The sequence below is a fragment of the Neovison vison genome, chromosome 5, assembly GCF_020171115.1.
Source record: "Neovison vison isolate M4711 chromosome 5, ASM_NN_V1, whole genome shotgun sequence".
NCBI lineage: Eukaryota > Metazoa > Chordata > Mammalia > Carnivora > Mustelidae > Neogale > Neogale vison.
This window is the reverse complement of record NC_058095.1, coordinates 65,533,932-65,606,020: the sequence shown is the minus strand read 5'-3', so window position 1 is coordinate 65,606,020 and position 72,089 is coordinate 65,533,932. Positions and strand designations below refer to the sequence as shown.

At 44.5% G+C, this 72,089-nt stretch overlaps 1 protein-coding gene across 1 annotated transcript; it reads right to left on the bottom strand.

Moving 5' to 3' along the window:
• Positions 1–15,483: 15,483 nt before the first annotated feature.
• LOC122907373 (cilia- and flagella-associated protein 251-like) lies at positions 15,484–59,954 on the bottom strand. Its single transcript, XM_044250263.1, is given in 13 exon segments — positions 15,484–15,511; positions 35,844–35,893; positions 37,989–38,005; positions 38,008–38,065; positions 43,983–44,062; positions 44,319–44,411; positions 47,785–47,804; positions 50,197–50,306; positions 51,723–51,863; positions 53,571–53,578; positions 56,532–56,615; positions 59,377–59,496; positions 59,747–59,954. Coding segments are annotated over 12 exon segments (981 nt in total). The 3' UTR covers positions 15,484–15,511; positions 35,844–35,851.
• Positions 59,955–72,089: the final 12,135 nt, after the last annotated feature.

The following is a 72,089-nucleotide window of genomic DNA, read 5'->3' as shown; positions in this document are numbered from 1 at the left end:
TTTTCATCACACAATTTTTCAAGTTGAGATCAAATTCTCAGGGCCTTCACTGAAGACCTTTGACAACAGAGGGGTCTTGCCAGAGTTCATGGGGCCCACACAAAGCAGATCATACTCTGGTCATGCAGGTGGTCCCTTGCACAAAGTGCTCTAAAACACTGATAATCCATGTACAGAAACACTCACTTATCTGGAGATCAGACACCTGGCAGCCTAAAGCATTGTGGCCAGCTCACAATAAGGAAAAAGAGTATCTCTGGCTCCCAATGAGCCAATCATTTTTATCATAAAATTTTTATTATTTAATACTTTGTTAATGTATTTCTTTATTATGTTTTATTTATGTTTTAATTTAGTTTATCACATATTATCATAATTATTATAAATGTGTATAATTACATACATGCTATAAACATATATAGATTATATAATTTCATACATATTAATATTTATACATTGAATGATATGTAGATGATTATAATTATTATTGATCATTATTGTAATTATTATGTACAGTACTGATCATAGTTGTTATGAAATACAGTTTCTCTATCCATAGAAGGTGTTCAGTTGTCTGAACACAGCTTTGGAGAGGGATTCCAGCCTACAGAACTTTCTAAATCTTCCAAGAAACTAGGCAGGACTGGACCCAGAAGCTCTGCAGAGGCCCTCCTGGAAAGCCAAGCCACATCTCTGCAGCGACCGGCCCCAGATAGCTTTTCATGTTCTTGCTCCCAACTTAGCACACCCCCGAACTTGAGACCAAGAGGGAAACAGATATGCTCCTCAAATATGGTCTATGACATAGAACAGCCTTCTTCTGTCAGCTCCTGTCCTGCTCCCCCACCCCAACAATCTGTCATTGGACCTTTCCCTTTCACCACCCAAAGGCTTCCCCACTCCTCCACCTGCCTTTAACTTGATTCTCTGCCAAATGCAGGGGGGTGGAGGTGCCCCCCTGACTCACTCTCCTGCTGTCACTAAGTAGTTCCCATTCTGTCATGGGTAATCTTTCTTTATCTCGAGATTCTCTCACCATATCCTTCTCCCTCCCCCTCTTCACCTTCTTCTGTTCACACAAGAGCTCACACATGCAGTTTCTCTCAAATAAATAAAGCCAGGACCCTTAGGTGGCTCAGTTGGTTAAGCATGTGCCTTCACCTCAGGTCACGATCCTGGTGTCCCAGGATCAGATAGAGTCCCACATTGGGTTCCCTGCTCAGCAGAAGAGTCCGCTTCTTCCTCTCCCTCTGCCTGCTGCTCCCACTGCATACTCTCTCTCTCTCTTAAATAAATACAGAAATAAAATCTTTAAGAAAAATAAAAATTCAAATGAAAATTCCAAATTGTATTGTGGTTCTAAGTCAGGACCCTAGGTCAGAAAGTAGCCAACTGAAAATAGTTATTGGCACTTAGGAAACTAAGTGACTTACAAGAGAACAGTTCTCCCTATGGAGGCCAACCCAGAGCCATGCATGCCTCCTGGAGTCCCTGCTTCAAACAGTCATGAAAACAGAATATTGGGCCCTGCAAGCAGCCTGTCAGAGAATTAACCGAGTGCCCTGGGGAAGACGCAGCACAGGTATAGACATGACACAACAGGTGGACAACTATTTGCAAAACAGCAATATGTCAAAGCTGCATTAGAATTGTATTATCTCAAAGTACTGTCTAGAAACCAATGTTATCCAATAATACAGCCTGTAAGTGTGCAAATACGGAGACCGTGAATGTGGCTAAGAATCCAGAGTCTGTTGGTGGTTCCGAATAAAGAAAGACTTGTGGATCCAGAAACCTCTGCCCTCCAGCAAAAACAAGGGGAAAGATTGATTTGTCATGGCATTATGAGGAGGCTGTTTCTGAAAGATCACAACAACAACAAAAAGTGCTGCCCCCTTCTGCAAGGGTTTGGTAAATGTGGGATGGAGCACTGTCTTTCCATGAAGGAGAGAGGAAGCAAGGGTGAGAAAAGGTACATGGGTCTCGTCCAGGCATCGTGGCAAAGCTATTTCTTGAGATGCCATCCACTTCAGTGCTGGGAATCTGTACTTTTAGGTCACCTCATGGTGTGCAGGTCCCACAGAATCTGGAGATTTCCTCCAATGTGCCACGTGAATCCAAGAGCCTATTCCCTGGAGTTTGGCAGCACAGGGTTGCTTAGCAAGACCTGATAGAGGCCTTTCCAAAGGGCTTGAAGAGTTTTTTTTTTTTTTTTCTGGAGTTCTTTTCCAGTAGGCAAGATCTCCAGGTTGCAAGATGGGATGCTTAAGGTCATCCCTTAAAATGCACTGGGAAACCATGTTATTTTTAACATGAACAATTAAGCCCTTACATATTAATTTCCATTCATTTTAGTTAGAAATTCCCTTTATTAATCTTCATAGCCTGAAAATTACACATTGCCTGTGTGGACTGAGAAATCTAACCCAAAATGTGAGCTTACTACATCTACTCACATTGGAGGTACCTAGAGGAATATGTATAAAATTTACAGGAGTGTGCTTTAAAGCCAGGCATTAATATATTCCTATTGAAAAACTTTTGAGGAAATAAACAGAACCCACACAACAGTAAAGAATGTCAACCAAAGAGCCTCCTAGATGGGAATCTCTCTGTTCTTCCTCTGTGACTTCATTTGGTATCGTTTCCCCATGACCCAGAAGCTTCATTCACTCTTGTGGAATATGCTGCAATGGTTCATTTTTTGTGTTGGCTTCACTGAACCACAAGGTGACCAATTGGGTGAAACTTTGCTCTGGGCCTATGAGAGTGTTTCTGGATGAGACTAACATTGGAATCAGTTACTCAGTAAAACAGATTGCCACCCAATGCTCCTGGGCTTCATCCAACTGATTGAGCCAGAACAAAAAGACTGAGTGAGGGAGACACCCCTCCTTCTAACCCTCTGTCTTTGAGCTGGGACATTGGTCTTCTCCTGCCTGGGTCATAACCATGTGAGCCAGTTTCTAATAAATCCCTCTCTAGAGAGAGATGACATGGAGATGTAGGTATAAACAGTCAGTTGTTTCTCTGAAGAATGACGACTAATACACATTCAATTCCTCCTCCTGACTTAGTTCCATTGATTTAACTCCTTCCTTTCTTTGGGAAATGAGGATCCCGGTTAGATGCCCTTTCTGACCTAAACAGCTTTAGACCACACAGATCCGCAGTTCCCACCCCAGTGAAAGGAAACAGCACTCTGTGGTCCAGATCGTGGATCTGCATTGTCACAGCTCTGTCCTAGGGGGGCTTCGGGTAGTTTGCCTTGTTCCCCCAGGGCCATGAGAAGCCCTTATTATTTGCCAAGTGGACTGATAAGACGCCACATCCTATGTCAGCTACAGGAGAAATAGAGCAGAACAACAAGTGGATAAACCCAAAGAGCAGAGCGCTTGCAAATGAAAAATGAAATGAAATGAAAATTGAATGGAAAATTAAATGAAAAAATGCTTGTTCAACCATTTCTCATTTAAATTAGGAAATCTGGGTTCAATTCAGATTAAATCAGCAATTTAATAGGACAGATGGGTATTTTAAAATTTTTCTTACAAAGACAGGAAACCTGCACCGGGGAAAGTTAAAATCCATTTAACTGATGATTAAACAAAAAATTCAAATGACTTATTTGACCAAGAAACAGGGGATCTCAATGTAAAGTAATATCAAGGGGAAAAACAAAAGGACTGTTAGAATGAGAGTGCAGATTTAGACATTAACTAAAATCGAGTAGAGAATATATGAAAATGATGGATATAGAAAGATCATTGAAAGCCAGAGATTTGCCACATTCCTCATATATAAATGTCACAGTCAAGTACTTCTACTTATGCTCAAGTCCCAGGCCATGCTGTGCTATGTGATACATCCCAGACCCAGAGGAGGAAGGAAACCTCCCAGTTTCTTTGAATGAAGCCCTGTAGCTTGGAACACGAAGGCTGCGTGACACAACCAAGTAGAGAAAGCCTCCCTCCCTCAGCCTCACTCATAAATGCAGACTCCAATGTCCTCACTACAATAATAGCAGCTATCCTCTCTCAGTAAATCAAAATCCTAAAAGAGATTATGAAAAAGCCTCAGAAGAGGAATGCAGAGATATTCAAGAACATATCAAATGGTATAGAATAGATTAATAGTTGCACAGGCAGAAATAAAAGGACAATAAAGGGTAAAAATATATTAGATGTAATATGTGCCTCCTCCCACCTTGCTGTCCCAGAGACCTGGAGGCCTCTGAGAATGATGCGTGACCCAGGCCAACTGTTCCCCCGAGTGGGGCCATTTGCATAGTGAATAGGAGAATGGACTGTGGATCCAGGCCACCAGGATTCCAATCTTGGCCACATCATTTCCTTTGTGACCTTAGTGAGCTACCCAATTTAAGTGCCCCAGTTTCTATAACTGAAAAATGCTGATAATAATAGTACCTGCCTCCTGGGGTAGACATAAGAGAGGGGTGAATGAATATACATGAAGTGCTTAAAATGGCAAGATGACAGTTCAGTGTCCTCTTGTTGGTATTTACATTATTATTGTCACTGTTGGTATCTTACTGAAGCCAGCTCTCTGAGATTTTCTCTCACTCCCTCCTCCAAAAGAGTGACTTAGATGGGCACCTGGGTGGCTCAGTTGGTTAAGGGTTCTACTCTTGATTTGGGCTCAGGTCGTGATCTCAGGGTCCTGGGATGGAGCCCCAAGTTGGGCTCCACTCAGCAGGTGGTCAGCTTGAGACTCTCTCTCCCTCTGGCCCTCCCCACCCTCTCTAAAATAAATAAATAAATAAACAATCAAATAGGTAAATAAATCTGAAGGAGAAAAAGAATAAGAAGAGGAAGAGGGAAAGGAGGAGGAGAAGAGAGACCTAGATGGGGAGGAGGGAGGATGGGGAAACTTTCTGTCGTGCTCAGAAGGCAGCCTCCAGAGACTAACATCTATTTTGTTCAAACAGTGGGATTTTGTGTTTATTTACTGTCACAGATTAAGGTAACAACGATGAGGCTTAGTTATTTGTCTAAAAAATTGTACAAGTCACTGTGGCTGTTTCAAGTTTGGTTTTCAATTCTTGATTTTCAAAGGCCTTTTATCTGTAAAAAGAAACAATCTGTCCTGGAGAAAATTTATTATTGTATACTGTTTACTACATGCTTTGAGAATGCACAATTAAAGTTTTTGTTTAAAAAAAAATAGCAGGCCCAAAATGGAGTCATTTGTACTAGACCCACCAAGACTTAATATCTTAAGCTAATTCCTATTTCAACCTCCCTCAGAAATATAGTCTTAACTGGTCAGTGTGGAATTTTCTGGTCAGCACCAATGATGTAATCTGCCACATGGCTCCTTTCCCTCCTCCAAAAGAAAATGAAGTAATCCCCCTAATATACCCTTTTATCCTCAAAAGGAAGATGACTTCACCCAGAGAAATTATTTAAAAAAAAATTATGACTTAGTTGACTTGTCTTATGGACATTGGGAGGGTATGTGCTTTGTGAGTGCTGTGAAGTGTGTAAACCTTGTGATTCACAGATCTATACCCCTGGGGATAAAAATATATGTTTATAAAAAATAAAAAAATTAAGGGCACCTGGGTGGCTCAGTAGGTTAAGCCGCTGCCTTCGGCTCAGGTCATCATCTCAGGGTCCTGGGATCGAGTCCCGTATCGGGCTCTCTGTTCAGCGGGGAGCCTGCTTCCTCCTCTCTCGCTCTCTGCCTGCCTCTCTGCCTACTTGTGATCTCTCTCTGTCAAATAAATAAATAAAATCTTTAAAATAAAATAAAATAAAATAAAAATTAAAAAAAAAACTTTCCCTATCTGTAGACTTTGCAATGCCTTTCTAGTGTTAGGATGTTGGCTGATTCATGAATCATTTGATAAAACCAATTAGATCTCTAGAACTGACTCATTTCAATATTTGTTGCTTAGCAGTCTTAACATTTCTGGTTAATTCTGAATATTTGAAGAAAATTCTGCCATCTTCTGTGTTTTCCCATTTGAGATGGACTCAGTCTATTTATATTTTTATTAAGAGCATAAGAAGATTCAAGGATGGTTTTCAGAAATATAAGGCTCTTGCTTTCTTCTCTCATTTGGTCCCAGGAATTTGAAATCTAAACATCTTTGAATAGGAGATCTCAAATAATTATTTTCTGGAGTATCTGTCATTTTAAAAGTACATGTGAAAAAACTCTCCCTGTAACTTTTAATTAATTTTTCATGAAAAGAAGCTACAAATAAAAGTTTCAAAGATATCTTTTAAATTTTTTTAGTATTTTATTTATTTGACAGAGATCACAAGTAGGCAGAGAGGCAGGCTGAGAGAGAGGAGGAAGCAGGCTCCCTGCTGAGCAGAGAGCCCAATGCCGGACTGGACCCAGGACTCTGGGATCATGACCCAAGCTGAAGGCAGAGGCTTATAACCCATTGAGCCACCCAGGCGCACTTTAAAATTTTTTTTTAATCTTCTAAATTTTTAAGAATTTTCAAGTTGGTAATTTCTATGAGATAAGATTTTGGTATATAATACTATACAACTTTTCTGGTCTTTTTTTCCAACAAAATATTCACTTTGTTGTAAAAACTCATAGTTTTTTTCTTAGTTCAGTTGTTAAATTTTCAAAACATATATAATTAAAAATGGATGTTCTTGGACTAAAGTATCTGGAGAGTTAAGACAGTATTTAAACTAATATTGCCTGCATATCCCTGTGTTTTAAATATCACTGATAACCAAATGAGATTATATTTACGTTTACAATATGTTATAAGCATGTTACAAAAAGAAAGTTATTGAAAACTTAGAAAAATTCATCAAGTTTATTCACTGATCCAGTTTTTTTTTAATTCTTTAGGTTATTCTTTTGCTTTCTATCTCTCTGAAATAGAAATATAACAGGACTATTTGTTCTGTGTCTCCATTTCAGGCACAAAACCTCTGTAATTTCCAATGAGGATAGCAATAAAGGTTTCTTTTGTTATGTTAATGAGGTGGCTTTTGGCTCTCATCTAGGAACTGGGGCTGGTTGGCAGTGGGGTCAACTTGTGATTAGAGGCATGGACCCTTGAGCCCACCAGCCAGACCTCTGGGGAGAGAAGACAACTGGACATGAAGATCAATGGCCAATAGTCAATAATGTAATCAATCATACCTGTGAAATGAAACCTTCATAAAACAACATTTCTCATAACATCATGTATTTGTAAACCAGGATTTGATTTTAGACTTTCTGTTTTAGCCAAACTAGCAAAAAGGGTGAGGTTTTTGTTTTGTTTTTGGACATTCTCATATTTGGAATCATAAGGGTTCTGTGCCCAACTCCACCACGGGTGTGGGAAGGGGTGTTCCACTCACCAACAATTCTCTGACACCAGCTAAGTGTGCATGTAACTCCAATCTGACACTATCTGTGTGGACGTAGATACCTGGAGAGAGCAGGGGCTCAGTCCCACAAAACTGTCCCCCTACCACACACATAATACACACTTCAGATAAGAGTCACAAATCCGGGTTGTCATCTGTGCCTCCAACCAAACTATTCTAGGAATTACAGCCATTACTGTTACGGCTACCACTGTGGGATTGGCCTTGCATCAGACCGTAAAAACCACACAATTTGTGCAAAAATGACACGAGAATGCTAGCAAGGCTTGGAATCAACAAACAGTCCTAGATCAAAGATTTCATGAAAGAGTCTCTGATTTAGAAGAAGCCATAATATGTATAGGAGAGAAGATCTTCCAAATATAAGGCTCCACCTTCTGTGTGATTAGAATGTTTCTTCCTTCTGTGTTACTCCTACACCTATAATGAATAAGAAATATTGTGGAACAAGATTTCACCATATTACTAGTCATTATGGCGGTAATTTAACTGTGGATATTAAAGAGCTTCGAGATTCTATTCAGGGCATTCCTTGCTATCCTTACAATCAGTTCAAGAGTGAGTTTCTCACAAATAATGTGCGAAATGATATTCTGTCTGATGTAAACACCTTTGCTTGGATCAAAACACTGGTCTTGGCATTATAGGTGGAATGAAGACACTTTTTATTGCTATAATCATTTTACGCTTAGTCCTCAGATGCTCACGGAAATGTTTCTGATGACTAATGGTTCAAGAACTTGAAAAACGGATTTTGCTGCTTCTACATTAACAAAAAGGGGGAAATGGAACCATCCCTCAGAATGATAGGCTGCTTAAAATATCACTAATGAGAAATTGTACTGGTCACGCAAGCATGCTTGAGGATGACCTTGAGAAAACCTGTACTAGCAGCAGGCCTCCAGTGGAGAGGAGGATACAAGTCCTTGAAGCCCAGCCGCTCAGGGTGGAACATCACCTGTTTCCCTTTTCCATTGTCTCCCCTGCCTCATTAAATCCTGCTATTAGAATAATCCCTTTATGTGCCCTTGCTCAACCAAAAATTCCATGCTGCTGGGCCAGGCCAACCTACTCTGTTCACCTACAAGACTATGGTCAACGTAGGCCTCCCATTCCTTCTGGTTGACCTACAAGACCCATGACTAATGTATAACCTCCTCCTTTGTTGGTTGTGATCTTGTATCTAATAAATACGGGACCGAGGAGTTTTTTGGGGCGACAGTCCTTTCAGCTGTCGTCCCTGCTCCCTCCCTCTCCCAGGTGACTTGTTTGTTCCTCATTCTTCTCCTGAGTGCCATCAGTAAGGGGCCCCCAAATGCCTGGCAGAGGGAAGAGATGCACGGAGGGAGGCCTGGTGCTTGTGTGAAGTGGGATGTCACTCAGCGCTCAAGGAGCTGTCATACCCTCAAGGCAAAGCTGTCCTCCTGTGCCCTGAGCCACAACCTTTGATGCCAGACCCATACTGTAGGCCAGGAGTGTCTTTACATTGTTCTAGGGCTGTGAAGCAAGAAGATTCCATGGGGTGCCCAGTGGGAGAGGAGCAGCGCTTCCAATAGGCAAGGCTGAGTCTCCCCACTTTGCCCTCCCCAGGCCAGTGTTCTCCCAGGCCCATCCCCGAAACGGAAAACCTACACTTCAAGGGTCCGTCCTTCTTGCCCTACCCGCTCTGCTGGGCCACGGGAACCTGGAAACAATGGCGTCGGGCTTCCCATGCCAGCACCCATTCTGCTCCCAACTTTTGCCCACTTGACCCACAGAAGAGACTCAGGAGAGCTATGCAGAGAAACTAGAACAGGCTTTAATTAATGACATGAACACTAAAGGTTCTGCGAAGAACATGGGGAGAGGGGAGGGGAAACCTGTGGGAGCGGCAGAAGTCCCAGGAGCTGTGGGACTGGAGGCCAAAGGGACACGGATCTCCGTGTACTATCCCAAGGCCCATGGCCCCTGGGATCACAGACGAGGCGTCAGGCCCCCACATTCCCTCTAAATGGTGGGTCAGGGATTGGGAAGTTTTCCCCATGTTGGCTGGCAGGATGGAAGCCCGGTTTTGCTCCGGTACCAGGCTTGATTTGTGTCTTCCGTTCCACACTAGTCTTGCACCGGTGTCACCTGGAAGGAAGTGCAACACCGGCTACTTCTCCAGGAAGCTATAGGCTCAGCCGAGCCTCTGCCTCTTGGGCCCCAAGAAAGTGGGCTGTGCTGTGGAGGGAGATGGCTTATTGCTCGGTGCAGCTCTTTTGCGTCCTCTCCGGCAGGCAGGGGATGATGGGGTCTTGGTGGCAAGGTTGGTGTGGGCCATGCTGACCAGGGAGGCGGTGCCGGTAGGAGGAGAGGCCACGACGCCCCCGTCCCTGCAGGCAGCCTTGCTGGAAGTGCTGCAGCCATCTGATGTGGACCTCTGCTTGGTCAGGTGCCTGGGGATGTGACTGAAGGGAGGGGCACTCGGGGCTCCCGACACAGGTTGGTTCGTCGTGCTGGCTCCAGTGGTCTCCGACAGGGGGCTCTGGCGTGGGCGGCCCCTTGTGTTCGGGCCCAGGCTTGCCCTGGAGCCCTGCGGGCCACTTGGGGCCCTGCTCGTTGCTGCTGCGATGCAGAGAGCCCCAAACCTGGAGCACAGATCTGTGACATCATCTCCTCTCCCCAAACCTGGGGGTGCTGCTGAAAGCCCCATGCTGCTGGGGGCCGGCATTGTGCTTCCAGCTGGAGGGCCGGGGTGCTGGCTGTTGGGCCCCGTGTGGGACACAGCGCCAGGGAGCTGGGGGGCCGCTTTCAAGCCAGGGGCAGCAGCAGTGGGCTGTAATGTGGAGGAAGATGGCTTGTTGCACGGTGCAGCCCTTTGGCACTTAATCAATCTCTGGGCAGGGGATGAGGGGGGTCCTGGTGGCAAGGCTGGTGTGGGCCATGCTGACCAGGGAGGCGGTGCCGGTAGGAGGAGAGGCCACGACGCCCCCGTCCCTGCAGGCAGCCTTGCTGGAAGTGCTGCAGCCATCTGATGTGGACCTCTGCTTGGTCAGGTGCCTGGGGATGTGACTGAAGGGAGGGGCACTCGGGGCTCCCGACACAGGTTGGTTCGTCGTGCTGGCTCCAGTGGTCTCCGACAGGGGGCTCTGGCGTGGGCGGCCCCCTGTGTTCGGGCCCAGGCTTGCCCTGGAGCCCTGCGGGCCACTTGGGGCCCTGCTCGTTGCTGCTGCGATGCAGAGAGCCCCAAACCTGGAGCACAGATCTGCGACATCATCTCCTCTCCCCAAACCTGGGGGTGCTGCCGAAAGCCCCATGCTGCTGGGGGCCGGCATTGTGCTTCCAGCTGGAGGGCCGGGGTGCTGGCTGTTGGGCCCAGCATGGAACACGGTGCCAGGCAGCTGGGGGGCCGCTTTCAAGCCAGGGGCAGCAGCAGTGGGCTGCAATGTGGAGGAAGATGGCTTGTTGCACGGTGCAGCCCTTTTGCACTTAATCAATAGCTGGGCAGGGGATGATGGGGTCTTGGTGGCAAGGTTGGTGTGGGCCGTGCTGACCAGGGAGGCGGGTACCGGTAGGAGGAGAGGCCACGACGCCCCCGTCCCCGCAGGCAGCCTTGCTGGAAGTGCTGCAGCCATCTGATGTGGACCTCTGCTTGGTCAGGTGCCTGGGGATGTGACTGAAGGGAGGGGCACTCGGGGCTCCCGACACAGGTTGGTTCGTCGTGCTGGCTCCAGTGGTCTCCGACAGGGGGCTCTGGCGTGGGCGGCCCCCTGTGTTCGGACCCAGGCTTGCCCTGGAGCCCTGCGGGCCACTTGGGGCCCTGCTCGTTGCTGCTGCGATGCAGAGAGCCCCAAACCTGGAGCACAGATCTGTGACATCATCTCCTCTCCCCAAACCTGGGGGTGCTGCTGAAAGCCCCATGCTGATGGGGGCCGGCATTGTGCTTCCAGCTGGAGGGCCGGGGTGCTGGCTGTTGGGCCCCGTGTGGGACACGGCGCCAGGGAGCTGGGGGGCCGCTTTCAAGCCAGGGGCAGCAGCAGTGGGCTGTAATGTGGAGGAAGATGGCTTGTTGCACGGTGCAGCCCTTTTGCACTTAATCAATCGCTGGGCAGGGGATGAGGGGGTCTTGGTGGCAAGGCTGGTGTGGGCCGTGCTGACCAGGGAGGCGGTGCCGGTAGGAGGAGAGGCCACGACGCCCCCGTCCCAGCAGGCAGCCTTGCTGGAAGTGCTGCAGCCATCTGATGTGGACCTCTGCTTGGTCAGGTGCCTGGGGATGTGACTGAAGGGAGGGGCACTCGGGGCTCCTGACACAGGCTGGATCGTCGTGCTGGCTCCAGTGGTCCCTGACAGGGTGCTCTGGTGTGGGCGGCCCCCTGTGTTCGGGCCCAGGCTTGCCCTGGAGCCCTGTGGGCCACTTGGGGCCCTGCTCGTTGCTGCTGCGATGCAGAGAGCCCCAAACCTGGAGCACAGATCTGCGACATCATCTCCTCTCCCCAAACCTGGGGGTGCTGCTGAAAGCCCCATGCTGCTGGGGGCCGGCATTGTGCTTCCAGCTGGAGGGCCAGGGTGCTGGCTGTTGGGCCCCGTGTGGGACACAGCGCCAGGGAGCTGGGGGGCCGCTTTCAAGCCAGGGGCAGCAGCAGTGAGCTGTAATGTGGAGGAAGATGGCTTGTTGCACGGTGCTGCCCTTTTGCACTTAATCAATAGCTGGGCAGGGGATGAGGGGGTCTTGGTGGCAAGGCTGGTGTGGGCCGTGCTGACCAGGGAGGCGGTGCCGGTAGGAGGAGAGGCCACGACGCCCCCGTCCCTGCAGGCAGCCTTGCTGGAAGTGCTGCAGCCATCTGATGTGGTCCTCCGCTTGGTCAGGTGCCTGGGGATGTGACTGAAGGGAGGGGCACTCGGGGCTCCCGACACAGGCTGGTTCATCGTGCTGGCTCCAGTGGTCCCCAACAGGGTGCTCTGGCGTGGGCGGCCTCCTGTGTTCAGGCCCAATCTTGCCCTGGAGCCTTGTGGGCCGCGTGGGGCCCTGCTCATTGCTGCTGCGATGCAGAGAGCCCCAAACCTGGAGCACAGATCTGTGACATCATCTCCTCTCCCCAAACCTGGGGGTGCTGCCGAAAGCCCCATGCTGATGGGGATTGTCATTGTGCTGCCCCCTGGGGGCCGGGGCTGCTGGCTATTGGGCCCAGCATGGGACACAGCACCAGGCATCTGGGGGGCAGCTGTCAAGCCAGGGGCAGCAGCTGCGCCAGTGGTGAGTACAGAGGAGGTAACCGAACCTGGCTGGGTACTGGCACGGGTGCCCTGGGAGGCAGATGCGGGTAAGGGAACCACATAACCCGCCTGGGTGCCACTGCCCAAGGACAGCTGGACTACTGCTGTGCTCAGGGCCTGGAGTTGGTCTGGAGCCTGAGCTGCCGGCTGTCCATGCGGGGGAGAGCTTTGAAGAGTGCTGGCTCCGGGCCACTGCCCACCAACAGCCCCGAGTGGGGCCTGGGCAGTGGATCCCGGGTTGCCATTACCTCCAGGCAGCGCAGGCAGCCCTGGGGGAGCTGTGACTGAGGCTGTGATGTCCCTGGATGGCTTCAAGAGGGCCGGGGTAGATGCAGCATTGCTCCCACTGATGCCAGGGTGAGACCCCAAGAGGAGAGGCTGGGAAGAACGGGAGCAGTCCGTGGTGGTGACCTGGGAGTCAGAGGCTGGCAGAGGAGCAGCCACTGCAGCAGGCAGGGCCAAGGCACTGGATGGGCTAGTTGGGCCACAGCTGCAGGTGGCCTCTGTGTCCCCTCGAAGAGCATCTTGGATGCGCTGGAGAGCAGCTCTTTTTTCCCGGTCCAGGTCCTCTGCAGTCACTCGAAACCCCGGCTCAGGGGGTGATGGCAGCCTCAGAGGCTCCCCTCGCCTGTGTGGCAGCAGAGGAAACTTGCGTTTTCGGGGCCTGGAACAGTCAGCTGGGGATGAGTAGTTCCTGTGCGCTGCCTTCTGCCCCGTGGTGGTATCAGCATCCTTTTCCGGCTGGTTCTTCTGGCGAAGTGCAGGCACTCCGGCAGGACACAAGGGGCTCTCTTGGCAGACTTTTTTGGGGGACCTCGGGGGCCGTGAGGCCTGACTTGTGGGCAGACCCCTCTTCCTCTGCACCGGGTGGCAGCCCCTGGTGGAACTGTAAGAACTGGTAATGGCATTTCGAGTGGGACAAGAGCTCCTATGGGAGCTGGGGGACTTCTTATTGTATGGGTCTTCTGAGCTCTCTTTCTGGGGGACGGCTCTCAGCAGAGGCCCAGGCCTGGGCACAAAGGAAGAGAGGCCTCCGTGGACCCCCAGGGGCCTAAATGCCCCCTGTGGAGCCTCAGTGGCTTTAGGGTCCTTTCTGGGAGTCTCTTTGCCGCCCTTTCTGTGGTCTCTGCACACCTGCTCCGCTGTGGAGACATCATGGACATTTCTGGGTGTTGAGGGCCGCAGCCCAGTGATCACCCCCTGCAGCACACAGGGGGTGACCGTGTCCACGATGGACTCGGAGCGGCAGCGGCAGGACATCTGTGATCCGGCATCTGACAGCATTGACTTCAGCCGGCAGCCCCACCTACAGGAGGAGGTGAGAAGCCCCAGAAGAAAGCGCGGGGTCGCCTGGATCCCGGAGTACCTTCTCCAAGCTGCTAGGACTGAGCGTGGTTGCCAACTTGCGGGGTACTTGGAGGACCGCCTGTGAGTGGACCCCGGGGCGTGGACCGCCGGACGAGCCCTGGGCTCCAAGAGATGTCTGCGGCCACAGTGAGCCCGGTGGGGGCGGACCAGCCCTCCTGGCAGGTGCGGACCCCGCAGAGCCCGGGGATGGGGGGAGGGGCACGGCCTGCTCAAGGTGGTACCCATAGAGCAGTCGGGTAAGGCCAGATGCTGAGGTTAACAAACTAAGCTCGCAGTGCTCTCCTTCAGCTGCCAAGTCACGGCTGAAGGCCTAGAGCACAATGTGGGGCCTGTTGCCAGGACACAGCTTTAGAACCTGGAACCTGAGGAGTGAGCGCGCGTGCAGGAACCCCTGTGCACGCGCACAGCTTCTGTTGGGTCGCCGCCCAGTGCAAGGATCAGGCCTGCAGAGGCGCTGGGGAGGGGTTGACTCCCTCGTTCCCAACCCTTGGGGGATTCACAGATCTCTCGGGCTTGAAAGCTGAACTGAGGAAGGGGAACGGGAGTGCAGTGGGTGCCAACCATCTCCCCTGGCTGGGCCTGAAGCACTAAGGGACAAGAGTTGGTCTCATAGCCGTGCCCCTGCAGATCCATCAGCCGGGCATGGCAGGGCTACACGCATTTTCTCTTTCCTGGGCAAGTGCCTGCATTGCCTCCTCCTCTGGGTGTCAGGCCCTTTCGTTCTGGGTGACATCTTGGACGGTGGGCTCACATGTTGTGCGACTCTGGCCTCTAGGAGGCGCTCTGAAGACCTTTAGGGTTCTTTCACCATTTTGATTAATCCAGCAACAGGGTGAAGGTCCAAGTGGGCATTATGTCTTGCCTTTTGTTCATCATTCTTTTGACAGTGTTTGGCCTGCCCTTGCCATGTTCTTCGTGTACACTTGGCACATCCGCGTCTGGGGTTACATCTATAGCTGAGTCTCTCCTCTATTCTCCCTGAAGATCCCACGGACTGGATTCCATTCACAGAACTTTCTTTACTTTCTGACAGCACCCGGTGTGGAGTCTCCTTGGACAGTCCCCACAAGCACCCACTGAAACCCAAAGGGCAATTGTTTCTGGTAATACTCTCTCACAGAGACCCCAGGGGTCCCCTGGCATGTGTGGGTCCACACAGCAATGGGTGATAAGCCCGCCTGTCAGCTACAACTGTGATCCCGGTGCTCCCTGGGCTTTTCTCTCTCGCTGCTGCTGCCACTCAGAACCGAATTCTCACCACTGACTGCAGGTAACTGCCGTGCCAAGTTCTTCATGTCTGTTCATCCCTATCGAGTCCTCAGAGGCGCTTTAAGAAGTAGGGAGTCTTCTCTTCCCTGTTCCGTAGTTGGGGACGCTGAGACACGCAGATGATTCACCGCCTGTCCCAGGTCACCCAGCTGGTAGGCTGGTGCCACCCTGAGTCCATGCTGAGAGCTGGGTCCTAGAGGCTTGCAGGCCTGGCTAGAACTCAGGCCCTTACTGTCCCTCATCCGTTCAGGTCTTAGAGCTTGCTGGAGAAGGGTGGGAAGGGGGAGAAGGTGCTGAGCAGTCCCCACACTGGGACTGGGGCCTGAGCGGGGCCCGTTCCCTGTACCCTGCCCTGACCCCGACAGCTACATTTGCAGTGTGGCCCATAGGCGGGGTGGACCCCTGTCCCCCACAGGGCCCCCTTTTGCCACTCTCCCAGGAAGTACAGCTTGGGCTTTAAGGGTGCTGGCCTGAGCATGCAAGAAAGGTGGCCTGGGGGCTGAGAGATGATGCTGACTGCTGTGGACACAGTGGCAGGTAGTTGGGAAAGATGGGGCAGCAAGCAGACAGAGAAGCAGAGAAGGGGCAGCACTGCAGAAGGAGGTGGGAGGGGAGAGGAAATAGAGGGGACTGACAACACACACATACACACACACACACACACACACATGCACGCACACACACACGCACACACTGAGACACAGGGCAGATAGGAAAGAGGGGAGGAGCAGCGACCTAGGGATACAGTGAGGCCATCTAGATCCTGCCCTTCCTCCTGGCTGCATGTCAGGTCCCCAGTGGGCAGATCACCCCCGCTGTGTCCTAGTCAGTCTCTTCCTCATCTGCATAGCAGTTTGGTGGGACCCTGTACCTGCTTGCACGAGTGGGTGGCATCTACCCTTCCCTGTGTCCAGGGCTGGCCTAGTACCAGAGCTTTCATCTGCTCACGGCCCAACCCACACCAGGTGCACACAGAGAAACTTCAAGCAATGACAGTTTCTGAGGCCACAGACATGCTGCCGGGGGCACAGGAGGCTGAAAACTTGGCCTGGCGTTTTGCTGCTGAAAACGATTCCCCCGGGGCCAGGAGCGAGCTGTGTTCTTGGAGTAGCAGGAAAAACCCCCACCCCATATGGGAAGCCTTGGAGGTGGGTTTCTGAAATCCTGAACTGTAATCCCACCAGTAATAGTCCAACAGTTTGCTTTGATCAAAGATCCTCTGTATTTGAACATGCTTTCCAATTGTTCAGTAATGGGAGTCCCAACATAACATGGCTCACATATTTTTATAATGTGGATATAGATTTTTATCTATCCGTAGAGAAAAATGACAAAATTCTTTGTTTTTAGAGGTTATTTCTCATGCCTTATTCCATCTCTACACCCAGGGGGGACTCAAACTCACAACCCTGAGACCAATCATCACACACTCCACCGCATGAGCCATCCGGGCAGCTCTACTTTTTAGAGGTTATTTCTAAAATTCTGCCTTGAAATTTTTTTAAAGATTTTATTTACATATTTGTCAGAGAGAGATGGAGAGCACAAGTATGGGGGAGGGACCGAGCAGAGGGAGAAGCAGACTCCCCTTTGAGCAGCAAGCCCAATGCGGGATTCCATTCCAGGACGCCGGCCTCATGACCAGAGAAGGCAGATGCTTAACACACTGAACCAGTCGGGTGTCCTGAAAATTCTGCTTTGAAATGTAACCTGGGCAATTATCAATTTATTTATTTTCTTATTAGTTTTATTATTATTTAAATAATTTTAATATTTTATTTGCAAATTATTCATTTTATTTTATTAATTTTACTTTTTAATTTATTTTACCATTCATTTTTATTATTTATTTATTTATTTATTTAAGATTTTTGAAATTTATTTGACACACAGAGAGAGAGAGGTCACAAGTAGGCAAAGAGGCAGGTAGATGGAGACGGGGAGGTTGGCTGCCTACTGAGCAGGGAGCCTGATATGGGGCTCGATCCCAGGATTCTGGAATCACGACCTGAGCTGAAGGCAGAGGATTAACTCACTGAGCCAGCCCTGGATTCATTAGCAAGTTACCTTACAATAAAAAGTTCACCTTTTAGAGTGCAGTCTGGAGGATAGTTTGATTTTTCGGTGGGGGGAGCTGTTGGGACCTTGGAAAATGACAGGATCATTATGGAGCTCAGTCTGAAGTTGCTTTACCAGGTAACAATGGACAGGGTATAATCGTAGAACTTAATGTTACCTTTATTATCACCTGTGACAATATAGCTGAAATGGACAAAAACATCTGTTTGGGAACTAACAGTAGTGAGTACCATCTCCTGAACAGCTCATTTTATGTCCAGCTCTGGAATCCAGGTGTTGTACAAATTTCACTTTAACACTGTGGCTGATTTTACAGTCGTTCCACTTTACATCTGGGAAACTAAGGCTCAAAGAAGTTGAGAAATTTGCTCAAGGCCTGGGGTTGCCAGATTTAGCAAATAAAAAATGCAGGATGCCCAATGAAATTTGAATTTCAGTAAAACAAGCAGTAATCTTTCAATACAAGTATATCCCAAATACCACTGGGGACCGACTTACACACGGCAGCCCCATCAAGCCCTGTGGCTAGACTGTGCAGGGACCCAGGGTTACCTAATGCAAAGCACACGCTCTGTCTTGCTCTCCTCTCCCCGCCCTCTCCCATCAGCCATATGTAGTGGCAATGGGCGTTGATTGATATTCTCTGCCACGAGACCACAGAGGACATCAGAGTCCATCCAACAGCCCTCTGAAATCACACATCTTGGCAAAAGCACACAGTCCACTTTACAGGAGGGCACTGCTCTCAGAGCCATATAAAACCCTGTCCAGTGGTCATGGCCAAAGGCAGTGTCCTGTGATATAATGGCTTTTATTTCCAATTCCCAGATCCATCCCAAATGTTTTTTTTTTTTTTTAAGCTTCTGGCATAAGTCTAATCACGGTGGGGGGCAGGATGGGGGATCCTCTTATAGATGCAAAGTGATTAAATGCATTTTCTGATTGATCAGCAAGGCAGGTGAGCAGAGTAATTGGTGAGAACACCTTTTACTGCTGTCTGCTTGAAAGAAATGGCAAAACAGGCCAAGTGTTTTCAAAATCCTTGGTGGGCTCCCTGGTCCTGGCTGGGTTTTATTTACCATGGAGAGAGGGGAGTACAGGCCTGGCCTTCTCTGGGCCCTAGCCCCCCAACTAATTAAAGGCTGATTCAACATCAGCTGCAATTCTTCTACTGTATTTTCCACACCCCCGAGTGAGGACAATTTGCATTTCTCTTTGTAAAGACATGCCAGGACCTCACCGCTCTCTGTATTAAAAGAAATGAAAAAAAAAAAAGTAGAGCTTTTGAAAAGCAGACGGCACTGTGACTCCAAACACATGTGCATGGTCCCTGTCATGAGGGAGAGTCCTCCGTCCCTGTTGGGAACTTCTCAAGCATACTAATGATGATTTCATCTAGAGCTCCCCTGTGCCAGACAAGGAGCTAGAGTTTTATGTGGCTTGTCTCACAAAAATTCTCATAAAATCACTCTGAGGGAGAGTGTCACCATGCCCATTTTGCACGTGGAAAAATGGAGGCTCAGCCAAGTTAAGTCCCTTGCCCCGAGTCATTCAGCAAGGCAAGGATACGTCTGGAATGTGAACCCTTTCTGTCTGAGACCAAGGCCTTTAATGACCCCCTCTGAGGCCCCACAGCCTCTTCAGTCAGCAAACTTTATAAAGTTCTGTTGTATTTCATATTTTCATAATGGGTAAGTGTTGTTTTGTATTCATGTCATTTCCTTAAAATTAAAGTACATAATATTTATGGTTAAAATGACTCTAATGAGTGTGGAAGGAAAAAAGCAAGTTTTTGTTTCACCAATACAAAGGGGTTCTTTAAAAGTAATACATGAAAAAAAAAAAGTCAATCCAGGGAGGATTCAAGATGGCAGAGAAGTAGCAGGCTGAGACAACATCAGATAGCAGGAGATCAGCAAGATAGCTTATCAAACCATCCCAAACACCTACAAATCCAACAGGAGACCGAATAGAAGAAGAGCAGCAATTCTAGAAACAGAAAACTGACCACTTTCTGAAAGGTAGGGCCAGCAGAGAAGTGACTCCAAAGCTATGGGGAGATAGACCGCAGGGGGAGGAGCCAGCTCCCGGCTAGCAGCAGAGCAATGGAGCACAAAATCAGAACTTTTTTTTTTTTTAAAGATTTTATTTATTTATTTGAGAGAGAGAGACAGTGAGAGAGAGCACGAGCGAGGAGAAGGTCAGAGAGCGAAGCAGACTCCCCATGGAGCTGGGAGCCTGATGCGGGACTCGATCCCGGGACTCCAGGATCACGCCCTGAGCCGAAGGCAGTCGTCCAACCAACTGAGCCACCCAGGCGTCCCAAAATCAGAACTTTTAAAAGTCTGCTCCACTGAGTGACATTGCTCCAGAGGCTAAGCCGGGGTGAAGCCCATGCCAGCAGAGCGTGGCCTCAGGTCTCTCAGGCTCACAGAAGGATGGGGGCTATCTGAGTGTTTCAGAGCTCATAGGTATTAGAGTGGGGAAGCTGGCTACAGAGATGGAGTCGAGGAGCGAGCTCTCTGCTCAGGGTTACCTTATTGTGATCTGTGGCACAGGCCACTGCTCTGTGAGCAGGGACCCCAAAAGATCCAGGGAGACCCCCCTGGAAGAACTCATGGGTTGGTGGGGTTCAGAGACTCCAGGCAGGGCCGTGTGCCAGAGACAGAGAAGTTTGGTCACAGGTTGGAGGCCAGGGAGATGGGAGTGATTGAGCTCTTTTCTCTGAGGGCGCACTGAGGAGTAGTGCCCCATGCTCTCGGCTCCTCTGGGCCAGAGATTGGGAGGCCACCATTTTCATTCCCGACTCCTGGAACTCTACAGAAAGCATTCAGGGACAGTGAACCCGAGCGGATAACTTAACCTTACCCCTGGTAAAGGCAGTGCATTTCCACCTTGGGCAAAGACACTTGAGAATCACTATAATATGCCCCTCCCCCAGAAGGTCAACAAGAAATCCAGCAAAGACCAAGTTCATATACCAAGAGAACAGCGGAATTCCAGAGGAGGAGAAAGCAAAGCAGGGAATTCATGGTTTTCTCCCCATGATTCTTTAGTCTTGCAAACTTAGTAAGTTTTTTTAATTTTGTTTTTTTCTTCTACTATTTTTTTAACTTTTACCCCTTCCTCTTTTAACGTTTTTAACTAGTTTCTCTTAACAATACCTTTCATTAAAAAAAATTGGAACCTTCATTATTAAAACCATATTTTATCCTTCATTATATCTAACTTTATTTTTTGTTTACACATAGGGTTTTTTCTTCTAAAAAAAATATGGGTTACAACTTCTAATAGATCAAAATATACCCTAAATCTAGCACAGGGCTTTATTATAGTTTCCAGCCTGAGCAAATTGTCTCCAATTTCTTTTTCTTTATTCTCCCAACCAATTTATCCTTATCAACTCCTTTTATAGAAACTTAAAAATTTTTTTCATCTTTATAACCATATTCCATCCCTTCATTGTGTTTACCCTTATGTTTTTCATTCTTTAAAATTTTGGGAGGTGGTTTCTTCTAAGAGACCAAAATACTCCCAAAATTAAGTGGGTGACCCTGTTCTATTCAACAGTCTAATATATATATTTGTTTGTTTGCTTACTGTTTAATTTTTTTTTCTGATCTTCTTTTTACCCGCTTTCTTCCCCCCATGGTTTGGGGTCTCTTCTGATTTGGTTAAAGCACACTTTCCTGTGGTATTTGCCACCCTTTTAGTATTTTATTCACTCCTTCATATATTCTTATCTGGATTAAAATGACAAGGCGGAAAAACTCACCACAAAAAAAAAAAAAAACAAAAAAAAAAACACAGAACAAGAGGCAGTACCAAAGGCTAGGGACCTAATCAATACAGACATTGGTAATATGTCAGATCTAGAGTTCAGAATTATGATTCCCAAGATGCTATCCAGGCTTGAAAAAGGCATGAAAGTTATTAGAGAAACGCTGTCTGGAGAAATAAAAGAACAAAACCTAACCAAGTTGAACTCAAAAACGCTGTTAATGAAGTGCAATAAAAAAAATGGAGGCTCTCCCTGCTAGGATAAATGAGGCAGAAGAGAGAATTAGTGATATAGAAGACCAAATGACAGAGAATAAAGAAGCTGAGCAAAAGAGAGACAAACAACTACTGGACCACGAGGGGAGAAATCGAGAGATAAGTGATACCGTAAGATGAAACAACATCAGAATAATTGGGATTCCAGAAGAAGAAGAAAGAGAGGGGGAGCAGAAGATATATTGGAGAGAATTATAGTAGAGAATTTCCCTAATATGGCAAAGGGAAAAAGCATCAAAATCCAGGAGTTTCCAGGAGAGAACCCCCCTCAAAGTCAGTAAGAATAGCTCCACACCCTGTCATATAATTGTAAAATTGACAAGTCTTAGAGACAAAGAGAAAATCCTTAAAGCATCACAGGACAAGAAGTCTGTAACATACCATGATAAAAACATTAGATTAACAGCAGACTAATCAACAGAGACCTGGCAGGCCAGAAAGAATTGGCATGATATATTCAGAGCACTAAATGACAAAAATATGAAGCCAAGAATCCTATATCCAGCTAAGCTATCATTGAAAATAGAAGGAGAGATAAAAACCTTTCAGGACAGGGGCACCTGGGTGGCTCGGTGGGTTAAAGCCTCTGCCTTTGGCTCAGGTCATGATCCCAGGGTCCTGGGATCGAGCCCCGCATCGGGCTCTCTGCTCAGCAGGGAGCCTGCTTCCTCCTCCCTCTCTCTCTGCCTGCCTCTCTGCCTACTTGTGATCTCTGTCTGTCAAATAAAATAAATAAAATCTTAAAAAAAACCTTTCAGGACAAACAAAAACAAAGAATTTGTAAACACCAAACCAGTTCAACAGAAAATATTGAAAGGGGTCCTCTAAGCAATGAGAGAGCCTAAAAATAATAGACCAGAAAGGAACAGAGACAATATATAGTAATAGTCACTGTAGAGGCAATACAATGGCATTAAATTCATATCTCTCAATAGTTACCTGGAATGTAAATGGACTAAATGCCCCAATCAGAAGACACAGGGTATCAGAATGGATTAAAAAAAATCAATAGGTTGTTTATGAGAAACTCATTTTAGACCCAGAGTTACCTCCAGATTTAAACTGATGGGGTGGAAAACAATTTACCATGCTAATGGACATCAAAAGAAAGCTGGGGTGGCAATCCTTATATCAGATCAATTAGATTTTAAGCCAAAGACTATAGTAAGAGACAAGGAAGGACACTATATCATACTCAAAGGGTCTGTCCAGGAAAAAGATCTAACAATTTTAAATATCTATGCCCCTATCATGGGAGCAGCCAACTATATAAACCAATTAAGAACAAAATCAAAGAAACACATCGACCATAATACAAAAATAGTAGGGGACTTTAACACTCCCCTCACTGAAATGGACAGATCATCCAAGCAAAATATCAACAAGGAAATAAAGGTCTTAATAACACACTGGACCAGATAGATATCACAGATCTACTCATAACATTCCATCCCAAAGTAACAGAATACACATTCTTCTCTAGTTCACATGGAACATTCTCCAGAATAGATGACATCCTGGGCCATACATCAGGTCTCAAGTGGTATCAAAAGATTGGGATCAATCCCTGCATATTTTCAGATCACTGCTCTGAAGCTAGAACTCCATCACAACAGGAAATTTGAAAAGAACCCAAATACATGGAGACTAAAGAGCATCCTTCTAAAGAATGAATGGGTAAACCAGGAAATTAAAGGAGAAATGAAAAAACTCATGGAAACAAATGATAATGAAAACAGAATGGTTCAAAATCTGTGCGACACAGCAAATGCAGTCCTAAAAGGAAAATATATAGTGATACAAACCTTCCTCAAGAAACAAGAAAGTTCTCCAATGAACAACCCAACCCTACACCTAAAGGAGCTGGATAAAGAAAATCAGAGAAAGCCTAAACCCATCAGGAGAAGAGAAATCACAAAGATCAGAGCAGAAATCAATGAAATAGAAATCAGAAAAACAATAGAACAAATCAATGAATCTAGGAGCTGGTTCTTTGAAAGAATTAATAAGATTGATAAAACCCTGGCCAGACTTATCAAAAAGAAAAGATAAAGGACACAAATAAATGAAATCATGAATGAAAGAGGAGAGATCACAACCAACACCAAAGAAATACAAACAATTATAAGAACATATTATGAGCAACTCAATGCCAGCAAATTTGACAATCTGGAAGAAATGGATGCATTCCTAGAGACATATAAACAACCACAACTGAACCAGGAAGAAATAGTAAACCTGAACAGACCCATAACCAGTAAGGAGATTGAAACCATCATCAAAAATCTCCAAACAAACAAGAGCCCAGGATCAGAGAGCTTTCCAGGGGAATTCTACCAAACATTTAAAGAAGAATTAATTCCTATTCTCCTGAAACTGTTAAAAAAATAGAAATGGAAGGAAAACTTCCAAAATCATTTTATGAGACCAGCATCACCTTGATTCCAAAACCAGACAAGGATTCCATCAAAAAAGAGAATTACAGACCAATATCCTTGATGAACAGAGATGTGAAAATTCTCACCAAAATACTAGCCAATAGGATCCAACAGAAAATGAAAAGGATTATTCACCACAACCAAGTGGGATTTATTCCAGGGCTGCAAGGTTGGTTCGATATCTGCAAATCAATCAATGTGATAAAAACAGATTAATAAAAGAAAGAACAAGAACCATATGATACTCTCAATAGATGCTGAAAAGGCATTTGACAAAGTACAGCATCCCTTCTTGATCAAAACTCTTCAAAGTGTAGGGATAGAGGGCACAAACCTCAATATCATCAAAGCCATTTATGAAAAACCCACTGCAAATATCATTATCAATGGAGAAAAACAGAGCTTTTCTGCTAAGGTCAGGGACATGGCAAGGATATCCATTACCACTGATATTCAACATAGTACTATAAGTCCTAGCCTCAGCCTTCATACAACAAAAAGAAACTGAAGGCATCCAAAGCAGGAAAGAAGAAGTCAAACTATCACTCTTTGCAGTTGATATGATACCATATGTGGAAAACCCAAAGACTCCACTCCACACTTGCTAGAACTTGTACAGGAATTCAGTAAAGTGTCAGGATACAAAATCAATGCACAGAAATCAGTTACGTTTCTATACACCAACAACAAGACAGAAGAAAGAGAAATTAAGGAGTCAATCCAATTTATAATTGTACCCAAAACCATAAGATACCTAGGAACAAACCGAACCAAAGAGGCAAGGATCCATACTCAGAAAACTATAAAGAACTCATGAAAGAAATTGAGGAAGACAAAAAGAAATGGAAAAATGCTCCATGCTCACGGAGTGGAAGAACAAATATTGTGAAAATGTCTATGCTACCTAAAGCAATCTACACATTTAATGCAATCCCTATCAAAATCCCATCCATTTTGTTTTCAAAGAAATGGAACAAATAATCCTAAAATTTATATGGTACCAGAAAAGACTTTTATAGCCAGAGAAATATTGAAAAAGAAAGCCAAGGTTGGGGGCAACACCATTATATTTCAAGCTCTGTTACAAAGCTGTCATCATCAAGACAGTATGGTAATGGGGCACCTGAGTGGCTCAGTGGGTTAAAGCCTCTGCCTTCAGTTCAGGTCATGATCCCAGGGTCCTGGGATCGAGCCCCATGTTAGGCTCTCTGCTCCACAGGGAGCCTGCTTCCTCCTCACTCTCTCTCTGCCTGCCTCTCTGCCTACTTGTGATTTCTCTCTCTGTCAAATAAAAAAGAATCTTAAAAAAAAACAGTATGGTACTGGCAGAAAAACAGACACATAGATCAATGGAACAAAATAGAGAGTCCAGAAATAGACCCTCAACTCTATAGTCAACTAATCTTTGACAAAGCAGGAAAGAATGTCCAATGGAAAAAAGACAGCCTCTTCAACAAATGGTGTTGGGAAAATTGGACAGCCACAGGCAGAAAAATGAAACTGGACCATTTCCTTACACCACACAAGAAAATCGACTAAAAATGGATGAAGGACCGCAGTGTGAGAAAGGAATCCATCAAAATCCTTGAGGAGAACACAGGCAGCAACCTCTTCGACCTCAGCCACAGCAACTTCTTCCTAGGAACTTCACCGAAGGCAAGGGAAGCAAGGGCAAAAATGAACTATCGGGATTTCATCAAAATCAAAAGCTTTTGCACAGCAAAGGAAAGAGTTAACAAAGCCAAAAGACAACTGACAGAATGGGAGAAGATATTTGCAAACAGAATATCAGATATAGGGCTAGTATCCAAAATCTATAAAGAGCTTAGCAAATTCAACACCCAAAGAACAAATAATCCAATCAAGAAATGGGCAGAGGAGGGGGAGGAGTCAAGATGGCAGAGAAGTAGCAGGCTGAGACTACTTCAGCTAACAGGAGATCAGCTAGAGAGCTTATCTAAAGATTGCAAACATCTGCAAATCCATCGGCAGATCGAAGAGAAGAACAGCAATTCTAGAAACAGAAAAACAACCACTTTCTGAAAGGTAGGACTGGAGGAGAAGTGAATCCAAAGCGACGGGAAGATAGACCCCGGGGGGGAGGGGCGGCTCCCGGCAAGCGGTGGAGCAACGGAGCACAAAATCAGGACTTTTAAAAGTCTGTTCCGCTGAGGGACATCGCCCCAGAGGCTAAACCGGGGCGAAGCCCACGTGGGGTCAGCGTGGCCTCTGGTCTCGCAGGGTCACAGAAGGATCGGGGGTGTCTGAGTGTTGCAGAGCTTGCGGATATTGGAACGGGAAAGCCGGCTATAGAGACAGAGCCGACAGTAAGCTCACAGCTCGGTGTTGCCTTGAACGGGTCGCAGGCTCGGTGAGCTCAGAGCGTGGCCAGAGGTCAGGCAGACGGGAGTTACTAGGAGCTGTTCACTGAGGGCACACTGGGGAGCGGGGCCCCAGGCTCTTGGCTCCTCCGGGCCAGAGAACAGGAGGCCGCCATTTGTATTCCCGTCCTCCAAAACTCTATGGAAAGCGCTCAGGGAACAAAAGTTCCTGAAAGCAAAGCCGAGCGGATCACTCAGCCCGGCCCCTGGTAAGGGCGGTGCAATTCCGCCTGGGGCAAAGACACTTGAGAATCAATACAACAGGCCCCTCCCCCAGAAGATCAACAAGAAATCCAGGCAAGACCAAGTTCACCTACCAAGGAGTGCAGTTTCAATACCAAGAAGAGCAGCAGAATTCCAGAGGAGGAAAAAACAAACCACGGAACTCATGGCTTTCTCCCTGTGATTTCTTAGTCTTGCAGTTATTTTAATTTTTTTCTTTTTGATTTTTTTTCTCTTCTTCTGCTAAAATTTTTTTAACTTTTACCCTTTTCTTTTTTAACGTTTTTTAACTTCTTTATCTAATATATATATATATATATATATATATTCTTTTTTATACTTTTCTTTATTCGTTTTCTTTTTTTTAATTCTTTATTTTCTTTTTTTCTTTCTTTATTTTTGAACCTCTTTTTATCCCCAAATCAGAAGAGATCCCAATCTCTTCAATCTCTTTTTTAATTCTTGATTGAATTTTTAATTCAATCTCTTTTTTTAATTTTTTTTTCTTTCTTTCTTTTGGAACCTCTTTTTATCCCCAAATCAGAAGAGATCCTAATCAGAAGAGATTGGGAGATCCCAATCAGAGGAGATCCCAATCAGAGGAGATCCCTCACCCAATCGTGAGGGGGGAGAAATACCCCCTCACGATTTGGGATCTCTTCTGATTTGGTTAAAGCATATTTTCCTGGGATTGTCGCCACCCTTTTAGTATTTTACTTGCTCCTTCATATACTCTTAGCTGGACAAAATGACAAGGCGGAAAAATTCACAACAAAAAAAAGAACAAGAGGCAGTACCGAAGGCTAGGGACCTAATCAATACAGACATTGGTAATATGTCAGATCTAGAGTTCAAAATGACAATTCTCAAGGTTCTATCCGGGTTTGAAAAAGGCATGGAATATATTAGAGAAACCCTCTCCAGAGATATAAAAGCCCTTTCTGGAGAAATAAAAGAACTAAAATCTAACCAAGTTGAAATCAAAAAAGCTATTAATGAGGTTCAATCAAAAATGGAGGCTCTCACTGCTAGGATAAATGAGGCAGAAGAAAGAATTAGCGATATAGAAGACCAAATGACAGTGAATAAAGAAGCTGAGCAAAAGAGGGACAAACAGCTACTGGACCATGAGGGGAGAATTCGAGAGATAAGTGACACCATAAGACGAAACAACATTAGAATAATTGGGATTCCAGAAGAAGAAAGAGAGAGGGGAGCAGAAGGTATACTGGAGAGAATTATTGGGGAGAATTTCCCCAATATGGCAAAGGGAACGAGCATCAAAATTCAGGAGGTTCAGATAACGCCCCTCAAAATCAATAAGAATAGGCCCACACCCCGTCACCTAATAGTAAAATTTACAAGCCTTAGTGACAAAGAGAAAATCCTGAAAGCAGCCCGGGAAAAGAAGTTTGTAACATACAATGGTAAAAGTATTAGATTGGCAGCTGATTTATCCACAGAGACCTGGCAGGCCAGAAAGAGCTGGCATGATATTTTCAGAGCACTAAACGAGAAAAACATGCAGCCAAGAATACTATACCCAGCTAAGCTATCATTGAAAATAGAAGGAGAGATTAAAAGCTTCCAGCACAAACAAAAACTGTAAGAATTTGCAAACACCAAACCAGCTCTACAGGAAATACTGAAAGGGGTCCTCTAAGCAAAGAGAGAGCCTACAAGTGGTAGATCAGAAAGGAAAAGAGACAATATACAGTAACAGTCACCTTACAGGCAATACAATGAATCATATCATTCATATCTCTCAATAGTTACCCTGAATGTTAATGGGCTAAATGCCCCAATCAAAAGACACAGGGTATCAGAATGGATAAAAAAACAAAACCCATCTATATGTTGCCTTCAAGAAACTCATTTTAAGCCCGAAGACACCTCCAGATTTAAAGTGAGGGGGTGGAAAAGAATTTACCATGCTAATAGACATCAGAAAAAAGCAGGAGTGGCAATCCTTATATCAGATCAATTAGATTTTAAGCCAAAGACTATAATAAGAGATGAGGAAGGACACTATATCATACTCAAAGGGTCTGTCCAACAAGAAGATCTAACATTTTAAAATATCTATGCCCCCAATGTGGGAGCAGCCAACTATATAAACCAATTAATAACAAAATCAAAGAAACACATCAACAATAATACAATAATAGTAGGGGACTTTAACACTCCCCTCACTAAAATGGACAGATCATTCAAGCAAAATATCAACAGGGAAATAAAGGCCTTAAATGATACACTGGATGAGATGGACATCACAGATATATTCAGAACATTTCATCCCAAAGCAACAGAATACACATTCTTCTCTAGTGCACATGGAACATTCTCCAGAATAGATCACATCCTCGGTCCTAAATCAGGACTCAACCGATACCAAAAGATTGGGATCATTCCCTGCATATTTTCAGACCACAATGCTCTGAAGCTAGAACTCAACCACAAGAGGAAGCTTGGAAAGAACCCAAAACATGGAGACTAAACAGCATCCTTCTAAAGAATGAATGGGTCAACTGGGAAATTAAAGAAGAATTGAAAAAAATCATGGAAACAAATGATAATGAAAACACAACAGTTCAAAATCTTGGGACACAACAAAGGCAATCCTGAGGGGAAAATATATAGCGGTACAAGCATTTGTCAAGAAACAAGAAAGGTCTCAGGTACACAACCTAACCCCACACCTCAAGGAGCTGGAGAAAGAACAAGAAAGAAACCCTAAGCCCAGCAGGAGAAGAGAAATCATAAAGATCAGAGCAGAAATCAATGAAATAGAAACCAAAAAAAAAAAAAAAAAAAAAAAAACAAACAAACAAACAAACAATAGAACAAATCAACGAAACTAGGAGCTGGTTCTTTGAAAGAATTAATAAAATTGATAAACCCCTGGCCAGACTTATCAAAAAGAAAAGAGAAAGGACCCAAATAAATAAAATCATGAATGAAAGAGGATAGATCACAACTAACACCAAAGAAATACAAACTATTATAAGAACATACTATGAGCAACTCTACGCCAACAAATTTGACAATCTGGAAGAAATGGATGCATTCCTAGAAATATATAAACTACCAAAATTGAACCAGGAAGAAATAGAAAGCCTGAACAGACCCATAACCAGTAAGGAGATTAAAACAGTCATTAAAAATCTCCAAACAAACAAAAGCCCAGGGCCAGACGGCTTCCCGGGGGAATTCTACCAAACATTTCAAGAACTAATTCCTATTCTCCTGAAACTGTTCCAAAAAATAGAAATGGAAGGAAAACTTCCAAACTCATTTTATGAGGCCAGCATCACCTGGATCCCAAAACCAGACAAGGTTCCCATCAAAAAAGAGAGCTATAGACCAATATCCTTGATGAACACAGATGCGAAAATTCTCACCAAAATACTAGCCAATAGGATTCAACAGTACATTAAAAGGATTATTCACCACGACCAAGTGGGATTTATCCCAGGGCTGCAAGGTTGGTTCAACATCCGCAAATCAGTCAATGTGATACAATACATCAATAAAAGAAAGAACAAGAACCATATGATACTCTCAATAGATGCTGAAAAAGCATTTGACAAAGTACAGCATCCCTTTCTGATCAAAACTCTTCAAAGTGTAGGGAGAGAGGGCACATACCTCAATATAACCAAAGCCATCTATGAAAAACCCACCACAAATATCATTCTCAATGGAGAAAAACTGAAAGCTTTTCCACTAAGGTCAGGAACATGGCAGGGATGTCCATTATCACCACTGCTATTCAACATAGTACTAGAAGTCCTAGCCTCAGCAATCAGACAACAAAAGGAAATTAAAGGCATCCAAATCAGCAAAGAAGAAGTCAAATTATCACTCTTCGCAGATGATATGATACTCTATGTGGAAAACCCAAAAGACTCCACTCCAAAACTGCTAGAACTTGTACAGGAATTCAGTAAAGTGTCAGGATATAAGATCAGTGCACAGAAATCAGTTGCATTTCTCTACACCAACAAGACAGAAGAAAGAAATTAAGGAGACAATCCCATTTACAATTGCACCCCAAACCATAAGATACCTAGGAATAAACCTAACCAAAGAGGCTAAGAATCTATACTCAGAAAACTATAAAGTACTCATGAAAGAAATTGAGGAAGACACAAAGAAATGGAAAAACGTTCCATGTTCCTGGATTGGAAGAATAAATATTGTGAAAATGTCTATGCTACCTAAAGCAATCTACACATTTAATGCAATTCCTATCAAAGTACCATCCATCTTTTTCAAAGAAATGGAACAAATAATTTTAAAATTTATATGGAACCAGAAAAGACCTCGAATAGCCAAAGGGATATTGAAAAACAAAGCCAAAGTTGGTGGCATCACAATTCCGGACTTCAAGCTCTATTACAAAGCTGTCATCATCAAGACAGCATGGTACTGGCACAAAAACAGACACATAGATCAATGGAACAGAATAGAGAGCCCAGATATAGACCCTCAACTCGATGGTCAACTAATCTTTGACAAAGCAGGAAAGAATATCCAATGTAAAAAAGACAGCCTCTTTAATAAATGGTGTTGGGAAAATTGGACAGCCACCTGCAGAAAAATGAAATTGGACCATTTCCTTACACCACACACAAAAATAGACTCAAAATGGATTAAGGACCTCAATGTGAGAAAGGAAGCCATCAAAATCCTTGAGGAGATCACAGGCAGCAACCTCTTCGACCTCAGCCGCAGCAACATCTTCCTAGGAACATCGCCAAAAGCAAGGGAAGCAAAGGCAAAAATGAACTATTGGGGTTTCATCAAGATCAAAAGCTTTTTCACAGCAAAGGAAACAGTTAACAAAATCAAAAGACAACTGACAGAATGGGAGAAGATATTTTCAAACGACATATCAGATAAAGGACCAGTGTCCAAAATCTATAAAGAACCTAACAAACTCAACCCAAAGAACAAATAATCCAATCAAGAAATGGGCAGAGGACATGAACAGACGTTTCTGCAAAGAAGACATCCAGATGGCCAACAGACACATGAAAAAGTGCTCCATATCATTCGGCATCAGGGAAATACAAATCAAAACCACAATAAGATATCACCTCACACCAGTCAGAATGGCTAAAATCAACAAGTCAGGAAATGACAGATGCTGGCGAGGATGAGGAGAAAAGGGAACCCTCCTACACTGTTGGTGGGAATGCAAGCTGGTGCAACCACTCTGGAAAACAGCATGGAGGTTCCTCAAATGTTGAAAATAGAACTGCCTTATAACCCAGCAATTGCACTACTGGGTATTTACCCTAAAGATACAAACGTAGTGATCCAAAGGGGCACGTGCACCCGAATGTTTATAGCAGCAATGTCCACAATAGCCAAACTATGGAAAGAACCTAGATGTCCATCAACAGATGAATGGATCAAGAAGAAGTGGTATATATACACAATGGAATACTATGCAGCCATCAAAAAAACCCCGAAATCTTGCCATTTGCGACAACATGGATGGAACTAGAGCGTATCATGCTTAGCGAAATAAGTCAAGCGGAGAAAGACAACTATCATATGATCTCCCTGATATGAGGAAGTGGTGATGCAACATGGGGGCTTAAGTGGGTAGGAGAAGAATCCATGAAACAAGATGGGATAGGGAGGGAGACAAACCATAAGTGACTCTTAATCTCACGAAACTAACTGTGGGTTGCTGCAGGGATGGGGGTTGGGAGAAGGGGGGTAGGGTTATGGATATTGTGTAGGGTATGTGCTTTTGGGTAAATTGGAAGGGGAGGTGAACCATGAGAGACTATGGACTCTGAAAAACAATCTGAGGGGTTTGAAGTGGCGGGGGGGTGGGAGGTTGGGGTACCAGGTGGTGGGTATTACAGAGGGCACGGCTTGCATGGAGCACTGGGTGTGGTGAAAAAATAATGAATACTGTTTTTCTGACAATAAATAAATTGGAAAAAAAAGGAAAAAAAATGGGCAGAGGACATGAACAGACATTTCTGCAAAGAAGACATCCAGATGGCCAACAGACACATGAAAAAGTGCTCCACATCACTCGGCATCAGGGAAATACAAATCAAAACCACAATGAAATAGCACCTCACACCAGTCAGGATGGCTAAAATTAACAAGTCAGGGAATGACAGATGCTGGCGAGGATGCAGAGAAAGGGGAACCCTCCTACACTGTTGGTGGGAATGCATGCTGGTGCAACCACTCTGGAAAACAGCATGGAGGTTCCTCCAAAATTTGAAAATAGAGCTACCCTATGACCCAGCAATGGCACTACTGGGTATTTACCCTAAAGATACAAATGTAGTGATCCGAAGGGCAGGTGCACCCAAATATTTATAGCAGCAATGTCCACAATCCCAAACTATGGAAAGAACCTAGATATCCAACAACAGATGAATGGATAAAGAAGATGTGGTATATATATATATTGCAGCCATCAAAAGAAATGAATTCTTGCAATTTGCGATGACATGGATGGAACTAGAGAGTATTATTCTTAGCAAAATAAGTCAGTTGGAAAAAAGACAACTCTCATATGATCTCCCCGATATGAGGAAGTGGAGATGCAACGTGGGAGGTTTGTGGGGTAGGAAGGAATAAATGACACAAGATGGGATCGGGAGGAAAACAAACCATAAGAGACTCTTAATCTCACAAAACAAACAGAGTTTCTGGGGGGAGAGGGGTAAGGAGAGGGTGGTGGGGTTTTGGACATTGGGGAGGGTATGCGCTATGGAGAGTGCTGGGAAGTATGTAAACCTGGCGATTCACAGACCTGTACCCCTGGGGCTAATAATGCATTATATGTTTATAAAAATATATATATTTTTAAAGCAAACCAATTAGTACAAATGGGATCATGAGAAGAGGTGAAGCCAACCCCACCCTTGATCCCGCTTCTCTGTTCTTTTCCTCAGAGGCACCAAATATTCCCAGTTAATAAGGACTTTCTCCAGAAATATGCACTGAATATACAAAATAGGTGTATACATCCAAAAGGGTTGTAATATACTTTGGCAATCACTGATAGCTGCTTTTTTATTAAGTTAATTACAGATCCACTGTAGTGAGCACAAGTGATGCCCTCTTTCTGAAAATGGACCAATTTACAAGGTGTGATTTGAGAAAAGCCCACAGAGGCGGAGGTAGGCTATGGTGGGCAGTGGATGTCCCAGACAACCAGCTTCCCTTCCGTTGTCATGGAAAGTATTTGTGTTAAATTCAAATGAAAGAGTGACTGGCTAAATTTTCCCAGAAGCTTGTTGAAGGTCTGCCTTTCATAAGACAGATTACACATTATGTTGGTGATAAATATAAAACAAAGCATTAGTCAGTAGTATAAAACAAAGCATTTGTCAGTATGGCATATTTTATAAATTACATTGATTTACAGTAGGAAAAAAGATAAAAATCAAAAAAACCAATCACTAGGAAATCTCTTCCCCATGAATTGCCATGGTGCAGGCCATTCTGAACCTCTGAAGATTTGCTAGGAGCAAGTGAAGGGCTGTGCACGGGGTTCATTAAACTGTTTGCTTCAAGCAAATGAAAAAGTGTTTAACCACTTGTTTATATCTATTCAACTTCTCTTACCGAGGTTTTAGAGACTGATAAAAGGGACTAATGTCTGTCTTGTGCAAAAGCATGCTCCAGTTGTAAGATATCACAAAATAATTATTCCCGTCTTATAACTATAAACTTTTCCCATAAACTAGTTTCCCATCAGTAGAAATTAAGTACTGTACACAGACATGCCCCAGACACCTCATGAAATCTGTACTACATAAAATAAGGCACAAGAGCCATCTTTCTTAGGCAATGTCTTGGAGACAAAATGTAGAAAGAACCCAGAGAGGTGAGTGGCGCCCCACAATGAATGTACAGTGAATGAATCAATCAGAGAAATGCCTTCATTTGCCATGTGATACAGCAAGTTTGCTGCCCCCTTCTCTAACGACACAGAGAAGATCCTTGGGCTCACCTTTTCTGCCCTGAACACAGGAGGGTCAAAAAACAATCACTGGTCAAGGGAGGCCATCAAGTTCTTCCTAAGAGCTGCTCTACTTCCTTACAAGGCATTGTCGTGACTTGTGGGTTTTGTATTTGCAAACTCACCTACTCGCTACAATTTATAACCCCAAAATCAACCCTTGTGGCCCCTTCATGATGGTTTGTAGGCACGTGCAAATGCGGAGTGGCAAAAATCTGACTCTCCCTGTGCACACGTTCCTAGCTGAGTCCAGTGAAGACATGCGCTGCCTTCTTATTCCAGCTTTCAAACTGTAAACAAGTGTCTTTCCAGGGTCTGCTTACCACCGCGTGGGTCATGTTTTTGAGGTGTTTTTACTTGGTGAGAGCAGTATTTAAACTAATGCAAACATGGTACTGAAAGGCAGTCTAATGACGTACCTTCCAGAGAATATACCTGAATTAGATAAACGTCATTCAGGTATGCGTTTCAGAGCTGTTGTCTGTGAGTCAGCGCTAATGCATTAACATTATGTATTAAATACGGTGTCTTCAAAAGAAAACACACATAAGACAAGGTTATGTATCTATCTGTGGGGGAAACTGCTATGACCCAAGGCTGGCAGGAATCTAATCCTATACTTCTCCTAGGAGCAATGATTTTGTACTCGCTGAGGTCTGCAGAGACTTTGTGAAACTTAACTGCCACACATAATGAGAATTGACTTTATTGTTTGATAACTTTGACTTGTGAAAAAGAGGTTTGGACAGAATCATCTTTGTATTCATCCATCTCAAAAATTTTTTTTGCATGCCCTCTTTAAACTAAATTTCTATAAATCCTACCAAGATTGAAGAAAGGAAGCAGAAGAAACACCATCAGGTGCTCACTGAGGGCAGCTTACATGGGTGTCAAATGCAGAAATTGTGGCAGGAAACGGGACCCGAGGTCCACCTCAGATGCGACAATGGCTCCAGGTGAGCAGGCAGGCAAGATAACTTGCCTGATGCATCTGATGCACCACCTTTGTACTGGCTCTGAAACGTCTAAATATGTAAGATCATGTTTTATTATTCTGAGAACTGGGTAGCCTAAAAATGAGCCACTCACATTCAACTCTTTATTATATCACTCCGAACTAACTTTTCATTCTTTGTCATATGCACACATATATTAGTACAGGCATCACTTTTTGGGGGATATTTTCTCAGGATAGTCAAATTTCTTTTACATAATATTTTATTTTGAACAATGGTTCCATTATTTTCAGCTGACAATTCAATACAGTAAAGGACCCAAGTAAAAATGTCCAATGATTTGCCCATGGTGTACTATGAAGACAAACAAAGAGTAGCCTGAAGTGACTAAGCTTACACATATTTACTCTCTACAACATCTGACATATAAAAATGCAGGAAACATTACTCACTTTTTCTGTTAAACGTGGGCACTGTGAGCAAGTATATCTTCCTCTTCATACTGAGGGGTACAGAAAAAATAATCAGTACTACAAAAAGACCTGGTTTCTAAAACAAAGAACTATTATAACCACAAAATCAAAAGGAATGCATCTAAACAGGGTCAGAGCTTTGCAACCTCCTCAGATAAGAGAACCTGCCTCAAGGAACATCTGAAAGCATTCGGAAAGAAAAGCAAATGTGTTTTTTAAAAATGCCACAAATGATTTTGACTTTAAATGGTAGTAAATGAAAATCTGAATGCTATATTTCTAAGGCATTAAAGCTACAATAAGTACCAGAAGTTACAACTAGCACTGAAAATTGGTGACTGAATCAGTGTTTTTGTTTCTGTTTTGCATTTTCAATTGAGGTAAAGTTCACATAACATAAAATTAACCATTAATCATTTTATTATTTTTAATAGATTTTATGCTTTAAATATTTTTAAAATATAAATTCAATAATTATAAAGATTTTATTTTGAGGGGTGCCCTGGTGGCTCAGTGGGTTAAGCCTCTGCCTTCAGGGTCCTGGGTTTGAGCCCCACATTGGGCTCCCTGCTCAGCAAGGAGCCTGCTTCCCCCTCCGCCTCTTGTGACTACTTGTGATCTCTGTCAAATACATAAATAAAATCTTAATAAATAAATAAATAAATAACGATTTTATTTTGATGTAATCTCTACACCAAACAACTCCAAGATCAAGAGCCACGTGCCCCACTGACAGAGCCAGCCAGGCATTCTGACCATTAGTCATTTTAAAGTGTACAATTCGGGGACACTTAGTACACTAACAACGCTGGGCACCATCCCCTCTGTCTAGTTCAGGACATTTTCATCACCCCAAAAGGAAGACCCCCTCCATTAAGTTATCATGCATGCCCCTCCCTTAGGTCCAACAACCACCATTCTGTACTTTGTCTCAATGGATTCTCCTCTTCCAGACATTTCACATCGATGGACTCATACAGCACATGGTTTTTTGTGTATGGCTTCTTTCCTTTACCATGATGTATAAGAGGTTCATCCATGTCGTAGTGGGTGTCAGTGCCTCGTTCCTTTTTATGGCCGAATCATAGTCCATTGTATGGAAGGACCACATTTTGTTTATGCATTCCTTAGCTGCGGGACATGTGGTTTGCTTCTACCTTTTGGCTACTGACAATTATACTGCTGCTATGAATGTTTTTATGTTTGTATTTGTCTGAATGCCTGTTTTAAATTCCTTTGGATTTAGGAATTGCTGGGTCATGTGGTAATTTTATGTTTAAGTTTGATGTTTTTTTAATCTCATGATTCTGCCCTGTGTCAGTATATACAGTGCTGATCTGTTTGCTAATTCCTTTCTAAAAGGGGGTAAAAACCAAGGACTTGAAAAAATGCTGTATTTTTTAAACATGTTAAATACATTCAAATAAATATTTGCCTCATTACTTTAAAAAATTAAATGAAATTTAAATTAACTGTAGAAAGAACCAAGATGCCCTTCAACAGATGAATGGATAAGGAAGATGTGGTCCATATACACTATGCAGTATTATGCCTCCATCAGAAAGAATGAATACCCAACTTTTGTAGCAACATGGACGGGACTGGAAGAGACTATGCTGAGTGAAATCAGTCAAGCAGAGAGAGTCAATTATCATATGGTTTCACTTATTTGTGGAGCATAACAAATAGCATGGAGGACATGGGGAGTTAGAGAAGAGAAGGCAGTTGGGGGAAATTGGAAGGGGAGGTGAACCCTGAGAGACTATGGATTTTAAAAAACAATCTGAGGGGTTTAAATTGGCGGGTGGGTGGGAGGTTGGGGTACCAGGTGGTGGGTATTACAGAGAGCATGGAGTGCATGGAGCACTGGGTGTGGTGAAAAAATAATGAATACTGTTATGCTGAAAATAAATAAAAATAAATTTAAAAAATTATCTGCTACTGACAATACACTAGTTTCCAATGAGACTAAAGTAAATGCTATAATTAAATCAAAACATTTTAACACATATTTATTGCTTCCTAAGTAGATACTGTATGGTTACATTACCAAAACATCTGTACTTGGGGAATGAACATATACTTGTCCCTACATTTAAGACAAATCAAAATATTTCTACTTACCCACAAATAATATATTACTGTGTTCTACTGTTGCTTACCAGTTCTTTATTATTTGTTGGATTAAAAGTAAAATAGTTCTGAAATATAAAGTATGGAAATATATTACATTATGACAAATTTTCTGTTTCACTCAGGCTAAGCTAAATGTTAAAAATAAATAATATTTATATTATATTAAATAGATGAGTAGGAATATAAAACAGAAAAGACAACAGCATTTTGCAAGTGATAGGAACAGAATTGAAACCCTGAACATTAAAATTAATGGCCTCAAATATGTTCCCTTTCTTATTTAGTCTTATTTATTGTAATTCATCATCTGTAAATTGGAACAAGCAAAAGTAGCACAATATTCACTGATAACATTTAATCTGTGTCCTTTTGAACAAAAACTGCTGCATACACATTTCTAAATTTGACAAAGCCACAAGGTAACTTGGAGTGAATGAAAATACTGGAAAGAGTTTCTGATTCCTGCAAACATGGTGAAGAGCATGGGCTCCTGGCTCCCTTCCCATAAATCAACCCTGGGGTAACTATGCAAGTGAGGAAACCACAAAGTGCAGAAGCTGAACAACAGCTACACCACCACAGAGCTCACTGGGGAGACTGAGGCACGTGTCCTGTGGGGTTATGTATATGGGAGGGGGTGGCTGCGGCCTGAGGTGAAGCAATGCAGGGGGCAGCCCTGGGAGACAACTTCTAGAAACATGACTTACATTCCCTTCCTGCCACCTCCACACCATCACCTACTCCATGCCTGCTCCAGGAATGTGAAGGACCAGTCCTAATATTTGAGAAGTAATTTCAGGACAGCTCATTAGCCTTGGCAGGGGCGGGGGGAATAGGGTGGCCGGGAAGGGGGCAGAACTGTTGGAGGTAAATGCATGGACAAGTCCTCAAAAAGGCTGGAAATCAGCCTCAAATCACTGTGATTTGTGATGCAATTAATCAGTTAATCTCGTTAACTTTGCCAGATGCCAGCAAGAAGCAAAAGTGAGTCTTCCTTGGAGGAAGGTACCATCCTGAGTATCAAATTATTCCTAGACTTCTTAAAGCATGACACTGAGCATCCAATGAAACACAACCAGGCATATGAAAGAGACATTTTCAAATAACTGACAATTGAGAGGGAAGCAATCATCAGCAAGAGACCCCAGGAGATGCAGGCATAACATCAACATATGCAGACTTGACAATAACTGTGGTCATGGAGTGCCAGAGAGTAGAGGGCAAGATGGGCAATCTCAGCAGTAACACTATTTTTAAAAAGAATCAAGTGGAAATTCTAGATCTAAAACAAAACAACCAAACAAAAAAAACTGACTTAAAAAACTTCAAAAGATAATTTAACAGAAAATAAAATATAGCCAAAGAAATAATTGGTCAGTACAATGGGAAGATAAATTGTAGGAGAAAATGTCCACACTGAAGGATAAAGACACAAAAGAACAGACAATAAAGACAATAAGAGAGATAGAGCACAAGACAGGTCTAATGTCTGTATAATTGGAGTACCAAAAGGAGAGGAAAGAAAAAAAAGTGATAAAAGTGATGTTAAAAGTAGTGGGAGAGAATTTTGCAAAACTGAAGAAAGATACAATATTCCAAGTTCAAAGAACTCCAGAAGATACGTTTTTTTGTTTTTTAGATTTTCATTTTTATTTATTTATCCTTTTTTTGTGAGTAATCTCTTTGCCAACATGGAGCTTGAACTCACAAGTTAAGATCAAGAATCACATACTACACTGACTGAGCCAGCTAGGCACCAATTTTGGATTTTTTAAAAAATCAACAACATATTCATATACATAGAGACACATCCTTAAAAACTGCTAACAATTAGCAGAAAACCTTAAAAGCGGCCAGAATGGGGCAGGAGGGGAAAGACATACATAATTTTCAGATGGGGGAACAATAAGATTGATAGTTGACTTCTCAACAGAAATGATATTATGTCTGAAGACAATAATATCTTCAACATATGGAAATAACTACCACCCTACAGCCCTAAAGTTAGGGCAAATAGCCTTCAGAAACAAAGATAATTACTAAGAGAAACAAAAGCATATATCCTACAAAGACTTGTGCATGAAAGTTCATGCACCTTTGTTTTCAACAGCCACAAATAGGAAACAGAGCAAATGTCTTTTAACAGGTGAATCAGAAAATTGTGACATATCCATTTGATGACTACTCAGCATTCACATTTTAAAGGACACATAAAGAGGAATAAAGAGAAATAAACTATTTTTGCATTCATAGATGAATCTCAAAAATTAAATCAAATAAAAAAATTAAATTGAATAAAAGAAGTCAGCATCCTCCACAAAAAGAGTCCATTTCTGTAAAATTCCAGGGAATACAAATGGACAGACATTAATAAACAGGAGGGTAGATGCTGGAAGATGGGTGGAGGGGAAGCTTAGGGTTATCCCCCTCACAAAGGGAAGCCACTCAAAGACTTGAAGTAAGAGAGTGGTATGATCTGTCCAGCTCACTTAAGAACTGTTGCTCTGGCTGCTGCAGGATGGTAGGAAAGACTGGAACAAGAGTGAACACAGCTCAGCTGGAAGGATATTGTAGTCATGCAGGGAGCTTTGGTGGCCATGGAAATGGAGAGGGGAGGAAGGATTTCGGGTGCATCTTGGGAGTGCACAGGACTTAAAAGTCATGGGAATGGATGAGAACACCCAGGAAGAAGGTGTCTCCATAAGAGGAGCTCCCACAACTCAACCCTGAGGACAGCCAGCATTTAGAAGGTGTGCAGTCAAAGAGGATAAGGCCACAGAGTAGCTCAGGGAAGGTTGTGAGCACAAGGAAGGTGTCTTCAGCACTCACTGGGAACGGTGCTCGTGCCAATGTAATAGTTCTTGCTTCACTTGGAAATACCAGTGACTGTGATAAGCACAGATTTGGTAGAGCTGTGGGTAGGTGGAAGACAGATCAGAAGAACAAATAATTTTCATCATCAGTAGGATAGATAAATGAGTTATATTATATTCAAAGTAGAAAAGGCTAGATAGGTGTGAAAATAGTGAATTATAGCTCAGTAATCAAAATGGATGAATCTCAGAAACAAGGCAGACAAAATGAATCAATTATGATTCCCGATATGCACCAATCAAAACAAGTAAAACAAAATAGGATAGTGCTGAGGGAGGGGCACCTGGCTGACTCAGCCAGTAGAGCCCATAGCTCCTGATCTCAGGGTCCTGAGTTCCAGCCCCATGCTGGCTGTGGAGCCTACTTTAAAAAAGTGGTGGCGGAAACCTGGGTGTCTCATTTGGTTAAGCATCTGACTCTTGATTTTGACTCAGGTCAGAATCTCAGACTCCTGAGTTCGAGCTCCACATCAGGCTCTGCACTCAGCCTGGAGTCTGCATGAGAGTCTCTCTCTCCCTCCTTCCGCCCCTCCCTGCTCAAGTTCTCTCTTTCTCACTCAGGGAAAAAAAAAAAAAAGGAAAGTACTGAGAGACACTTGCTAGACAAAAGTATACAGGAAAGCATGGGAATGTGTAACACAAAATCTGGGACACTAGTTAACTAGTTAACCCTAGTTAACTTGGAGATGGGATTGTGGAAGGAGGACAAAGGGATTTCTAGGGTTTGGGTTATTTTCTTTCCTCAATGGGCAGTAAACACACACGTACCTTTTGTTTCATGCCTTAAAATGTACACATTTTGGATGTATGCCTCCTTTAGCAATGAAAATATAAAGAGATCAAATATTTTGGGCAAAAAAGTGTAAATGAGACATGATGAAGTCAGAAAGCAGGCACAGACAGCACCTCAGAAACATGTAACTGTGAAGAGGTGCAGAGAGCCAGAGCTGGAGGGAGATGCACCATCAGTGGTGTCCCCCAAAGACAGGGGAATCAAACACATGTGTGTCTGCTCGGAGTATAGCCACAGAGGGAGGGAGAGTGGATCATTGCAGGAGAGGGCCTCGGGTGCCCCAGAGGAGAGGCATCTCGGGCACTGGCCACTCTTACACACAGAGGAGCAAGAGACACTGGTGAGGATGAAGCAGGTTGTAGGCTGAGAGGGAGAACAGGCCAGTGTTTGTATATGATGGCCCCCATTCTCTCAACGCAAAATGAGAGAGGTCATCAGCCAAGAGGAAGAGGAAGGGATGGGGAGGGATGAAGAGAAGGTGTGAGACAGTTCACTCTAATGAAACAGCCAGCCTACTAGAAAGCTGGGCTGTGCTGAGAGCTTGCTCACCCTTTGTGACTCAAGCCCAAATCGAAGGGCTTAGTCCAGCGGGGTGGGCAGGAATGTAGAGCAGGTAGAATATGGCAGAATCCTTCCAGACTTGGGGCCTTGCAGCGCTGTCCACAGCACATTCCTCTGCCGCCGAGATAGTGGTTCATCTGTTCTGCCAAACTAGGCAGCCACTCGCCACTGGTGGCTGGGGAGTACTTGAAATGTAGTGAGGCCAAGGAAATGAATCTGCAGTTTTCTTTGTTTGTTTTTGTTTTGTTTTAAAGATTTTATTTATTTAATTGACAGACAGAGATCACATAGTGGTCAGAGAGGCAGGCAGAGAAAGTGGGGAAGCAGGTTCCCTGCTGAGCAGAGAGCCTGATGTGGGGCCCGATCCCAGGACCCTGGAATCATGACCTGAGCCAAAGGCAGCAGCTTAACCCATGGAGCCACCCAGGTGCCCCTGAATCTCTAGTTTTATCTCACTCTAACTGACTTAAATCCAAGTAGCCACTTGTATTCAGCAAAGTTTCATGACACAAAATCCTACACATAGCAGATGTGTTTCTATAGACTAGCAATGAAAATCCACGAAGGGAATGAAGAACACCAATCCACTTATGATAGCATAAAAAGACCTACGAACAAACTTTCAGTGGAGGGTTTGTTTGCTGCAAAGGATACTGCTGAAGGAAACTCAAGAAGATGTAAGAGAATGGAAAGACAGCCTGTGCCCGTGGATTCTTTTGTTTGTTTGTTTACTTGCTTTAAAGATTTTATTTATTTATTTGACAGACAGAGATTACAAGTAGGCAGAGAGGCAGGTGGGAGGTGGGGGGAAGCAGGCTCCCTACTGAGCAGAGAGCCTGATGCAGGGCTCAGTCCCAGGACCCTAGGATCATGGCCTGAGCAGAAGCTCAGAGGCTTTAACCCACTGAGCCACACAAGTGCCACTGTGCTCATGGATTGTTAAGAGGACAACTGCCCAAAGCAATCTACAGATTCAATGCAAGCTCTAATAAGTCCCAGAGTGGTTTCTTCCAGCAACAGAAAAACTCACTATGGCCGGCGGCTACTGTATCAGCTCAGCTTATAAAAGCTGTGAGGAAATTTTTTGCGGAGACCTAGAGGGAAGGTGGGGGACAAGAAGGAGAGACGTGGACATGAAGCTGCAGTATGGCATGTACCCAGCTGAGCCCAGTCACCCAGGACCTCTGACTGGGTTCTGGGTCCTGCACCCAGGTGAACACTTTGCACAGTGTCTGGCACATCGTAGGGACCAAGCAGCCGTGTGGTGAGCGAAGGGTGCAACGATGAGTAAGACGATACAGAACGGAAGAGTAGACTCGGTGGTTGTCCTTGGCAAGTCGCTTCAAGCAAACTGAGACTAATAATTTCTGGGTCTCAGGAGCAGTTAAGAGCATGTCTAGAACAGGAAAGGCCACTGGCCCATGACTTCAGACAAATTACCTAGTACTTAACAGTAGCAGTCCATTGTGTTACTAAAGAACTCCTTCCCAGCACGTTTGCATTGACTGTGTCAGATGCTTGCTGTAACAAACTTAGCAGAACCTGGCACATAATATATGCTCAAGAAAATATTGCTCACTATCAAGAAGAGTAAAATGAGATCAAGGATACGGCCATGGTGTTTTTTGTTTTGTTTTGTTTTGTTTTTTACAAGTGCTAGTGTACCATAACTGAATGCCAGCAAAACCAAAAGTAGGTTTGGACCTGGGCTTGGTGTGACTGTAGACTAGCTTTGCACACTCAAACTGAGCTCACCTGAACACCATACTCTTTGAGGAGATTGCGGGTACATGTTGGCATTTCCACGGCTAAGGTCCACCTCCAGATGCAAAGTTCCTGTGAATGACAGTAGATGGAGCAGAATGAGAAGGTTCCTGAAGACTGTTGATAAACCCGACACCTCTCATGGTAGCCATGTAACTTTGGCTCAGGAACATGGCACCATGAGCTAAACCCCAGAAAGAGAACCCCCAATGAGGGGCCGTGGGATCCAGTCCTTCCCTGAGAGCATCACATCACCACATGAACTGCTCACCAGGACCCACTTGACAGGCCAGCCAGCCCACTGAGGCCGCCTCCACGTGCCCCATATCTGGATTTCAGCATCAGAGATGGTTCCCAGATATTTGGCAACCCAGGTGATGGCTATGGCCCCGATGCCATTGCCTTCTGGGCAGCTGTCAATATTGTGTGCACAGGAATGGTGCAAAACAGGACCAGGGAACACCCAATTGTGGAGGTCTGCCTTGCTCCCCAGAGGGACTCGCTTCAAAAGCTATGGAGGAAACAAATGTGGTCCATCCATACAACAGACTGCAATGCAGCCATACAGAGGAAGGAAGCATAGACCCCTGCTGTATCAGGGGTGGACCCCCCAGAACATCACATGAAGTAGAGAAGTCTGACACAAAGACCACACATTGTTCAAGCTCATTGATTGAAGTTTCCAGAATTAGAAAATCCAAAGGGATGGACTAGCATGTCAGTGGCTGTCAGGGGGAATGGGAGGGATGACTGAGGGCTTTAGGTTTTCCTTGTGGGGTTTTGGAACTAGGGGCACCCAGCAGGCTCAGCTGGTGGAGCATGTGACTCCTGACCTCGGGTTTGTGGGTTCCAGCCCTACGTTGGGCATAGAGATGACTTTAAAACAGCAGTTGGAACCGGATACTAGCGGCGATGGCACAACATTATAAACACGCTCAATGCCACTGAATCGCAGGCTTCACAACGGCCTATTTTACCTTATGTGAATTTTACCTCATTTTAAAAAATAATAAAACTAACTCAGCATTATGCAAACATGCTGTTTGTTCTCTTCATGAAGTCAACTGTCATCCACTATTGAACGCTGATTCTGTGCCAGGCACGAAGGACGGAAATAAGAAAAAAAGATGCCTAGGACAATACCCCAGCTCTCAGGAAAACAAGCGCCCTCCCACCTAAGTGGGAATGAAAATAAGCACAGTCTTTCTAGACAGCAACTTAGCTGCATCTGTCAAAATTTTAAATGCACACACCCTAGGATTCAACAATTGCTCTTCTACAGCTTTCTTCCCAGAAAAAGAATAGCAAAATTAAACAGAGATAAATATAAAAATAATGTTCATCATGCACTGCTTTAATGGCAAAAAAATCTCAAAAATACAAATATCCACGGATGTGGGAACTGTTAAAAAACATTATGACATAACCATATAATGAAAAACTAGGCTACTTGCAAAAAGATTGAGGCAGGGGCACTTGGGTGGCTCAGTTGGTTAAGGGGCTGCCTGCAGCTCAGGTCCTGGGATCAAGTCCTGTATCAGGCTCCCTGCTCAGTGGAGAGCATGCTTCTCCCTCTCCCTCTGCCTGTCACTCTGAAAACTTATGCTCTCTCTCTCCCTTTCTCTGAAAAATAACTAAAAAAAAAAAAAAAAGAATGAGGCCGATGTGGGAAGGTGACCAAAATTTTGTGAAAAAAGCAAGTTGCTGAACAGTGTAGTTAGCTTCATCCTGCATGAGGGAGAGAGAGTGCACACATTTCTGTGCATGGAAGAGTCTAAAGGAACAGATTCTAAACTAAACAAGGGTGACTCTGGAGATGGGTCTGGGTAAGGAAGGACTCAATTTTCCTTCCCTCATTCACTACTATACTATGTCACTGGCAAGACTGTAGAACCCTAAGAAGCAGGAAAAACCTTGTCACATGCAGAATTAAATGAGATACTTAAATATCTAAGTGAGCCAGAGGAACACAACAGAAGCAAGGATGTGAGTGATGTGAGTGAGCAGCAGCACGGGGGTCAGGGGAGCAAAGGCTGGTGGTAGGACTCTTGATCCAGGACCACGGGCTGGTAGTTTCCCATTGTTCTTCATTACAGAGCTCTTGTTACAGGAAATACCAGCAGGCCTTGTAGGTCATTCCACGGCCCCAACTGGCTGGGACCAAGTCTGTGTCCCAGCTGAGGACCTGGCTGGTTCTCTGTCACCGGAGAAGGCTTCATCCCCCTGGGAACTAGCCCCCAAAATCATTTGAGAGAAGGCAGTCCTAACATTGCTGTGAATGACACCATGATGTCCTTAGTGGGGAAAAGCATCTTATCCCTGTGGCTTTCCAGAATTAAAACAGAGAGCCAGTGATGTCACCTGGGCCTGTTCTGTAAACATATTGGTGGGAAGAGAATCTGTTTATTTTGCTTAGGAATGGGTGATGTTTAAAAGAATTTAACATATCAGAGCCTCTGATGGATTGAATTTGTGACTCTAATTTAAAGCCCGTCATTGATTCAGACTTGTAATTTTACACTCAAATCACACTGGTTTATAAACAGTATTAGATTATTTAAGAGAACTTAAGATTTGCCATAGTTATGTCTAATTTATTAGATTTACATTAATTCTCTAAGTATGGGTAAAGGGTTTATTTTTTAATCAGACTACTAAAGAACTTAGAGATAAAACCAAATATATTCAATTTCTAAGTGCAGTTTAAAAATTTTTAAAAGGAATTAGTAATCAAATCTGTGATTTGGGCCAAACATTAATCAAAACCTCCTTAAAGGCAATTATAAAAATCTGCTAGATTTATAAAAGGAATACGATTTATAAGTTGAATTAAAAAAACTTAAGGGAAAACTATGGTTCTTAGTTTATAACTTTAATAAAGTGAATATTAATTCTAAAACCAACTGATTTTTTTCTGGGTCCCAAATTCATCATTTACTATATCATAAAACTCGCATTGACATATTGAATCATTAACCAAAGATTCACTTTACTTTGCAATTAAAAAGAAAAAAAAATCACTGCCAGAGTCACCCCTAGTCTAGTCGGGGAGACAGCTTTATAGGCAAGAGAAAAATCAAATCGGGGCGCCTGGGTGGCTCAGTCAGTTAAGCCTTCAGCTCGGGTAGTGACCCCAGTGTCCTGAGATTGAGCCCCACATCAGGCTCCCTGCTCAGCAGGGAGTCTGTTTCCGCCTCTCTCTTTCTGCCTTCCTCTCTGCCTACCTGTGCTCTCTACTTTGTCAAATAAGTAAATAAAATCTTAGAAAAAAGCAAAGCAAAGAAAAAAAAAACACAAAGAATAAAGCCTTTTTAGGGAGCCAGCTGCGCCTGGGGAAGGGAGCTACCAGCAACAGTTTCAGAGAAGAGACACATGTGAGGCACCCACCCTTCCTCCTGTGGACTCTATCACAGGATAGAACAACTTTTCTTCATGTGTAAGTCAGATATTCCACTACTTGCAGCTGGAAGCATGTGACAGCCACAGGTGACAGCCAGGCACACAGAAGGGGAATTCCACTTTCTGGGGGACAAGTTCCCATGACTAGGATGCAAAATGCGTTTTTCCCTCTATCTCAGGCTGCATCGGCAAGAGGCAGCCTCTGAAGGGTGTTCAGCAGGGGAGTAACAGAAACAGATTTTGCTTTTGTGAAAAGATCACACTCAAAATGCTGTGGAAAACAACCACACGATGCTGCACGCTGATGTCCATGGATCTGTATTTAGGACAATAGCAAATGTTTTGGAAGGAAACACACCAAATTTACTACCTCCAGGAAGAGGGCAAAGATTGGAGATGGTGGTCAAAGGAGACCTTAGCTTTCAATTAAAAGATTATTAAAAATCAACAGATGAGTAGATAAGCAGAATCAGTATATCCATGTGATAGAATCTTGAAAACAAAGGAAGCACTGACTGATGCCACAGCACAGGAGAACTCTGAAAACATTATGCTGAGAGAAAAACAAGACATAAAAAGCCACATATGATTCACGGACATAAAATGATGACAGGCAAACCTATAGAGAAAGAAAGTTGATGAGGGGCACAGAGGAAGGAGAATGGGGAGCTCACTGTCATAGAGTTTCTGTTTGGGGTGATGAAAATGTTCCGGAAATAGTGCCGATTGTCACACAGCATTGTGAATGTAATTAATGCCACCAAATTAGACATTTAAAAATCATAATTTGGGGCACCTGGGTGACTTAGTGGGTTAAAGCCTCTGCCTCCAGCAGATAATAAAATCTTTAAATTAAAAAAAATATATATTTTTACAATGGGGCACCTGGGTGTCTCAGTTGGTACAGCCTCTGGCTCTTGGTTTCAGTGCAGGTCATGATCTGAGGGTCCTGGGATCAAGCCCCATGTTGGGTTCCGCACTCAGCGAGGAGTCTGCTTGAGGATTCTGCCTCCCTCTCCCTCTGCCCTCCCCCCACTCACACTCTCTTGGTCTTAAATAAATGATAAATAAATCTTTTCTAAAAATATGAAGATGGCCAATGTCATGTTATGTGTATTCTAAATCACCATCCTGGAGGTTGGGTTGCAGAGTGAAGCTGCAGAGGAGGAGGCTGGCCAGATGGGAGTGGGAGGGCAGGGCCAGCAGAGTGGGCTTTAGAAGGCCTCTGGGAGGTGATGTAACAGGGCTTGGGGACATTTTAGCAGGAGATATCCACGGGACATCCAGGTAGAATGTTCTCCAGCAGCTTCCTCATCCATGAAAAGAGGAATTATGAGGTGGTTAGGGAGATGAAGATGGTGTGGTTACCACCCCAGGTCTGCTCCCTCCTGGCTGGAGAAAAGGACCAACTGTATCCTCCTCACCATCTTGGGCCAGAGGAAGCAGAGTCTGAGAAGGCAGATGAAAACCAAGGGGACGTGGTATCAGAGAAGCCAAGGAAATGACAAGTGTCAAATGCCACTGAGACATCTAGTAAGATGAGGACCAGGATTAAGTAACAGGGCCCTAGGACATCACCAGTCACCGGGGGGACCTGTATCTTAGAACATTCAACCTAACTTTCCAGAATACCCAAGAGCTTTAAACAACTTCTTACTACTCATCCCCAACTGGACTCATCCACCCCTATGTCACCACCCCTACAACTCAACCAGGGCCTTACAATCTTATGAATTAATCTAGCACTGCACTCTGCCTCTAGGACCAGGAATGAAGAAAGAAAACACACATGAACATCTATCATGGGCCATGTACTGTTTGCTACTGGTCTTCATGACAGTCCTGTAAGGTAAGTGCAGTGTGTTGAGGGCCTCCTCAGAAGTCAGGTCCACCCAGAGCCTCAGGATGTGAGCATATAATGCTCACAGGGTCCTTGAGACGTATTAGTTCAGATGAGGGTGGATTAGGATGGATCCTAAAACCAAGGACTGCTGAACTGATAGAAGGGCACACACAAAGAGACACACAGAGGACAACGCCATGTGAAGACAGCAGCAGAGACTAGAGTGATTAGTCTACCAGCCAAGGAACATCAAGGGCTGCCAGCCACCGCCAGCAGCTGGGAGAGAGGCCTGGAGCAGGTTCTCCCTCAGAGCCCCAGAAGGAACCACTCTTTAGGGCACCCTAATTTCAGACTTCCAGCCTCGTGAACTGTGAGGGAATAACTTTCTGTTATTTTAAGCCCCTCAGCATGTGGTAAATTTTTTAAAGATATTAATTATTTATTTGATGGACAGAGATCACACAAGTAAGCAGAGAAGCAGGCAGAGAGAGAGAGAGAGAGAAAAGCAGGATTCCTGCTGAGCAGAAAGACAGATGCAGGGCTAGATCTCAGGACTCTGGGGTCAGGACCTGAACCAAAGGCAGAGGCTTTAACCTGCTCAGCCCTTCAGGCACGTCAGGGTGTGGTAATTTCTTAGAGCAGCCCAAGGAAACTAAAACAGTGGGTATGATTAGCCTCTTTTTTTTTTTTTGTAGATGGGGAAAATGACTTCACTTCTCTGGGCCTCCAAGCTGGGTTAGAGTTAACCTCCCTCATCTACTCTGGGACATCGCCAAACCAACCTTCTTGGCCTAAAGGGCCAAGAATTGTAATGGGGGAAATTCATGAAGGTAATGTCACTCCAGGCTGCTTCACCCTCACCCGGCATCCCACCGCTGGCTTCTGCATGCCCAGACCAGCATTTCTCATTTGTTGCAGATATGCTACACAGAGCAGGGGAAAAGAGGCTTGCACCACACCTACCCTGTGAAGGAGTCCCATGTGATTATCAGGCAGTCGGGCCCTTTGTCGGCAGTGGCAATCCACCGTCTGTCTTCCCTGATGCAGAGGCAGGAGATCACATTAGCATGGCCCTGCAGAAATGCAGAGAAAATGCTCTGAAACATTCAGGATGGCCAGAGAGGCTGGAGCCCCACAGAGAGAACTAAGCTTCCCTTCCTGGTTCATCAGGCTGAAAATCCCACTCCTATGGCCTTTCCCTGGCATTTCTCCATAATCAGTGGTTTTCCGATTTTCTTTCCCTCAAAACCCCTGAAGGGTAAGCCACACTCTCCACAAGGACAAGGGCTCCCTACAAATCTAGGCATGTGCCCAACTGTGAACCCAGGTGGGGAATAAATGTTGGGGTTCTGCCCCACCTCCAGCCCCCTTGAAGCCCTGCTGGCTTCCTCTCCCTTAAACAGTGTCCATCCAGGTCACTGAGCAGATCTGGAGTAAAAGCCTCTCTGCTGGTCTCCCTGCTTTCATTCCCATCCCCTCACAATCCTTTCCCAGTAACTCAGGAACCTTCTGGAAACAAGATGCTAGTGCTGCCTGCCAGGAAATAGCCCATTTCCTCCCTCCTTCCTCTTCCCTTGCTCATTCCGTGTCAGTCATACCAGCCTTCTTTCTGGACCCCATGGGCAGGCCTGCAAACCTGGAGCTCCCTGGGTCTGGACTGCTCCTCCCCAAACTGCCCATGGTTGGTTCTCCTCAGTCAGTCAGATCTCGGCACAAAGGGCATGTTTGCCAGCACAACCAACTGGAGGGCCATCTCTCACTCCTCATCTCTCTCCTGCAGCAGTCCACATTTCCTTTGGAGTGTTTGTTGTAATTTGTAATTGGGTATTTATGAGACTATAAGCTCCATGTTTTGTTCATGACTACAGGCCCAGAATCTGAAACAAAGAGGTTCTGATAAATAACTATGGAATAAATGAATGAAGGAATGAATGGATGGATGGATGGATAATCAAGGCCACTCCCAGCCACATGACTCTGCAGGAGGCTGGACAGCTGCCTGACATGGTCCCTACTTCTCAGTCCCTCTGCCTGCTGCTCCTTCCTCGCTCTGCAGACACAAACTCCCCCCCTCCCTCCCATCAGCACTGGGCTCAGTGCTGCACATTCAACTAAGCTCCAAGAAGGGCTGCTTGTGGGCTTGTGTGTTTCCAACACCTAGAGAGAAAATTCTGCACCTACATGGCATGGATCCCTGAGTATGGACTAGACTTTTGGGAAGCCCTCTGTGATGTTTTTGACCTAGGCATTGACTTAAGGAGGGTCCTTATTAAAATATATGTCTGGGGACTCTTGGGCAGCTCAGTCAGTTAAGCGTCTGCCTTCAGCTAAGTCTTTGATCTCAGGATCCTGGGATCGAGCCCTAGGTCAGGCTCCCCGCTGAGCAGGGGAGTCTGTTTCTCCCTATTGCTCTCTCTTGCTTGCTCTCTTAAATAAATAAATTAATTAATTAAATACATCTTAAAAAGCAACAACAAAATCTTGCATACCTGAAGATGATGCTGAGTATTCTTGAAGACATCGTAGATGAACGCAGTGTCAGCACAGAGGTACGGAAGAACTCGCTGGTTTTCATCTTGAATGTAGTAAACAGGAAGAGAACTGTTCCATTCGAAAGACCAAGTCATGGTCTGGATGACAAAAGGCAAGACCCTGAGTGTACGGAGCCCAGAACTGTGATGCCAGGCACCCCTGGCGCAGTCTCTGGAGGGGAAGGATTTCACATCATCAGTTCAAAGTGAGGGAAATCCTTTCAAGAACATCCTCAGTGGCATGCTAGGGTGCGGAGGACCCTCGAATCCATGACGCTGAGTGAAAGGGGCCACACACAGTGCAGGGTCAGTCCGACCCATAGATATGGAAAGGAGCTCAGTGGTGCTGGGGGCCTGGGGAAGGTGGTTGGGGAGTGATGGCTAGGGGATATGGATTTCTTTTGTGGGGGATGAAAATGTTCTGGAATTAGACAGTGGTGACAGCTGCACAACCTTGTGAACATGCTAAAAAGCAATGGATGGTATGCTTTAAAGGGGTCAATTTTATGACGATGTGAAGAAATTGGAACCACTGGGCACTCGTGATAGGAATGTGAAATCATGCAGCTGCTTTGGAAAGCCCCAGGGAGAGCTCTCCAAACACTGAAAGCAGAATTAGCATATTATGCAGCAATGACACTTCCGGTTACCTACCTCAAAGAACTGGAAGCAGGCTCTCAAGGAGACATTCACATGCCCATGTTTAGAGCAGCATACTTCACAGAAAACAGAAGGTAAAGGGAAGCCAAGTGTCCTATGACAGATGAAGGGATGAACAACATGTGAGTGTTGCTCAGGCTTCCACAGGAAGGAGACCCGATGCTCTATGACATGGATGGGCCTTGGGGACATCATGGAAGTGAAATCCACCAGTCACAGAAAGACAAATATGGTAGGATTCCATGGACATGGTCCCAAGAAGAATCAGTTCCGTAGAGACAGAGAGTGGAATGGTGGTTGCCAGGAGCAGGGCTGGGAAACGGGGAGTTCTTCAATGGGTAGGGAGTTTCCTTTTCAGGAGATGAGTTCCAGGTGTTGGTTGCACCACAGTGTGAATGTACCTACTACGATGCTGTACACTTCAAAATGGAGAAGATGGTAAATTTTAGGGGTGCCTGGTGGCACAATTGGATCAGCAACTGACTCTTGGCTTTGGCTCAGGTCGTGATCCCAGGGTTGTGGCATCCATCCCCACATCGGGCTCCATGAATAGTCTGCTTAAGACTCTTCTCTGCCCTTCCCCAATCCCCCTCTCTTTCAAATAAATAAATAAATAAATATTTAAAAGAAAGATGAGGGGCACCTGGGTGGCTCAGTCATTGGGTGTCTGCCTTCAGCTCAGGTCATGACCCCAGGATCCTGGGATTGAACCCCCTGCCAGGCTCCCTTCTCCTTGGGAAGCCTGCTTCTCCCTCTCCCACTCCCCTTGCTTGTGTTTCCTCTCTCTCTGCCTCTCTCTCTGTCAAATATATAAATGAAATCTTTATTTTTGAAGATGCTAAATTTTACCTTATGTGTATTTTACCACAATTGTAAATTTTAGAAAGGTAAATTTAATGGTATATGAATTATACCTTGCTTTAAAAAGAACAGAAAGTCAACAGTAAACAGAAAGAACGTCCTATCCTCCTAATCCCCAGAACCTAGGCTGCTCAATACCTGACACATAGTGAGCACTTAAAATTGTGAAATTCAATTTACTTCATGAAAATAGATGGAAGGGGGAAGTCACAGTACAGTCACTGAGGAACTTCATAAGAAAGGCAATTATTCAGCTGGGAATATTTGTATTTGGTCCTCATATACCATTTCCCCTGGAAGAATAAAGCACAAAAAGACAAAATTCCCTAAGCATGATTAAAAATTCCATATTCCCAGGAATAAATCCAAGATAAAAATTTTCTGAAATGAAAAATTTGAGGTATTATAAATCTATTACTTTTAACTCAATAGTAGTTTACTTAAGCATATTTTTGTGTGCAAAGTCTTTTATAAAAATCACACAAGTGATTAAAACAGTTTATAAAAGCTGTGGATTCATACAAAAGAGTATTATTCAGAAATAAAAAGTAATTAACTAGCAAGCCAGGAAAAGACATGGAGAAATCTTAAATACATTTTGCTAAGTGAAAGGAGCCAACCTTAGGAGACTTCACAGTGGGGACACCTGGGTAGCTCAGTTGGTTAAGTGTCTCCCTTCGGCTCAGGTCACGTTCTCAGAGTCCTCGGATGGAGCCTTGCATTGGGCCCCCTGCTCAGCCAGGAGTCTGCTTCTCTCTCTCTCTCTCTCTCTCTGCCCCTTCCCCGACACGTGTTTTCTCTTTCTCTCTCTCTCTCTCTGACAAATAAATAAATAAAATCTTTTTAAAAAGGACTTCATGTTGTATGATTCCAACTACATGATATTCTGGAAAAGCAAAACTATGAAGACGGGGGGGGGGAGAAAATGGTGGCCGGGGAGGGAGGGGGTGAAGGCAGGGATGGAGAGTGGGGCACAAGGGATGTGAAGGCAGTGACACAAGTCTGTAGGACACTACAATGGTGGATATACCTCATCATACCTTAGTCAATGCCCAGAGAATGTCACACCCCCAATTGTGAACCCTAAAGAAAAATATGGACGTTAGTTAATAATAACAGTCAACATGGGCTCATCACCTCTAACAAATGTCTCCCACTAATAAAGATATTAACAAAAGGGGAACCTGGTGGGGGGCACAAGGGAGTATATGGGAACCCTGTACTTTTCCTTTCGTTTGCTATCAATCTAAATTGCTCCAAAAAATAGACTTTAGGGGCATGTGGCTGGCTCAGTCAGTAAAGCCTATGCCTCTTGATCTCAGAGTGTTCCAGCCCTTCACTGGGTGTAGAGATGACTTAAAATAAAAGCATTCCATTTAAAAAATTAACCGAGGCCAATTAATTGAATGTGGTAGCTTCTAAAGTGATGGCTAAGTGATTAGTTAGCAACTGACTCACTCAGTATTAACGGGACCTCCTTCCTCCAGCAGCGCTCACACTCACTGAAAGCACGCACTATCAGCTGATGCTGGGCACTAGTGCTACTGTTCATGGTGAATGGTCATGGAGTAGCTGGCTCTTACAGCAACCTTCCAAACGTGAACATAAAACGCTATGGTCCAAAGCAGATTTCACTGCACTTGACAATCATCAAAGAGTCCTTCTCATAAATGCAAGACACCTTGTTTTCTCGGTGGAAGTCAGTATCCAGGGTTATGCCTACTTACCAGGAGCACTCTGAATTACTCCAGGCCTCTGGTGTAAGGCAGGGGACCCCAAAGGAAAAGGGGGATACTTCAGGCAGAGAGAGGCAGGAACACTCTTGTTGAAGCCCCTTTGGTGAGAACAAATCAGAAGTAATGAAAACGGCCATCCATAACAGGGCACCAGTTGAATTTAAAATGAGGAAGTGGTTCTACACGCCCTGATACAGAAAACCCTCTGAGACATACTAAGTGGTCATGCAGAAGATCTTACTGGTAAAGAAAACAAAACCTAGCGTGTGTGGTTTGTGTGCGCACACACATGTCCATAGATCCCCAGGAAAAGGTCTGTAAAGATATACAGTTATACAAAACTGGAATGACAGTCACTTTCAGGAAATGGATTTGGCATGGTCTGTACGAGAAGTGGAATCTGCCGGATTTTTTTTTATTTTAACTTATTTATTTTTAGAGGGGGGAGGGCCAGAGGGAGAGAGGCAGAGAGAATCCCAAGCAGGCCTTATGCCCAGTGCAGAGCCCCATGCGGGGTTTGAGCTCACAACCCTGAGATCACAATCACAACCCCAACTGAAATCAAAACTCAGACACTTAACCAACTGAGCCACCCTGGTGCCTCTGTTTTAATTTTTTTTTAAAAAAGCACATATTATTTTTAACAGGAAGAAAAAAAGGGGGAGCACCTGGGTGGCTCAGTGGGCTAAGCCTGCCCTGATGCCAGGGTCCTAGAGCCCCACACCAGGCTCTCCGCTCAGCAGGGAGCCTGCTTCCCCCTCTCTCCCTACCTGCCACTTTGCTTACTTGTGATCTCTTTCTCTGTGTCAAATAAATAAAATAAAATAAAGAGAGATAGAGAGAGAGAGAGAAAACCAATACAGGAAGGGGAACAGAAGGAAGGTGTCCTCAAGGAGCTAAACAAATTTGTGGAGGGAGGTGGTCTAGAAGAGTTGAGTTCTGCAGTGAGCCCAAGGCTATGAGGGGACCCAAACCCCTGGCATGCAGGACACTTGCTCTCATTAGCGATATCCCCGGATGTCGTGCTAGCTGGCTAAACAAGCCAAAAGTCTTCACGGTCTCTGAAACTTGTTCTATCTTTCAGACTGGACAAGCCCAAGTTTTGACCTTGAACGCCACTGCTCAAAGTAAACCCAGTCTACAGAAACGAGACTGTCATTTGTCTGCATCTCCCACTAGGTATTTGCCATCATCCTCATCATCACTACCATCCTTGCCGCCACCACCACTATCATCATCCAGATGTGAACACCCGTCCAGTGCTCACTGTGTGTCAGGAACTACATTAAACACTTTATGTGCATCTGATCACTTACAAATCTTCCAAAGGCAGAATCTACAGGGAAAAATAGAGGTGAATCCTAGGAAGCAATTTTCAGTGGCACATGCAGGAGGAAGGGAAAAACTCTCCTCCTCTTATTCTCTTGGTAAGTGGTGATATTTGTGCGGCAAAGGCAGATGCCAGTCGACACCCTAGTGCCTTTCTCAGTGCCTTTCACTTTTTCCATACCTTTTGCTTTCTGGTCCATCTCCGAATGCGCAGTTTTAGGAGCCCGTAATGGTTTTAGGAGCTTGTGGAGAAGCATCAAGCCATCTAAAGCAGAAGAGGTGAGGAGAGGAGGGAAAGGGGAAAGAAATGGAGGAGCAGGAGGAGGAAGTGAGAAAGAAGGGGAATGGGGAGGAGAGGGAGAGATTGTCCTTGAGTCTCCCACAAGAAAGGGCACCCTATGTAACAGAAAAACCAGGTCCGGAATTTCCTGCCTGGGGAGCAACACTGTCGGACCCAGATGTCAGGCCCAGAGGCAGCACTTCTGTCACACATGTCCCTCCAGAGCGCTGAACTGAACTTTAAAACATACGAGTCTATTACTAGTTCAAAAGGATATTTTGGGTGGTATTTTTTCTTCCATATGCATAAAATCCCCTTATTTCACAATGCTTTTAAAGCACTAGAGGACACTAAAAACCATGTTACACTCCCTTATCAAAGGATACACGTTGGCGCGGTCATCCCTTCAAAACAATATGTCCTCGCTGGTAGACACCAGTGATTTCTCCGGAATTTCTGCTTTGGACTGGAATTCTTCCTCTTGCCACTCACTTAAGTCTGATCATCTTCTTTTCCTCTCTCCTTTCCTATCCCAGTTCATCCTGAGGATCTGATCGATTTTCTCCCCAAGCCTGCTTGAGGGCTGTGTTTCAGGGAAACTAATCTCTGGTTCCTTGGAACCGCTTTGATCCAAATCAAGACATTTTCCTTTTGAGCTCAAGTCTCTTAAAGGCTCATTTGTTTCCAAATGCTCTGATTCTAATGCATCCTTTCACTCTCCAAGGGTTCTCTTAAAAAAGAAAGAAAAGAAGATTGTGATTCCAAATACAATGTATAGCTGCTTCATTCCCTCCTTTACTTTTCTTTCTGTTCCTACTCAGCCAGACTTAGTGTTCCTCTCACACTGGAACTATCAACTATTTCAAAAAGGTGCCTGGGGGGTGTCTGGGAGTTAAGTATTTGCCTTTGGCTCAGGTCATGATTCTGGGATCTAGGATGGAGCCCCACATTGGGTTGCCTCCTCAGTGGGGCGTCTGTTCTCCCTCTCCTGTTCTCTCCCTGCTTGTGCTCTCTCTCACTCTCTGTCAAATAAATAAATATTAACAAATAATAATAATTAAAAAAATAAAAAGGAGCCTGGGGCATTTTATACTTAAATAACATGAATCATGCATGTGCCAGGTTTATTCTTGACCTATGAGCAGAACCACACGGCAAAACCATTCTTCTAAGTGGCCCTGGTCATCTCCAAGGATGGGCGAGCCACAGTCACCCTTCTCCTTGGACCACAGCTGAGTTCTCCTTCGCAGGGAGAGCCTATATTATTATAATCACGCTGACTGTGTTCTAAGACAATTGCATTCCAAATAACCCCTAGGAACTCTTTCTGTCAGCTCCCCTGCACACCTTCTCCAGGAGGCCTTCCCTGACCATCCTGCACTAAGTGTCCTTGATTTTTGTTTTTTAAATATCTCCCATGCATCTCTCAATCACTGCACTTAGGATATTGTTTTATGGTGCTCAGGTATCAGTCAGCCTCCCTACACACCCTAGAGCTCCTTAAGAGAATGGACTGTGTCTTATTTGTATTATCCCCATAGCCTGGCAAATGGTGAGTATTCCATGATTCTGAATGAATGAATGAATGAATGAATGAAAGAATAGATGAATGACTTAAAATTACTACTTACTAGGGAAGTTCCTGACATGACTGACTGTGTAAGTATCTCCCCTGCACCTGACATTCTTTGTGGAGTTTCCTTTAGAGAAATATTGACCATAACCATCGGCAGTTCACTCTGCTTCCCATTTTAATTTCCTAGTACATGAACCTATCAATGAACTGTGCAATACCAGCTCTGGTTCCTTTCCACAGGAATAAAAAGAATTTCATACTTCTGGGAAAACCTATACCTAATCGGAAGCATATTGATGTCAGGGCCTCTCATCTTTCCAGGAACAATTTTAGAGCTCTGTAACTCACTTTGTATACATTCATATTCCCACAGGCAAGCGGAATGATAACCCAGGCATTTACAATAATTCTAATAATGTAAATAAGGACAGAAGCAGCGACTTAGTGGTTAAAAGCGTGGGCTTTGCAGTCGGCCTCTCCTAGCACTCAATCCTGGTTCCACCACTCACTTGCTCTGAGACCTTGGGCAAGTCGCTGTTCCCTCAGAGTGCCTATTTGCTCACAGGCAGGATAAAAGTGAGAACCCTAATTTCTGGGGTTGAGATGACCTATGTAAAACGTTCAGTGCAGCTGCCACAGAGGGCTTGAGAAAAGCAGCAATCGTTTACAGTTTAACAGCCTTCTAACATAGTCTCTCATTCATTTCTTTGGAAAAACTGGAGTTTGAGGCTCTGGGAGTTGAAATAACTTAATGGGCTCACACCGCTGGAAAGAGGCAGACCTCTCTAATGCTCAGTTCCTCCAGGTGGAAAAAGCACTCAAGGCCCAGGGCCTTGAGTAGGGGGCCTGCTCCAACTGCAAACTTTGCCAGCGCATCTTGATGTGGGGCCCAGGGGAGGGGAGGAAAGTGCAGGGGTCTGTGGGGGAGGGAAGGGGGACACAGAGGCACAGGTCCTTCCTCCAGCTTAGGTCTCTCTGAGGCTGACCTGGCCCCCAAGCTTCCCCAATCCCCTCCGGGGCACCAGGCCCTCCCACACCAGGACCCCCAACCCCGACTCACAGAGTGCACCCTCCAAGGGCCTCAAAGGCATGGCCCTCCTGCCACCTGGACCCCTCGGTCACCTCCCCAGCCTCCAGTGGCCACTGCTTTCTCCTCCAAGCGCTCCCTACCTTGGTTGTCACCCAAGCCCCGCCCCATTTTAACCGCCACCAGGGCCAGCGCAGTAAAGCGGGAGGGCCGGCTGGTGGTCACGTGTCCAAGGCTTTGTCTCGCGCCGGTGGGCACGCCCCCTGGCGGTCAGCATGGGAGAGGCGCCACTGGGGCCCTTGTCCGGAAATTAGCCTTCCTCCCTCTCAACCACTGTCTTCAGCTCCCTCCCCCAACCGATTCCTAAGGCGCCAAGGCGTAAGAAGCGGCATTGGTGGCACCTGAATTCTGACTTTCTGAAGACTAGGTATGAGCTGTTTGGTAAAATCCTCCTTGCCAAAAGAAAACTAAATTTCCCCGCCTCCTGGCTACTCCGCGAAGTGACCCCCTTACTAGGGGTGCCGCCACCGCGGCGGTGCCTTCCCCCCAAGGTCCCGCCCTCATGGCCAAAGGACAGGGTGCCTTTGCCCTCTTTCTGCTGCTGCAGGCGCGTGAAGTGCGGCAGAGTGAACTCTAGCAGGTCTGCAGGCTGGTGCCTCGCCTTGTCCACTGTGAAGCCCTGCAGCAGCTCCGTCAGTCCCGCGGGGATCTCCATGCACATCCCGCCTATCCGCCGGGGGGCGCCTGGGAGCTGCCCTCGCCTCCTCCCTGGACCGGTCTGCCGCCCTGCGGCCCCCAAGCGAGCGCGCTCAGAGGCCTCTGGAGGCGCTACTCGCTGCTAGCGCGGCTCTCTGGGCCCAGGTCTCCCCGCGGAGGCGCGCCTAAGCTCAGGCGCTCTGCTTCTCTGTCCGGCGGCGGCGGCTGCGGCTGAACAAGCCCTGCCTGTGGAGAAGGCAGTATCTCCGGCTCCTCCCGCTCCCCCTTCCCTCCCGCCGCTTCTCTCCCCACCCCTCCCACTCTCAGCTATTGTTCATTTTTGTTAAAGATTTGTTTGTTGGGGAGAAAGAGCACCCATGAGTGGGGGAGGCGGGAAGGGCGGGGCGAAGAGAGAGTCCTAGTGGACTCTGCACCAAGCCCAGAGCTTGCCTCAGGGCTCAACCGCAAGAGCCTGGGATCAGGACCTGAGCCAGAACCAAGAGTTGGGCACTTCACTGAGGGTACCGCCCAGGTGCCCCTCAGCTGCTTTTTAAAAAATTCTTGAGGGGCGCCTGCGTGGCTCAGTGGGTTAAAGCCTCTGCCTTCAGCTCAGGTCATGATCCTAGGGTCCTGGGATCGAGCCCCACATCTGGCTCTCTGCTCAGCGGGGAGCCTGCTCCTCTCCTCTCTCTGCCTGCCTTTCTGCCTACTTGTGATTTCTGTCAAATAAATAAATAAAATCTTAAAAAAATAAAAAAATTATTGAGCCTTGTTTTAAAATGGGCTTGAATGTGGTTGATCTCAATGAGTATTTCCTGCGTCCTTGGGTATTCTGCATTTGTTGGGCCTTGTGTTCCAGTGCCAAACAGGTCAAGCAGGTTGAATGGATTTTTAGGTCTATTTACTTGCCATTTTTCTATCTGCTTCTTCTATTAATTATTGACAGATGAGTGTTGAATTCTCCAAATTGAATTGTGGATTTGTCAATTTATTTTTTTCAGGATGTTTTTGCTTCTTGTATTTTGAAGCTCTCTAACCGGATGCAGACACCTTTATGATGGCCATGTCTTTATAAACTGACCCTTTGTTGTTATGAATTGTCATCTTTCTCTGTTCATTATGTTGGTTGTCTTTCTATTGGCTATTGTCAATACCTATTAAATTCAGCCTTTGATGATTAGTATGTTTACGGTATAGCCCTTTTCATAATTTTTCTTTTCACAAAATCTATATTATCCTCTGCATTCTATTTAAAGTTTATTTTTCTCTGACATATTTAGGTCTTTTATTTAAATAGAATATTAATAGTTAATTCTTAAGGTAATTTTTGAAATGTTTAAGTTGAAGTCTACTACCTTGCTAGTTGTATTTTATTTTTCCCATCTGTTCCATCCTCCCTTTTGAACTACCTTCCTTTAAATGAACTGAGTCACTTGTTGGATGCTATCTTCCTTCTATTATTGGCTGTCACACGGGCAGTGAGATATTAGTAGGTAATTCTAACTGTTTCTAAAATTGTTCTTCAACTTGTTGAGGGAATCTGTACAGTAACCTTTATTTTAGGGTTCATTGAGTCCCGCTACTAACTCGTGATCCTTACCGGCTCTCTACTGAATATTCTGACTTAGCCAAAATAACTCTTCCCTCTGGCTGGTTGGAACTCCAATGACCTCTAGCCTTGTATGAGTCTTGTCAACCATCTGGTTCAGTTGCCTTTACTCTTTGTTAGAACCTGGGGCATTTTATTAGACACACACTGCTTCCTATTGAGCAAGGACTCAAGAGGACTCCAGTGTGTATTTCCAAGAGCTTGTTTTCTACTTGACTTCCTTCTTTCTGGAACCCATGGCCTTTTCATCACTCCAGCTTTCCTGAATTCCAATCTCTCTTTCCTCACACCAGGGAGACTCCCATTTTTTCCTTGGAATCTCATCCCTACCCCCACCATCCAGAACTCCTCCAGATGAAAAGCTGAGTGAATCTGGGGCTCAGTTTTTGTTTGTTTGTTTGCTTGATTTCCTTTTCACAGGGTTCACAAATGTGTGTTCTTTTTCAATGTTTTAATGTTTTTCAATGTTTTTATATATATATACTTATATATATAAATATATATATAAAGATATAATAAACATTGAAAAACATATATATATTTATACACACACACACATATATATATATATTTTCCACACACATATATATGTTTTTTCCAATTCCCCATGTGCTTATGGTTGGTTTCTTTTCCTCTAACAAGGTTTGTATTAGTTTTCCAGGGCTGCTATAACGAGATACCACAAATATATATATATATTTTTTCCACACATATATATACATATATATATACACACACATATATATACATATATGTATATATATATGCCTACTTGTGATTTCTGTCTGTTAAATATATATATATATATTTATATATATATATATAACCAGTAGGTGAATTAATATATATATATAATATATATTTATAATATATATATTTAACAGACAGAATTATATAATTATATTATATAATATATATATAAATATATATTATATATATATTTATATATACACACACATATATATTTTTGTTTATATATTTATATATATGTATTTTTGTTTATATATATAAATAAATATATTTATTTATATATTTATTTATTTTATATATATATCTATATATATATTTTTTCAATTCCCCATGTGCTTATGGTTGGTTTCTTTTCCTCTAACAAGGTTTGTATTAGTTTTCCAGGGCTGCTATAACAAGATACCACAAACCTAGTGGCTTAAACAACAGAAATGGACAGTGTCACAGTTTTAGATGCCTCAATGTTGGTAGGCCATGCTCCTTTTGAAGTTATTAAGGAAGGATCTGTTCCAGGCCTCTCTCCCAGTTTGAAGTATTTCTCTGGATTTGGGCTTCTTCATATGGCCTTCTCCCTCAGTGCATATCTGTGTATCCCAATTTCCCTTCTTATAAGAACACAAGTTCTATTGAATTAGGGGCCCACCCTACTCAAATATGACCTTATCCTAGCTAGTTACATCCACAGGGACCCTATTTCCAAATAAAGTCACACTCCCAGGTGCTGGGAAAATTTTTTTGTTTAGAATCTCAGTCTTCCTTCCTTTCATTCCAAGGTTATTTGCATGCTTTTGGTTCCTACTGAACAATTCTACCACCTCGACCTCCTAAATCTCCATGAAAGCTATTGTTACCAAAAGTCATATGCCATCTTTTGAAAAACAGTTTTCATATTTTTGGAGTTTATAGTTTCTTTGGTATTTAATATCTGTTTATGTGCTAATGAAGGTAATTTCATCCTACTCCTTCCTTCTGAATTTGTTTCTATTTGTTAAAGTAAGTTCTCTAGTGTTTGAAAAGAAGGATCTATAAAAGCTAAATGGTTATTTTTGTAAGTCTACATTTATTTTTTCTCAGTTTGTATGTACTTTTAGTGAGCAGAGATTTGGAGGCCGACAGCATTTATCAGCATTTTAAAGATAAAAAGGAAAAATATATGTATTTTTAAAAAGGGATACAAAAAGTGATGAAGCAAAAAAATTGCAACACAACGGACAAAAATTTAGGGGCTTAGTAACTTCATGAACTGTAAATGGGTTATATACTCTAATTAAAAGATTAAATTTGTTAGATTTCATTAATACATACATGCACACATAGTGATGTGCTGTTTCTAAGAGAAACATAATAAGTTCAACAATACAATTTTGTAATATTGAACACCTAAAATTGAACAACTAATCTACAAACCTAGAAGTGGATATCCTAGCCAGTATAATAAGTTATGGAGGAATAATTAAAGTTATAAGAACTGGATAAAATGAGTGAAATTTGTATAGAAAGGTATTCTAAAAGAATGAACAAATATTAGAACCAGTAGGTGAATTAATCAAGGTCCTAAGATATAAGTTACTCCACCTTGATTGAGAGATCCAATGCAATCCCAGTTTCCTATCTAGCAAGTGCCTGTGTACATGGATAAGCCAATTCTTAAATTTCCATGGAAATGAAAAGAACTAGTTATTACCCAGCAAGAGCAACAGTGAGGGATAAAGAGAGTAAGAGGAGAATCTGATGGGACTGGATTTATTACAAAAAGAGTATTGAAGTGACCAGAGAAAACAGACAAACAAAAAAGGGCAGACTTTGACAAATCAGTGCTAAACTAGTTGAATATCCACATGGAAGAAAATAGCCTAAAGCTCAATTCCAGACTGATGTAGCCTAAATTCGAAAGATGATATCACAAATTTTCTAGAAGGTAAAATAGGAAAATATTTTTACGATCTGGGGGAGGGGACAAAGATTAGTTCAACAAGACACCAAAAACATGAAGCGTAAGAAAGGTTGGCAAGTTGTACTCTACTCATTAAAAGGTAAAAAAAAAAAAAAAAATCTTGCCCACCAAATGACAAGACTAAAACTGTGAAACACTATATCGATATACAAACTAATTACCTGTATACAAAAATATGTAGAATAACTATGAATCAATAAAGAAAGGTAGGTAACTTAAAAACAATGAAAATACTTGAACAGAAATATCACAAAGAGAAAAAAAATCAGCCAATAAACACATGAAGATTCCTAACATCCTCAGTGATCACAAAAGAGCAAAGGAAAACACAATGTGTTAGCGTTAACACATAGAAGGCAGACCCAAAAAAGTGTTGCTTAATAAAACTTATTTAATAGGTAATGTAGTGGGGCACCTGGGTGGCTCCATTGTGAAGCATCTGCTTCTTGCTGGGGTCCTGATGCCAGGGTCTTGGAATAAAGCCCTGCCTGGGGCTCTCTGCTCAGCAGGAAGCCTACTTCTCCCTCTCCCACTTCCCCTGCTTGTGCTCCCTCTCTGCTTGTGCCCTCTCTCTCACTGTCTCTTTCTGTCAAATAAATAAATAAATATTTATATATAAAATTTAAATTAATAAGTAAAATAAAATGGAGATGCATGGGGTACTAATGAACAGCAGGAATATTTAGCGTTTTTTAAAAAAGATTTTATTTATTTCTTTGATAGAGATCAGAAGTAGGCAGAGACGTAGGCAGAGAGAGGGGAAAACAGGCTCCTTGCTGAGCAGAGAGTCAGATGCAGGGCTGGGTCCCAGGACCCTGAGGTCATGACCTGAGCAAAGGCAGAGGATTAACCCACTGAGCCACCCAGGTGCCCTAAATCATTTAATTTCTTTTCAGTGTAACACATTTCATTGTTTATGCTCCACACCCAGTGCTCCATGCAATACGTGCCCTCCCTAATACCCACCACCAGGCTCCCCCAACCTCCCACCCCCCGTCCCTTCAAAACCCTCAGGTTTCTTTTCAGAGACTATAGTCTCTCATGGTTCATCTCCCCCTCCGATTTCCCTAAACTGGCTTCTCCTCTCCATCTCCCCATGTCCTCCATGTTATTTCTTATGCTCCACAAATAAGTGAAACTTAACTTATTTCTCTCAGCATAATCTCTTCCAGTCCTGTCCATGTTGACACAAAAGTTGGGTATTCATCCATTCTGATGGAGGCATAATACTCCATAGTGTATATGGACCACATCTTCCTTATCCATTTGTCCGTTGAAGGGCATCTTTGTTCTTCCCACAGTTTGGCGACCGTGGCCATTGTTGTTATGAATATTGGGGTAGAGAAGGGGGGCGGGGAGCAGGCTCCTTGTTGAGCAGAGAGCCCGATGCAGAGCTCAGTCCCAGGACCCTGAGACTATGACCTGAGCCGAAGGCAGAGGCTTAACCCATTGAGCCTCCTAGGCGCCCCACATTTTATTAATTTTTGTTGCTTTTGTGATATGAAGTCAACATGAAGTACTGACTATGAGTGTGGACTCAGGAGGCAATCTGCTAAGTCCTAACTTATGTGTCCCTTGGTTTTATTTTTTTATTTTTTTTTAAAGATTTTATCTATTTATTTGAGAGAGATCACAAGCAGGCAGAGAGAGAGAGAGAGACAGAGACAGAGAGAGAGAGAGAGAGAGGAGGAAGCAGGCTCCCGGCTGAGCAGAGAGCCCGATGCGGGGCTCGATCCCAGGACTCAGAGTTCATGACCTGAGCCGAAGGCAGCGGCTTAACCCGCTGAGCCACCCAGGCACCCCGTCCATTGGTTTTATTATTTGTAAAATGGGGATAGTAATAGATAATGTCCACTATGTGGGTTGTTAGGGTGAGGAAACAAAAGCTAAATTAAAAAAAAAAACAAACAAACACTGGGATGCCTGGGTGGCTCAGTGGGTTAAAGCCTCTGCCTTCAGCTCAGGTCATGATCCCAGGGTCCTGGGATCGAGCCCCGCATCAGGCTCTCTGCTCAGCAGGGAGCCTGCTTCCTCCTTCTCTCTCTCTGCCTGCCTCTCAGCCTACTTGTAATCTCTGCCTGTCAAATAAATAAATAAAATCTTTAAAAAATAAAAATGGAGGGTGCCTGGGTGGCTCAGTGGGTTAAGCCGCTGCCTTCGGCTCGGGTCATGATCTCGGGGTCCTGGGATTGAGTCCCACATCAGGCTCTCTGCTCATCAGGGAGCCTGCTTCCCTCTATCTTCCTCTCTGCCTGCCTCTCTATCTGCTTGTGATCTCTCTCTGTCAAATAAATAAATAAAATCTTTAAAAAACCAAACAAATAAATAAATAAATAAAAATAAAAATGGAAACAGTATTTGATGTATATACATATGTGTAGAGAATATCTGATGCATACATGTATGTATTTTATGCACACAAATGTACAGTATGTATTTTATATAATATGTATTAAGAAATATAGATCATATATTTTCTTATGTAGAATCAAATGTGTCCTTCTTTTCCTATTTGGGTTAAGACAAACTTTCACACAGTCTTGGGAGATGGAGAAAGCACATTTGACTCTATATGTGTTAAGAAACTTGGTACATTGAAAGATAGGCAAGTAACAAAGATACACATGCAAAACACACACCACAGAGGATTACTACCCATTATAAATAAAGAATTCCCATGAATCAATTAGCAAAAGACAAATACATAAAGAAAAACCAGGCAAGGACAGTTTGTAAATAGGCAAGGTATATTTATTTTTATAAATAAGTAATTTGTAGGAGAAGAAATATAGCTGATCAATAAACATATCATGTTCTATCATGTTCAATGTCAGTAAGTACCATGGAAATGCAAATTTGAATACTAATGAAATATTGCCTTTGCAACAGATTGGCAAAAATTGAAAATAGGTTATCCGGTGTGAAAGAGAACATATGGAAGATGGGCATTGGCAGTCACAAGTGTAAGGAACAAGAATTAATAAAGCTTTTTGTATGGCAATTTTACAAAATCTACCATACTGTAAAATAACCTTTAATGTATCTCAGAACAATTCTGTACATTTTCAAGTAAGCATATACAAGTGTGATCATATTTACATTTAAAATTTCATTATTTATATTAAGAAACCTGAACTCTCAAGGCACCTGGGTGCCTTGGTCAGTTACGAATCCGACTCTTGATTTCAGCTCAGGTCATGATCTCAGGGTTGTGAGATCAAACCCATCATCGGGCTTGGCCCTGGGCCTGGAGCTTGCTTAAGATTCTCTCTCCCTCACCTCTGCCCCCCCACCACTTGCTTGTGTGCTCTTGTTCTCTCAAAAAAATAAGAAACTTAAACTGCCTATTTTTAAAATGTGTATGTATATAAAAATTCATCTTTAAAAAGTAGTGGGTGTATAATATCAAGCTGTTTACTATGGGAAGTAGAAGTAAGGGCAAGGTCTCTCACCTTTTGCTATGTATATTTCTATGTTTGAATTTTTCTGTAAGTCTGTACTTGTGTATTATTTGTGTAAGATAGATAGAAGACAGACAGGCATCGTTCCACGCCCATAGGCAAGAAAATTTTAGGGAGCAGAACCCCAGGTGTAGAGGCCTACAACTGGGAAAGTACAAGACAAATTTTAGGAAGCGTGAGCATTTGGGTGGCAGTGTTTTCATATTCTTTACAGGTTTTAACTTATGTTTTAGGAAAAGAAACAAGGAACTTGTTGAGAAAACTCAACCTGAGAGGCTTCATTGCTGAGCTCTGACCTCTAAGCAGTTTCCCTCTCTGTTTTCCTGTTTCTCTGTAACCAATTACTCATACCCAGTCATGAGCATTGCTAGGAAGCTACCAGATAAGGAGAGTAATAGCTGAGAGCCCATTTAGAGGGATGCTCAGGTGGGGGCAAGCAGAGGGAGGCTATTCTAAGAAAAACACAGGTGGGGACTGCCCCCCCACCCCCCTCCCACATCCAGCCGTTTGGAAGCCCGTGCTGGTTCCATCACTCCAGCTCTCCCATTGCCTCCTTCTCTCCATTCCTCCTGCCGTTCCCTTTCTCCTTTTACTGGGACCACCATTCCTCAGACTGTAGTCCTTCAAATTCCCTTTTCTCATCATTTTTGCCATAGCCAACTGCCATGGCTTACTTATCAAATTTCCTAAAACTGACATCACTAACATATTTTAAAAGGAAACTTGTTGACTCCCTTGAGTAAATGAGAAATCGCGAAAACAAAATAAAGCCAACTCTACAAACTAAAATGAAAATTTACCGGTAACGAAGGCAGAACTCTGTCACCTGGTGACAAGGTCGCTTTGATCACAAAGGGATGCCGTTCATGGAAGAAGCGTGTATTAGGTTTAGATATTTAGCTAGTAGAAAAGGACTCTTGTCTATGATGACTTTGTGGGCCAGTAGATTTCAGGACAAGGGCACTGCAAGAAACAGGTGGGAGAAGGAGACTGGAGAGCAGTGATTTATTGTACACTTCCAAGGGTGAGGTGAGCTGGGGACACGTGACAGCCAGGGAGACAGAGGGTCACCCTTCGAGACAGCCCTTGGAGGCACACCTGGAGCTGCGACAAGGGGCCACCTCCTAATGAGGAGAGCCTAACTCGTCTCACCCTAGGGAGAGTCAGCAGAGCGGATGGGGAGGATTTTTACAGGAGATATAGGTCAAGATCCTAGGGGGATGGTCTGGATTGTGAATAAAAGTCTTCATTGAGCCTGGGGGCTGGAGAACTGCTCGCTAGTGTACCCACTGCCTGGGGGGACCTGTCCTCGGGCTCACCGATGAGCTTAAGTAAAGGGTTTCGGGAGTCCTGGCTTCCCCAGTGCTACCTGGAGCCCTCGCTGCCTGAAGGAGCCCACCTGCAGTGGGATGTGCTCAGCGGCTTGTGTGAATAGGTTTGGGCTGCTGAGCACCTGGGTGGGGATCTCCATGGCCACCACCAGGCCCTCCTCGAGGCCCTGCTGTCCAGCCTGGTGTCTTGAGGCTCCTGCTTGCTCTCATTCCCTCGGGTCCCTCACCACTTGCTCCCCACCTCCTGCCACGGCATCTCTTTCCGTTGCCTGACTGTTCCTGCTGCCTGTGGATGTCCTATGCCCCTTTGCCCCTAGCTAGTGCCCCTTATCTTTCCTCATGGAGCCTTCTCAGGCTGTCCCCCCTGGCTTGGCCATACCCCCCTCCCACAATAAGCTCTGAGAGCACACTGTGACTCTCTACAGTAGCTTTCACAGTGGAAATCTTCTATTTTGGGAGCCATATGGTCATCCCCTGCTCTAGACCATGAACCTCCCGGTGAGCAGGAATTATGTCTGTGTTTGCTCATCCCGGTGTGGCGTGCCTCCCTGAGAGGCAGCAGGTGCTCCAAGAGGGTTTGCTGAGGGGAACAAATGAATGAAACAGTCCCCAGCCGTTTGACTGTGTGAAGGAGTGAATTCACTAATCCCTTGGGGACTGGCTTTGCTATTCCCAATGCAGTGACTGGCAGGGGATGAAGGGGAGTAGCAGGAGAGAAGGCTGGGGTAGTGGGGACTGCGGGCAGGGGCTGTGGATTAGACTCCAAGGGATAGGGGGGGCCCACTGGAGGACTTTAAGCAGACAAGTGATGGGACATGGTCGCTGTTTTAAATGGAGCACTACAGATAGGGGTGAGCAAAAAAGTCAGAAGAAGATCTGAGCGGATTTGGGGCCTATCTTGACCATACAGCCAATGCATATGGCCATTGTAGTTGGCAGAATCCCCTTACTTGTTGCCCTGATCAGTGCCCTTTCCACGAAAGAGCCACAGTTCAGTCCCGAGTTTCATGTGTTAAAATACAAATAGAACTTTAAAATTAACAAATGGTTGCTGTCCCCAAAAGCCACCACAGCGGCCCCGTGGCTCACGTGCTCCAGTTGGGACACACAATGGTCTTGGCTTCCAACCCCACAGGGACTGCCTCGGGAATGCGTGGTCCCGCCAGCCCGTTGTCTCCTTCAGGCACAGACCCCGTCACACATGGAAGAGGCACACTGGGCTACAGAGGAAAGGCTACACCCCTTAACCTGGCTTTTGGGACCTCCACAGTCTGCTGCCAACCCTATTTCCAGGGCTGTTTTGCTCTACTTGCCACACCACTTATCCCCTGCAGCCAAACCAAACCACTCTAGAACATCGACCCCATGATTGTGTCCTCCTCCCTGCCTTTGACTCTGTTTGTCCCTGGAATGCTCTTTCTGCCACAGAGAGTCCCAGAGTTGGGGGCTTTAACACAGAGGATAATTTCCTCATAGTTCTGGAGGCTAGAAGCCCGAGATATAGGTGGCGGCCATGTTGGTTCCTTCTGAGGCCTCTCTCCTTGGCTTGTGGACGGCCCTGTTTGCCCTGTGTCCTCAAGCGGTCTTCCCTCAGTGTGTGTCTGTGTCCCAGTTTTCTCCTCTTGAAAGGACACCACTCTCTGGCCAGAGGGCTCACCCCAGTGACCTCCTTTTGCCTCAGTCACCACTTCACAGGTCCTGTCTCCAGATACAGTCAGAGTGAGGTCCTGGGGGTGAGGACTTCAACACAGGATTGGGGAGGCACATTTAGTTCCTAACAAGAGTCTGGCTCCAATACCACTTTGTCCTCAAGCATTCATAGCCCTTTCATTTCCCCTGTTCTCACACATCATAGCCCTTTGGCAGACTTCTAACACTCTGTCCTTTGGTATTCATTCATTCATTCATTCATTCATTCACTCGAGCAGTCGGTCATTCACTAGAAACACCTGGGAACACTTCCTAAGCTCCTTCTGTGGGCCAGAGATCTGCTCGATGGTGGCAATCCAGAGCTGAGAACATGGTGCCCAGCCTGCATCCTTAGTGGACAGACAGACAATTAGATCAGCTGTGACAGTGTGACACAGTGTGACAGATGCTGAGGCTTAAGGAGGGGGCATCCGACCCAGCGCTGGAGCCGAGCCAATGGAACTTACTAGGTCAGGGGACGCTTCCGTTGAGCCCAGCATGGTGAATGGGAGTCAAGAGGCTGAGGGAGTGGGGTGAGTGTCGCACCCGGAAAGGACAGTGCGTGGGAAGGCTGGGAGTTGCAGGGGGCCGCGGTGCTTCCAAGGAGCTACAAGCCGTCCATTGTGGGAGCAGGTGTCTGCAGTGGGCGTGCGAGAGAGTGGGCGAGGTGGGGCCGGGGGTGGGCACGGGGGTGCAGGAAGCCTGGCATGTGGCACTGGGGCTCTCTCCTGAAAGGGGTGGTGGTGGAAGGGGAGGGACTTGAGCAGGCTGTGGTTTAGAAAGCCTGCTAGCATCGTGGTGGCAGACGGTGGCCTGACTCTAGGTAGGGATACCAGGAGTAATTCCTCCGATCCCCATGAAGATGCAAAGTGTGGAACTAAGAGGCAGAAGAAGATCCGGGAGAGCTTTGGCAATCTAAGGGGCAGAACTTGGTGACTGACCAAGGACAGTGAGAGGGCCGTCACTGGGTCCCTGGGTTCTGAGTCTCGGCGAATGATCCCGTTTTGAATGTGCAATTTGATGACTTGGGCTAAATGAGCACATCCATGGTACCGCCACTACAATCAAGATATGGAGCCTTCCCGTCACTTGCAAAATTCCCTTTGTGGCCCTTTACAGGAAGTCCAGGTTCCAGCCCCCCCCCCCACCCCATGGCACCCAGCAAACGCCGACCAGCTTTCTATCACCCTACGTTATTTTCGGTGTTTCTAGCATTTCACATCCATGGAACCACACACTATGTAGTGCTTGGTGTCCAGTTCTTTCACTCAAGACAACGCTTTTGAGATTCCTCCTCGTCGTTCTGTGTGTGTGTCATTCATTCCTTTTTATTGATAGGTATGGGATGTATTAGTTTGATGATCTC